We start from the raw sequence: 57,517 nt of genomic DNA, 5'->3' as shown, positions 1-57,517 counted from the left end.
CAAATTTCTAAGTAATTTTTGTCATGCGCGTAAAATCTACATATCTGTATAGAGATTTTATAGGAAAGTTCGATTAATGTTTTTGATACGGAATTAAAATCAACAAGTGTAACGTAGAAAAGTGTTTGTAATATTTTAACCGGGTATCAACTTGAGCTCGAAAATACATGTATGAATCGCCTTACAATGATTGAATCGAACAACCAAAAAATAAACAAGTATGGTTCTGTCAAACAGAATAAAGAATTACGTCAAGGCTCCTCGCCGCCACAGCCTCTTTGACTAGGCCGCTGCTTGTGTTGGCACCACCATGGTAGTGGTGGCCGTGGTTGTCGGAGAGGGATGGAGGGTGGTAGTACTTACGGCCTGTTTGGGGGCAATTAGAGTGAAACCTTGCAGCAATCCTGACCCCTTGGTCAAGAATCTCAACCAGCTTCCCCATGCAGCTATTCTATCAAAACTCAAAAAACCACTCACCCTCTTTTCTATTCTATTCTCTCAGAATTTCTTGGAGGGGAGTTAGAGAGAAAAGAGAAAAGGGTGTGTTACAAGAAGACAAGAGGCATGAGAATGGAAAAAAGAGAGATTGTTGTTGAAACTGAAGTTGTATTGTGGGAAAAACCAGAGTGGCATTGACGTATATATATAGCTGGTGCCTTGCCATTTCCACTTTCTGGGGCAGTGCCGTTTCTTAGTATTTTCTTTTTTTAATATTATTGTTGACTTGTTCGGTCAGAACCGCGTTTCGCATAATGCATATGTTTGTGCGTCCTATATTTGACTAATTGTTTGTCTTTTGATTTTTCTTTTCTTTTAATGCATTTTATACTTTTTTATTGCTTTGTTTTATTGTAATTAAGGGTGAGAATTTGAAAGAAAAAATAGATTGGAGCTGACTTAATTTTGAAAATAAAAAGGGTTTAATATAATCTGTTCACTGTCAAGTGTATATATAGGTCATTTTGAAGATTTCTAACGTTTAGCACGACTATTTTGAAAATTTGGTCAATCTGAATTTTAATTTAAATGCTTATTTAATAGTTTTATAATTTTTTCTAAATTTAAAATATTATTTGAACTTTTATTTTCTAAACGCATGTGTTTTTCAAACCACTAAATCTGTCGTTTGTTCAATAACATAAATGCAGTAAAATCTTATCCACTAGTGTTAAATTATTTGAGCTGAAGTAGATTAATTTAGATTATGTATTATTTTTAGTTTTAGAGCAATCATTCCTAATTATTTATTAAAACTATAATATTTGAGTTTATAATGGTCAAAATCAGAATTAGTTTCAAAATTTTTTTAAAAAAAGAGATACAGTAATAATGTGCATTGGTTTCAAAAGATATATCTAATCTAATATACAACCTTATATAGTATTGCTTCTAATACTTAATTAAGAATTGAATACGAAATTATGAACGAACTAATCATAAAATAAAATAAAAATATGAACGAACTCGGTTAATTAGCTTGACTTTTAAGGAAAGAGTACTATAGATTTATCTGTTTATTTGGTAGTATATAATGTAATATGTGCGGAAAAATATAAAAAGGAAAAGGTTTTCTTCGGTGTTTTTTTATTCAAACGCAATATTATGATTATATATATTGTTGTGAAGTAAATATATTAGCATAAGCCACAAAATATATTATAAAAAGAAGCAACTAAAAACCTAAAAAGGAAAAAGGAAAAGAAGAAATACAAGTAGGTTCTGCCTTATTAAGGCGTTAACAGGAAAGTTATGAACATCACCATACTTAGCAAAAATATCAGCAATCTGATTTGCTTTTCTATAAACATGATTTCACAACTTGACATATTGATGAATATTATGAATATACATCACCAAATTATACCAAGAATGGAAATCACCGCAACCTTTCGCAAGAAATTAATGACATTGGAATCAAAGTAAGCAACTAGCTTTTGAAATTTTATACCCTAAGCCAGCTTTAACCCATGTCAAATATTCCATAGCTGTGACTCTAAAATAGAACAAGAACCTAAATTAATTGCGTAACAAAACTGGAAGACACGGTCTATGTTAATATACTCTTCCGTTCCAAAATAAATTTTTTTATAGCTTTTTGTTCTTATTCCAAAATAATAGTTTTTTAAAATTATTTTTCTAACAATATGCCTAGATAGTGTAATTAAGAAGATCAATTAATATTTGCATTAAAAAGCGATATATGTCATAAAAATAAGTAATAAACAGTAGGATATATTTTTGTGTGGATAATGACGACATAATTTATTATAAAATAGTTGAAAAATTAAGAATATTTTATCTAAATTTGTATCAATTGAATATTTTTTAATTAGTATGTGGTAACCTTAAAAGACTATGATTTTGGAATGGAGAAGGTACCTGCTGTTATTTTTTGTTATAAGTAGGTTAAAGAATATAATAAAATGAAAATTAATAAAATATTCTTACGCGGCTTCTAGAAAGTTACAAGCACCCGTATTAAAAAAAATTACATGCACTAACCTATTTAAAAGTAAATAAATGAAAGGAGGATACTTTACGTGGCTTCCCGTAAGCCACACACCAAAACACTAAAAAAAGGAGAGAGAGAGAAGAAAGACGAACCATATATAAGACGAACAAAGCACGTCAATAATCGGCCAATTGAAAGAAGGAAAGGGAGAGACCAATTAGAGAAAGTCGAGTGAAGGTCGTGAAAATAAAAATGAAAAATCGCAGGACACAAAAGTGATAAGGAGGAAAGAAAATTAGAAAGAAGAGAGTAGTAGTTTAATAAATTTGCAATAACAATCACACCTAAACCCCCTGGGGGTGGAAATTGGAAAAAAAGGACCAACTAATGGCTGATATTCTAATTTCATAGGTAAAATATATGTGGATAAAAATTCAATTTAGATTAGATTGAATTATTTTTTAAAGTTAAATTTAAAATTTAGACCAATAAAAATATTCATATTTTTTAACTGTCTCTTTTTCAATTTGTATTAAATTCTCAAAGAAATTATATCATTATATTAGTATTTTAACTCATACTATATGTGTGCATAACTTTCATATACATATATATTTTAAAGAAAACTAATAAAAAATTAAGTATGAAATATTGTGTACTTTAAAAATTAAAAAGAAATGGAAAATTTTCAATTTATTAATGGTTTGTTTATCTATAATATAGAAGTGCTAAAAATACATTTTTTTAACTTATTGAGACTTATAAAAAAGGATTAAATTTTCTAAAATAAGATCCATTAAATTTTATGATTTTCAATAAATTTTAATTAACCAGAGAATGTGTTTTTAAAAAAGTCAAAGTATGTTAGAAGATGTGTTTCTAGCATTTCTTATATGTACTATTACTTTTCTTTCATAATAAGTGTCGTCCTAATTTTTTTATATAGACAAAATTTAATAAATTAGGGATGACAAAATATTTCTAGATCTTATGAGTATTCACAAAAATATCCACAATCAAGACAATTACTTGTAATATTGGATCTAGGTACGAGCATATATATATTTATGCATGTATAAGTGTAAGTACTATTATATCCAACTCACTCCTCATACATATCATATCATATATATATATATATATATATATATATATATATATATATATATATATATATATATATATATATATATATATATAACTTTTCTATGAAAAATGATTATATTTTTTTTATGGCTAATACTCTATGTCTCTAATATATAATAGTATCACTATCTTAAAGTCAAAAACTCTAAACCTTTAATTATAATTCTTGTTAAAGGATCATAATATTAACTTTAACGATTATTATTTTAGATGATTATTTTTATAATTTTATTTATTTATGATTAAAATTTGGACAAACTAATGTTATATTTATTTGTTTTTAATATTATTTGTGTTTGCCTTTAATGTTATATTTGGGTTATTTAATAATGAATTTTTACTATAATTATAATAATTATTTTTTTATTGTTTTATTTTTGTTAACCTTATAATGAGTAAAATGTGAGCACAAATATGATTATATAAGTATTCAACATGTATGAGGATGAAGATTAAAATTAGTATATGAAGAAGTATAAGAATAGATACAAATATTATTTTTTAAATGTGAGTATGGACACTAATACTCTATCTATTGTTATCCAGTAATAAATGGATAAAAGAGTATTAATCTTATTATTAATATAAATTATTTATTGTAAATTCAAAATATTTTGTTCGTAATGTCCATTTTTTTTAAAATGGAAAATTCAAAAATATAGTATAATGTTTAAAATATTTCTTTACCATGATATATAATTTTTTTTATAATAACCTTATAGTCAGTGAGAAGTGAGAACAATTTCTAACTGGTTGCAAGTGAAATTTTTTACCTTGATAATACATGACAATTAAAATTAACATTTTTATCATGAAGTTTATACAAAACTATTTTAATAAATAAAAAAATAGCTCTGTTTAAAAATATTTAAAAGAACTAAATCAATCATATAACTAAAATATAATAATAAAGTAAAATTTATTTTTGTCTAATTTTACACACATTGAATTAATGGATCATAGTATAGTTTACTTTTCCCCCCTCTCAATTTTAAATACTGGAAAAGTCGTTTTTAACTTGATATCTCTACATTGATGTTTTTTTCTTCTTCTTTAATTCAACATATAAATTATAAAGATTATATTTTTTTTTGACGAAATATATAGATTATATTATTTATTATTATTATTATTTAAAACTAAATTCTGGTAGCAAAATGGTGAGTGAAGCTTGCTTTCGATACCAGTTTGCTTCACTCTGCCTTTCCTTTCCCTTCATAGCCCAAACCCTAAACGCCGTTGGTTATTCCCGCCGGCAACCATTTCAGTGGCTTCTTCCGCCGTCGCCGCTCATTGCCAGTGCTCCATTTTCTGATCAGGTCCTTATTCTTTCGATTTTTTCTATTTCGTTATCTGCGATATTCTCTATACACTGTCTCGTTACTTGAGATGCCATTTATAGTCACAAAGTGTTATGAGACAAACTCCTGATGATGTAGTTTTAATTTTTTTTAAGGAAATTCGTAGGAATTGATGAGGTGGGTTTCGCTGTGTTGTGGGAACTATATGCTTTGGTGACCTAATTTTGTCCCTCATTGTGTTTGTGGCTTTGTGTGTATTACTAATATTAATACCATAAAAATCAAGTGCTTGAATGTTGAGATTAAGTCAATTTTCTACGTGTTGTTGTGGGCTTGTGGCCATCACTGTTGTTTTTGCGTTTAGCATGTGCATTCGAGGGTCTGAGATTTGGAGCTTTATTTCTCCAATTTGTTTGCCCTTATGATGGGTTGTTTGGGAGTGTACCTATATGAAATTTGCATAACTCCCCGTTGTATATTGCTTTCATCTTCGATGGTCGGTTTCTGTGGGTCTCAATATGAGATTTTGTATGTATTGGTGGGGGATTTTAGTTGGTAAGTTGCAGAGCTTTTCTCGGGGCTTATATGAGGTTGGTTCTGTCAGTTTTCTTCATTAAGATTGGCTTGGCAAATTGATATGGTTTTAGGGTTGGCTTTCAAACTTCAGTTTGTCAAATTGGGTTAGGCTCTTTCAAGGTATGAAGATTGGAATGTTAGTGCTTTGTTTTCATGTGAATGATGTATTTTTTTCTTTTATGCCATTAAGTTATGTTTCATAGATTAAATTTGTACAATCCCTCTGTAACAACACATGTTTTAATTTTTGTATGATTTACATCACAGTTTACCTCCCTTGGTTACTTTCCATTCCCCACATTTCATATAGTTTTCTTAGTTTAACTTACTTTAAATGGTGCTCTACAACACTACAAGAGTATTGTCAGGTCTCTGGAGCCTTCTTTCAGTATCCCAAAAAGTAAAAGCCAATTTGTTACTCAATTTGTTTTCTGTTGAAATAAACAAGTAACATAATATTGCTTTTATTTTGAAAGAGTAAATAATCAAATTAGTGCTGAAAAGATACATCAGTAGTATAGAATTATGAAATTTACATTCACGGTCCCCAAATATGTATTTATAGCTTATTTTGTTTAACTTTACAACTTACGAATACTCAAATGTAAATTGGCCTCAAAGCAGCTCTGTTATTGCTTTGGAAAGTGCTCCAGCAAGGAACCAAACATGCTACTATTAGTTGTTGAATTAATCTCTCAATATGTGTTCTGTCAAAGTCAAATTAGTCTCTGAGATTTGTGATATGAGGACTGATTTGACCCAAGAAATACACATTCAAGAACCTTTAAGCATAATTTCTATCACTCAGGAGCTGATATGACCTACGCTATATCATTGAAGGACTAATTTGACTATTTACTTAATTCTTATATGGAAAAGAAAAATAGATTTTGGCACAACAAAAAAATAACCCCAAGCCTCTCAGAATGGCCATTATGTTTGAATGGATAAAACAAAATTGAAGCAAAAATTGCATTCTGTTTCCTTTAGTATATCTGTAAATGACCTCACGATGGTTTGATTTTCTGTAGTTTAATATTATGGTTTGCATTTTTTGGTTGACCAGGAAGAATGAGGCCTACAATGATGCTTAGGGCTCTAACCAAGCAGTTTCTTGGAATTGTAGGCGATGCAGCAAACACTGTTGCTAAGAAGCCCCCCCTGCCTCCTCCTCTGGTGTCACGCAAACCTGCTTTCATTGATGCATTCTTGTACAAGATGAAGAAGAACCCAAATCTTTTGTCGAACAAGACCATTTGGTCACGGAGATCCACTATCTTGCCAGAATTTGTTGATACCACTGTCAAGATTTACAATGGGAAAACCACTATTCGTTGTAGGATCACTGAGGGAAAAGTGGGTCATAAGTTTGGAGAGTTTGCTCTCACCAGGAAACGCAAGACCAGAGAACAAGCCAATGCCAAAAATGTTAAACAACTTAAGAAAAAGAAGTGATATTTATCTTCTGTACTTTTGGACAAAAATAATTTTGCAGATATTTTATTTTCTGCAATTATTTACATCAATCTGTATGTTTCTTAGGTTCTCTAGATTGTATTTGAAGACCTAATAGTTTTCCCTGTGAGAATATTGGCAACAAGGATTTTGATGAAATTTGACCGTGATTGCAGTTGAATCGCTTCTTTGACTATCTGAACTATTCATTTCATGTTATAATTTACCTTGTGGATGATAGATCATTGATTGATCAATTTATGCTTATCACTTGTGAGGACCTGAATTTTATCAAGTTATGCTGAATGCCCCTGCAATTGCACAGGGATGTCATCATTACGTGGTGTGCCTATGTGACCAGGAACATGATTCTAGAATGCTCCACTACAACTAATATGAAAGTTATGCCAGTAATTTTTTTCATGTAGAAACCTGGGGTCGGGATTGAATACCCGAAAAACAGCATAATCATTAAATGGCCAAATATAATATGAATCTGAGAAAAACTCCACACTCAAGGTTGCTTCACCAAAGTTTTGCACTTGACTTAGAATGCATTACTTCTTAATTGGTACAGAAACTGATGTCCATACTCTTGGTAAGAAATTTATCGCTCTCCTTACTGAATAGGTTCTACAATGTCGTCATGGTAAATCCAAATGCCATTAAATGTTATCTGTACTATTTGACAACAAAATTTAAAATAGGGAATGAAATTATGAGAAGAGAAAAAAATGAGATGTAACTAATAATGATTTAATAGAAAATGATAGAGAAAAGATAGTTATAAATTATTATGAATAAAACACAACTCTTAAAAGTTGAAAAATTGAATTAATTATAACACATGCAGTAATAGAACAACATTGAATTTCACCCCATCCATATGACAACCAAAAACTAAAAAGAACGTTTTAGAAGAGTGTAATACGCTAATCGAAGGGGGGTTTTGTCAGCTTAAGATCCCCTAAACCACTTAAAATCAAACTTTTGGTTTTTCACCGTTGAATGGTTTAACCCAAAAATGACTTAATTGCACAGCAATCAGTAAGCAATCCTTCATATAAAGGAGATCACATTTTGAGGCCGGCTGTTGACTGTGAAAAAAAAAAAAAGCATTCACTTCACCGAGATATGTCCTGTAACGCTAACTTCATATACAGAATTGCAAATATTGTGATTCGTATCGAACTCCAACATCACAAAATGACTTTAATTACTCTGCAACCTAGGGACAACTAAACCATCTATCTATATAAAACAAGTGTGATCAAACTACCCTCATTTGCTTTGTTGCTATCACAGACGTAGCTCTCAACTTACATTTCATTATCCTTCTTTCCGCAACACCCAAACTCAATATACTTTCGATGCCTTTATTTCTCCATGAACAAAATCCGACCATAACCCTAAAGAATAACATTTCACAACTTTCTTTATTCCTCAATTGACATGGGCTACGACCAGCTCTCCTTTAAGAGCAAATAAAAGAAAATAACTAAATGGAACAGCAAAACGTAGAACTTGTCATTGGTGCATTGTCCAAACCCTTAACTGTCAGCCACTACTATCTGCAGATGCTCAAAGAAAACTTGAAGGCTCACGTCGTCAGTGAAGATTACATCTGAACCAGCAGCCATCTCAAGTGCGTTATTGTATGTTGCTGAGGGATTCAGCTTTGCCAATAAAAATCTACCCTGTTCAACATCAGTGAAGCCCAACTAAGGTTCTCATCAAGAAAAATCTAAACCTACCAAGCAAAATGGATTAATGAAACAATTTTCTGCTCATACATTATGAAAGTGGTATTTCATACATCAGCAACACTCACAATAATAATAAATTTCAGGAAAAGGAAACAATGTAATACATGTACTTACTTGAGAACCATGTTAATCACATACTACCAATCTAGGAACTGGGAAATGGTCTCTAATTATGATTTGGGCATCATCCTGAGGTGCTTGTAATAGTTGTGCAAAAGCCTGTGCCATATATTAAAGCCATTAGCAAAACCAGAACATGGGCCAATGATAAATGTAAAACTTGACCTTACTTATAAAAGAAGGCTCTGCATAAAATAATTTTCATCATAAAGTGGCAGAAAACTATTAATGCTCCCAATTAGAAGACTATACATAAATGTGATACACAGACTAATTAATCATCGATCATTTTGAGAGCAGAATTCACATGTGACAACAACTTGTTTAGTAGGACATCTATGAGCATTGTGTACATGCCTGGTGTTCTGGCTGGTTATGGTATCCCATGTTGCACCATTGAGCTATTGACATTCCATGAAAAATAACCACACTAAAATATGAATCAAGCAACAAAATCCAGCCCGCAGAAATTGAGGCCACATCTAATAGCGCTGGTGAAGGCAGTGCATCTAATGTATATGCTATTAGAGAATGGCTGAATCATGACAGCAGCTTTACTTATATTTTCCCTGTTTAACAACATGCGGAAGTATGCAGTCTCATCTGGACTGTTATTAAAAACCTGCCAATATATTTCACCACCAAAACACCACAAATTTAAATTAGGTTTGAAAAGCAATAGTAATACATAACGAAAATTTCAGGAAATGGTACCTGTACAAACTGTGATCTTCCCATATTGAACATAAATTGGGGGAATAAAGAAAATGATGGGGTTAAAGTAAAAGAAGACTGATCATCCTTGCGGTAGTCACCAAATTTAGAGCAAAGGTGAATGAGTAAACGGTCCAACCATCGTGTGGCATCAAATGCTTCCTGATCAAACAACGGATGTATAAGTCTGAAAGTTCCCTTAGAAACAATTTTGCATAATGACAACTATATTGCAGCATGTTATTTATTAGCAAAAGAATATCAAATTGAAATAAGCTACCCTTGAACAAAGGGAAAAGCTATGGGCATAGCTAAATAAGATGGGAATGAAGTTCACAGTTAAATCATAAAAGTCATTTACTTAAACTATTAAATAAACCCAAATGAAGAAATTAAAACTAAAACCTTAGATGAGATAACAAATAACATGTATTCCCGCTCTAAAATTACTTGGTCTAACAAGATTAAACAAGTGAAAAGTTCACCAGAACCACCAATATCGAAGGCGTCAACCCAACCATGTTTTCACGAAACTCCCAAGAATCGCCCAGTTGAGCAAAGAAAAAAATTTTAGCCACTTGAGCAAATAAATCCAGCAATGGCAAAATGTATTGAACGAAACAATAGAGAATAACAAAAAATAACACATCTTGAGATATACCTCTGTCTCCATTTTAAGAGATGCAAGTCTGGCCATTACTACTGCAGCAGTCTCTTGGTCAAATCCTTGGACCAATTCCTGAAGATAAAATATATTATCTTTTCTAATAACTGCAATCTTCTTAATTGATGAAAATGCATTAATGGACAGAAATAAAGCAGCATGCTAAATGACAATATAGAAAAGGATAACCCTAAAACTATTATTTTTTTCACATATATTCAACAATTTTTGTGGAAGAAGGCTACATACAATTACCCTCCACCATACATCCACCATGTGAGGAGCCTCTGGCATCAGGATACATTTATATATATATTCATCAATTTACGGCTTATCCTTCCTTGTTTATTGTGGGCAATGCAGACATTGTGTGCAATGCAGGCACACTTGCTTGGAGACACCATTTTAGTTATATATTATGTCAGGCATCCTAAGTTTAAGCTGTATTTGAGAAAGAAAAGAGAGGTAACATTAATTTAATCCCACCTAGGTAGTGTGACAGGTATGATCTCATGTAACTACCCACTGAACAGGTAGCAAACATGGAAAGCTATGGTGAGGAGTAAGGACAGTATGGGAGAACCAGGCCTCTCAACTTGCCTAGATATATTGTAATTTCTTTTCTGTTCTCTGAAGAGGAAGTGAGGAAAAGAGTTTCTACAAGTTTCTCTGCAACCGTAGCCCTCTGATATCAGTAGTAGAATTTCAGTGACAATGCAGCACTATTCAGCTATTTCTGCTCCAGTTCTATCACATTACAATATGACCTTGCCAACTGTAGTTATTTCTATGCCAATTTTGTTATACATGAATTTTTATCCAATACATACAAAATGCAGCAACTGAAACAGGTCTGTTTCTATTAAATGGATATAAAAAATTGGTCATTATTTATTAATCAATTTAACAATTACATTGTCACAAAAAAATGGTCCCAAACTCCATATAATATAAGGGATTAGCTAGCATAGCCATAAAAGTTCAGTTTATATTATAGATGCATGTAGAGGTAAATCATTAGATATCTATGCCAAAGTTTAGAATCAGAAGTGACAGCAAGGAAAGAGTCAAGAGAATTATCATATATGCTTCTTAATATTATGATAAATTAGAAGCTACAACTATACCTTTGACATTGAGAAAGAAACAAACATTCAGCCACAAATATAAAAACAAACAACTGAAACTACCTAAAGAGCTAACAGCAACATCTACCCATCTTCTAGTTACTGTGGTGACTCGAACCACTGATTGATTGTTTGGGCTCTGGTAACTGCAATACGAACATGATCAATATACTCAATTATCAGCAAGGAGAGGAGGGATTTGGCATTGAAGAAACAAAATGGCCAGATTTTAATTTCAACTAAGTATGGACCACTCTAAAGGATCAAGTTACCAAATTTTGGCAAGTTAACTCGTTAATCACCTTTAAACGGTTGGGTCGTATTTTTCAACCTGGATTTAGCTTCTCTAAAGTAAGGGAGTGCACTTTACAGGATAACAATACAATAATAACTGTTTATTAAAAAAGTAATGGTGGGATCTGAAATAAAATAAAATATATATGTGACAAAATTCCAAATTAATTATAAACTAAAATATATTATGGATTTATGATAAATTAACAAATATATTATGGATTTATGATAAATTAACAAATTTTGTTTTGAATTCTTATTAAAAAATTATTGTATTAAATCTCTAATAAAAAAAAAAGTTTTTATTTCTTCTAATATATCTATTTTTTATTTTTATTCATAAAATATACGGATCATTAATTTTATTATTAGTTTTTATCAAATATTTTTCAAAGAAACTAATACAAAATATTATATTAAAAGGTTTAAGATAAAATAACAAGAATTAAAAATATATATTTTTTATTAGAGACTCAACACAAATTTTTTTATCAAAAAGATTCAAAACAAAATTTATTGATTTATAAGAAATTCAAAATATATTTAAGTCTTATTATAACATGAACCATTGATTTTCAAATTAACGTTCATTATTGCATTTTTCTCATTTGAGAATTCTTACACCACTGCTAGGAGACGCTAGCATAATTTTTCTCATTTGTGAAGTCAAAATAGACAATTTATAATAAAATCTTATTTCTGTTGGCTTTTTTTTTTTTACCCTAACGTGTGCAATGCAAATACGATTGTTTCACGCAATTGTGTTTTCGAGAGAAGGTAATTTTGGAACAAAATACAAATATGTTCTTTGCTGCAAAACATACATGTAGGCATATAGCAACACATCCATAATTAAAAATTACAAAAGTTTTTGGTCCACGTAAATTTATATTTTTTAATTTTGATCCTTCTAAGTTTTTTATTGTTTATTTTATCCCTATAAGTTTACATCTTTTGAGTTTTGGTCCCTTTTAAGTCTGCACTTATCATAAAAATAAATTACAATCTTAAAATAATTAAAATTAAAAAATCAAAACTTACCCGAACTAAAAAGAACAAAACAAGTTACAAAGATAAAAATTAAAAAAATCTAAACTTATAAACAATACAAATAAACAAAAAAACAGAAATAAAAATTAAAAAATGCAAACTTACTGAAATAAAAAATATGTTTAAGTCAAAACATAAACATGATAAGTGCATGCCTTAAGTGCAGGAAAAATTAGTTATTTTTTAGACTACACAATAGGTATTCTTGCTAAAAAAACAAAACTTATTTGATATTTTACACAACTACAATACACAACACATATTTAACACAACTATATAATAAAGACTTAACTAGAAAATATTAATCAAACTAAAATAATACCATGTGACTTACATCTTCCCAGGTGAAAAAATAGAATTTAAATCTAAATAGATTTTGATATCCAAATCAAATTAATAAAAATAAAATAAAGGAAAAAACTGTTCAACTTTCAGTTAGATTCCCATCCGTAAAATAACGAACAATCGCTTCACTGTCGGATCGTTAGATTTGAAAAAGTTTGTTTCTAAATGTTGGAACTTAGGCTGTATATTCTATAATTTATAATTATTAATAATAAAAATTATTCCATTTAATATACACAATTTTTTAGATAATTTTATTTTTAATAATTATTCTCTTACTTTTTAGTTAATTTCTAAATCTCTCTTTATTTAAAACATATAAAGAGGCACCCCTAGTCATCATAACCACAATCATAGTAAAAAATAAATGGAAGGAACATGATAATTCTGGAACCATCTTGACAACTTTGGATTATAGAACTCTCTAGACACACTCTCCTCGTCCACTCCTACCTATATATACATAATAACCATAAACCGTTTCCTCTGATCGTGTCAGAAATATAAAAGTTTATTTCCTCTGATCGTGTGGTTTCTGAGTTCTAAGCACTCACCTCTTTCATACACGTTTGTTCGCTTGTTGAGAAGCCATGGGCGAGGATTTCGAGTTCCCAAGTGCTGGCAACATGGCAATGCCTGAGGAGGAAGAGTTTGAGAGTCCGATCCTGAAGGTTGGGGAGGAGAAGGAGATTGGGAAAATGGGGCTGAAGAAGAAATTGCTCAAGGAAGGTGAAGGTTGGGACACCCCTGACAGTGGAGACCAAGTTGAAGTGCATTATACTGGAACCTTGCTTGATGGAACCAAATTTGATTCTAGCCGCGATAGGGGCACCCCCTTCAAGTTCAAGCTAGGCCAAGGTACACATTCATTCATTCATGATTCACTTTTTTCTTTCTTTTTTTTTTAGAGGTGGATTATTGATTTTATATAGAGAGGATTTCAATTAATTGACAATATAAAATTCTTTGCTGAAAAGTGAAAAATTGATTAGGATCAATTTAGTTATGGGAGGTTTGAGTAATTCATGAAGTACTAAGTTGAAATTTTGTTACTGGTATTGTCTGTATGTACATCAATTATCTAATTGATGTTATATGTACATACATAATAAATCATAAATGTAATCAGGATGAAAGTCATTTAATTTATCCTTATACTGGACATGAAAATTAAACTTAAGTGATTAATGATGAATGAATGAATAACTATAGTATTCAATGTTTTGTGACTTGATTAATGCAGGGCAAGTGATAAAGGGATGGGATGAAGGTATCAAAACCATGAAGAAAGGTGAGAATGCCCTTTTCACAATACCCCCGGAATTGGCTTATGGAGAGTCTGGGTCTCCTCCCACTATTCCCCCAAATGCAACTCTGCAGTTTGATGTGGAGTTGCTGTCTTGGACAAGTGTGAAGGACATATGCAAGGATGGGGGAATTTTGAAGAACATTATTACTGAAGGGGAGAAATGGGACAATCCTAAGGACCTGGATGAAGTGTTTGGTACGAAACTCTATCCTTTATTGTCTTTGAGAATCATCTGTTTAGCAACACTTTCAGTATTGTTTAAAGTTTCCTTCTTTCTCTCTTTTCTGCAGTTAAGTTTGAAGCTAGGCTTGAAGACGGGACAGTCATTTCAAAATCTGATGGGGTGGAGTTCACTGTGGAAGAGGGTCAGTCTCATGCTTCCAAAATTTGAATTTTGTCCTTACCATGTAACTGTATTCTCATTGCAAGTAACAATAATATGACTTTCTTCTTTTTTTCTTTTCTTCATGCAGGGTATTTCTGTCCTGCTTTGGCCAAGGCTGTGAAAACAATGAAGAAGGGAGAGAAAGTTCTCTTGAATGTGAAGCCACAATGTGAGTAAGACTGTTGTTATCAGCAATATTTATGTCTACACGTTTTGCTTGTGCAAGTTTATTGACGTTCAAAGTTTTGCAGATGCATTTGGTGAGAGTGGAAGACCAGCCTCAGGAGATGAAGGTGCCGTACCTCCAAATGCTTATCTTCAATTGGATCTTGAGTTGGTCTCGTGGAAGACCGTGTCTGACATTACCAAGGATAGAAAGGTTCTCAAGAAGACTTTGAAGGAAGGGGAGGGATATGAACGACCAAATGATGGAGCTGTAGTTCAAGGTACAGTTTTAATACAATCTTTTCGAACCCTTCTCATCCTTTCTTCATTTAAATGTTTTGTATCTATTGGATGGGATGCTGAAGAGTTTCATTATTTCCTTTGTTTCAGTGAAACTGATTGGCAAGTTGCAAGATGGAACTGTTTTCGTTAAGAAGGGCTACGTTGATGAACAGCCATTTGAGTTCAAAATTGATGAAGGTACCTTAAACAATCATCTTAACTTCATCATAAGTCTTCTTTTTTCTATTACTAGTTATTAAGTCGTATGTTTGATCGACCATGTAGAGCAAGTAATTGATGGACTTGACCAAGCTGTGAAGAACATGAAGAAAGGGGAAATTGCATTGCTGATCATACAGCCTGAATATGCTTTTGGTCCATCTGGGTCCTCTCAGGAATTGGCTAATGTTCCTCCTAATTCCACTGTGTACTACGAAGTTGAGCTGCTTTCCTTTGTAAAGGTGAGAGAAGTGAGAGAATTATCATGTTCTCGTCTTCTTATTTTTTTGGTTTAAACTTTGAACTAATTTGAAATGTAAAACTAATTACTGAAAATGGGGATGCAGGAAAAGGAATCGTGGGATCTGAATACACAAGAGAAGATTGAGGCAGCTGGGAAGAAAAAGGAAGAAGGGAATGCCTTTTTTAAGGTTGGCAAATATGAAAGAGCTTCAAAGAGATATGAAAAGGTATTCCTATAAATTCCAAAAGATCTTATTTATGTTACTTGGTTACTGACGGTCATGTTGTGATAAGAATGAACTAACAATAGCTGTTCTTTTTATCTTGGTAACAGGCCATAAAGTTTGTCGAGTATGATTCCTCCTTTAGTGATGAGGAGAAACAGCAAACTAAGGCATTGAAAATCACATGCAATCTCAACAATGCAGCCTGTAAGTTGAAGCTAAAGGACTACAAACAGGCAGAGAAGATGTGCACAAAGGTACTTTGTCCGATTCAGCCTAAATTTGTTTCTTCTTTTTGCCTTAGCTGAAGGCTAAAATATGTTCAGTTTTTATAAATATGAAAAACTTAAGTTTTGTTTCTGCAAATCTTTTGATTTATTTTTCTCCTCATATTTTATAAACATGTCATTTTTTTAGCTTGGAATTAAGTTCCATTAACTCCAAGCCTATGTGTGTGCTGATTGTACAGGTAAGCTGACCCATCATTGACACCTGTTAAAGCTCTTGCTCTCCTTTTTCTTTCCACTTCTTCGCTGGAAACCCCTTTCTCTCTCTTAAATCTTCTCATTCTTCTTCTTCTTCTCCCTCCCGCCACCTCACTTACCCTCTTCCTAAACCCTAGCCTCGCCGGACCACCAACACCACCGCGTCAATCTGACCCAAATCTCCGCGTCCTTATCCACCAACAACTCCGGTGCACCACCTAGCCAGCGCCGACAACATCTGCGGCGTACCACCACTACGTCGTCAAGATCAGCACAACCACACCTAGCACCGAATCCAGCCAACAACCTGCGGCCCCGAACTTTCCGCAAACCCAAGGCCCACCACCTCCGACCAAACACCGCGCGCCCTCGTCACCATCAAAACTCCACCACCATAGCCCACCTCAACCCAAACACCTAAGCGCCCACATCAAAACCCTCGTGCTACCCTTCACCCTCACCTCGTTTGGCATCAGAATAGCACCGCACGTGCCGGGGTCGAGCCGGACGAGTGCGGCAAAGCCTCCGGCGTCGCCATGATTGGAGATTTCTGGTTTGGGGGTTAGGGATTTCAAATTTGGGGGTGGGGTTCTGACTTTGAGTAAAAAATGACTCATTTATAGGAATGAAAACATATTTTAACCTTTTTTTGAATTCAAAAAAAGGGAATACAGTGAAAATTGTTGACATCCGACTTTTGTTTTATCACGCAGGTTTTAGAGCTTGATAGTAGAAATGTAAAAGCACTCTATCGGAGGGCACAGGCATATCTTCATCTTGTGGACTTAGATCTAGCTGAGATGGATATTAAGAAAGCCCTTGAGATTGAGCCAAACAACAGGTATGCTTTTGTTCTCAAGTGTGATCAACTTGAATATATATACTTTATTTCCAAAGAGACAACACTGATATATGGAATTTCTTTGTTTGTATTAACCACTGTTGGATGGATATTACCAGGGATGTGAAGATGGAGTACAAAATTTTGAAGCAGAAGGTGAGAGAACACAACAAGAAGGACGCACAGTTTTACGGCAGCATATTTGCAAAAATGAATAAACTAGAACAAGCAAGAACAGCAACAGCAAAGCAGGAGCCGGTGCCAATGACTATTGACAGCAAAGCTTAAATTTAAATTTGAGAGATATCTCTGTCTGTGGTCGTCTCTGCATAGTACGATATTCCAATTGTTGTGTCGTAAGTCTTGGTAACATAAATAGCTTTGCTCTGTATGTGGTCGTCTCTGCATACTAGTACCCTAATAGTACGATATTCCAGTTTTAAGTCTTGGTAACATAAATAGCTTTGCTCGTATCTTGTGTGATTTTCATATGAAGAATGCATATGGTCTTGGTTTTCAGTTGTTCAAGCTATGTATACTGATGGCTAATAAGAACTGAAGTAAAGCAAGTTTTGGCAATTTTAAATGTGTCCTTGTTCCCTGAATCATTGAGATTTCAATTATAGTTTAGTTTATGTTATTTGTTTTCCGAACAAAGGATTTGGTATCAAGAATTTTCAGAAATTGCAGTGCAATCAACTACGCTGGACACGACAAACCCTAACCTCGTAGCTACGTATCATATATTTATCCTATATGTTTTTAAAATAAAAAATTAATTTTTATTGTATCTCTTCCTAACTAATTCTTGAGGAAAGACAGGAAGAAATAGATAAAAAGAAAAAGAAAAAAGGAAGAAGAGGAAGAAATCAACTGCAGTATAAAGTCCAGAACCCAATACATAATAATATAATTTTAAAACAAGATAAATAATAATAAAATAATTACAGCATGATGGTAGACGCGTGGTGGCCAACAACGGTTCCATGGCCAAATCGAAGGCTCGTGCAGCCATGGGCCCATCACGAGAAACCTGGACCGGAAGAGGGCGGAACGGAGTGGAGTGGGTGGGAAAGGAAAAAGAGGGGTAAAAAAAGAAGAAAGAAGAGAAATTATATAGATAAATAAATAATTTAAGTAAGAATAAATTTTGTATTTCCGTTTCAAAATAAAAAATATATATATAATTAATCATTTTAAAATAAATTATAAATAAATATTAGAAGGTAAGTCTTTTGTGAGATTTAAAAAAAGATTTTAGATCTAAAAATGAGATTTGCTATTAGATTAAAAAATTTAAAAAGTATGATACGGATAAATTTATCAAAAAATTTATTAAGATCTCAAAAATAAAATCTGTTATGAGAGGAGTTCTTGGAAGCATACAGTATCCTCCAAAAAAAGAAAAGAAGGGATGAACAGTATATTAGTTTCAAGTTTTCCATTTTGAGTCAAGTGTTAATCTACATAGAATTTGAGTAAACAATTTAATAACACGTAGCCTCCGAAACATAATAAATTTGGCCGTTTAGAAAAGCAATAAACAAGTTCTCGAGGGATTTCTAGCAACGATGCCGTTGTGCTCAAATTCTTGTCGAATTTTTTCTATGATCGATCTTCCACCATGAGATTTGACTTTCCTCACATTTTCAAGTTTCTGCAATGCATTCTTTCTTCAACCTCATAACCCGTTCCTTCAAAACTGCTTTTGGAAGTAGTGGCTACCTTATTCCGATGAGCTTCGAGGACTGCCTTCTCATCATTTATAGCAAAGGCTTGTTTGATGGAATATAGAATGCTTGGGAACTCTTTGCGCTTAGAGTATATCATATCTTTAAGTTCATATGTACATCTGTGAATAATCTGTCTTACCTTTGAATATCGGGCGATAAGGATAAATAGGAGTCAACAACTTGTTTGCAATGAGGCTCTATAATGACGTTTTGCATATTCAATTCATTCTACTTTTGGTCCCAGTAATTTTAAAATCAATCAATTTGATCTTTAATTTAAAAAATAGATAAATTTAATCCTTAGGCTTCGATTGTTGAGAAACTAAAAATAGACTAAATTTATCTTCTTTTTTTTAACATAAAGATCAAACTGATCGGTTTAAAATTACAGCGACTAAAATTAAATTTTGTTCAATCTTTAAAAACCTATTTTAGCCTTAAATCTTGTGATCCATAACTATATATTAATACATTTTATTGCATGATTTTTACTTCTTCTTTTTATCTCCACGAGATATAAACATTTACCAAATGTAGTCATTTATGTTCATACACTTTCACATAAACAGTTGTCTTTGTGATACATTCTACATAAAACTTGTGTACCAAGAAAGAAGAAAATACATCTTTGTAATAAAAGCAACTGAGGTAGTTTTAATTATGGTAGTAATTGCCTTTTGTCATTCTTCCTCAGCAGTCATCCCCATGGCTCAGGAATATGGGGCTCGTGTACCCCCCTTGGAATTGGGCTGAGTATTCGTTGAACATAGCCACGTCTCTATAGCCTTTTTCAGTCAGAATTAACAATCGTCATAATAAATTAATCATGAGTAGTATTAATAATTAGGCTAGAATTACCAGTTACAAGTAGCAAAAACTACAAATATTACTCCTTTTTTCACCTGGTTTATCTCTTTCGTATTAAATTTCACCTAATTTATTTCTTTCGTATTAATATGACCTTTATTATAAAGCAATCATTCATCACAAGAGTGAGGCAGAATACAAATGGCATACAAAATTTTACTTTTATATTTGATAGTTTATAGCTCAACCATTTGATGAAACACAAAAGATACGAGAAGAGACACGAAAAATACCACCACAAAAAGCTTGAGCGGAGTCTATATATACACGAAGAAAGTCATCTACTTATTCTATTATAATAATTATTAATTATTTATTCTATCTCATAATTATTTTTAAAATTTGTACCCTCCTAATCGTCGATCCACACTTAGATGAGTGCCAATTGACCTCATTAGGACAGCAAAAATTAACACTTTAATCTTATCTCAAAGTCATACGAGATATAATGTGGAATTGAACCCAAAGGAATGTAGGTTACAAATATACACTTAGATGCTCTAACTACTGGTTCTTTCAATTCTAGTTCTAGGAACGATTTATATTGGAATAAAATTAAACATGAAATAAGTGTTATGCATTACTAATATTTATCTAGCTCTCAACAACAAATCTAATGCATTAAAGTGTAACTGAACCAAACACCATCTTAAAAACAATAGAATTAAACTGAAAAAAAAATTATAAATTAATCCGTGTATAGTGGCGGGACAGTTATGCAAACTGCATGTAGTATACGTGGAAGCCTCTGAGATTAGTGCTAGCCAATGTGTCAGTTTGTGGTAACCACACCAAGCCAACTCGATCGTGACTAGACCCGTTTACGGCAACAACCTTAAACAAACAAAAATGAAAAAGCAATCTCGTTTGCATCCAAAACTCGCGTCCCAATCGCGACACGCACGCGGTTTTCGTTTCCCCACCATTCACCGTCTCTCGGTTAGTTTTTCATGCGTATCCAAACACCTCTTTTTCCCCCTTTATATAAACGACACCGTATACGCAACTCCATCATCGTTCTAAATTAATTCTAACAGGTTCGGCATAATTGAGCGATCGATGGCGGCGTTGATAAGGTCACCGGCGGTGATACTGGCGATCCTGACGATCTCGGCGTGCATCGCGTGTACGGCGTCGTACGGGGGATTGGTCGGGGGAAGGTCGAAGATCCCTGACGTGAAGGCGAACAAGGAGGTGCAGGATCTAGGGCGGTTCTCGGTGGAGGAGCATAACCGGATGCTGAGGCAGGCGCAGAAGGAGGAGGAGCAAGTCACGTTCGTGGAAGTGGTGGAGGCGCAACAACAAGTGGTGTCTGGGATCAAGTACTACATGAAGATATCGGCCACGCAGGGTGGCGACGGTGGAGATTCCAGAATATTCGAATCCGTTGTGGTGGTGAAGCCGTGGCTTCGTTCCAAGCAGCTTCTCAATTTCGCTCCTTCCACGCAGTGAAATACGATCAATTTCGGTTCCGTTTCAACTACTTTTTTAACTCATAATAACATGCTTAATTGGTTTAGTATGCTTTAATCCTTCTAATAAAAAATATGAAAGAGAGAAATAAATGTTTACAATTTCTGTTTCAGACATGAATCAACTAGTTAACAGGTTAACAATCAAACAATCAGTCATCTATGTACCAAAGAAATCAAATGAATACTGAACTGAATGTCAAATATCTAAAGATATATTTACATTGTTTTGAGCATGGAGTCTCTCTATGTTTTTTTTTAATTTACTATGGGCATATTTTATCTTAGAGGAGTGATACTTTGTACAAATATCATTTCTCTAACTTTTATTATCATTTATAAACGTTAAACGATATTATTATGAAGTTTGTCTCAATGAATTAAAATGTTTAGGTTATTAAGACTGGATAATCTAGGCGTGTATTCAATTACGACGTTTATTTCGTGGACATTTTTTTTTGTCTCGGGAATTTATTTATTTTTTCCTCATAATATAGCATGACAATGTTATTTTTGGGTTCCTTATATATGCTCTAAAAAAATTGTTTGGTTAATTATTAAAATTGACTGTAAATGTTTTTTATATTCTCATAAATAAAACACGTGTGCTTGATTGAGTTATTTTTTTTGTTGAGAGTTTGATTGAGTTATTAATTTCTAACTTTGCATAAGTGATAAGTAAGTTTTCTATCTAATAACATACACATAACACCTTTCAGTATGTAACTGAGTATCTTTCACGAATATATATATATATATATATATATATATATATATATATATAGAGAGAGAGAGAGAGAGAGAGAGAGAGAGAGAGAGAGAGAGAGAGAGAGAGAGAGAGAGAGAGAGAGAGAGAGCAATTCCAATATGCCTATTTTGCGTGAATGAAATTGGCACATAGGGATGAAAATTGTGGCAAAGAAAAAAAACTATATTATGTAACATGAAGGAGGAGCATTGAGAGGGTAGTACGGAGAATATGTTTGGATTTTTATTCATAAAGAGATTTCTGTCACGAGAATAAATTTTCATAGTTTTACGTTCAATAATAAACAGAATAACTTTTATAGTTATAATAATGGTAGTATTAGGAATTATTTTAGCTATTTCTCAACAAAATATTAAGAAAATTTTGGTCTATTACACGATGTCTCGATTGAATTATATGATCTAGGTATGGGATATTATGGAGTCCGAGATTAAATATTAATCCTACGTAAATTATAACTTACATAGAAATAAAATATGTTTAAAATTAATTATTTTATTACTTCATAATAAATATGGGATAAAAATTTCTACCTGTATTCGTGGGATTACAAAAATTAATTGAGTAAGACCGCTTCTCCATCTGTCATTATTGAATTGTTGAGAAGATATATACAAAATATTTTGGTGAAAAATTACAGGGAATAAAAAAATTGTATAAGGTATAATACTTTTAATGAAAGATATAAGAAGATATTTTATTGTTATTATTTAGTCATTGAGTAAATTTTTTTTTAAGAAATATATAAGGACCTCTTACAATAGTGCAAATAGCATTTCACATTTGAGTATAAAAAGTATTTCGTCAACTTTTTCTCTTCTTTAAATCAAATCGTCCTCTAGCCATACTTTTTTTATCTAAAAAAGTTTAAGATAAATATGAAGAGATCTACACCAACTTATTAATTATATTTTTATTTTATTTAAAAAGTTAAAAAAAAAACTACAGAGAGACTTGCCTCTTATTTTCTTCCAATATAGAAATAAGAATAATAAACACTCAAAAGAAAAAAATATTAGAAAAAAAATAAGAATTATTTCAGGTAAATATAATTTTGATGTCTGAAAATGTGAAATGATAACAAATTGGTCGCTAGAAAAACTCAAATTTAGTTTTTCAAATATAAAAAAATATAATTGATTAGTCATATACACAATTTAATGATAAATTAATACATAAATTTTATAGTTTAATGTTAAATTAATTTTTAAAAATATAATTTATTTTTAAATTATTTTTTAAATATTATAACTTAATTACAAAATAATTTCATAAATTTAACAATAATAATATATTACAGTTTTTACACATTCATTGTATTTAAATTTTTTATCTTTAAACAACCAATAATTTATTTATTTTTTTCTAAGAAAAACGACAAGCTCAATATAGAAACTAGAAAGTAAATTTATTTTATCAGGTACACACAAGAACCGTACACGCGCTGACATTCAAATCCCTCCCATTTCCCAACTCCCAACTCCCCTAACGGCTACATTCTTCATTCTCCCTTCCCCTCTCAACCCAAACCCTACTTTCTCTTCTCTTCTCCGTTCTGTTCTCTGCAACTGCAACCATGCTTCCAAAAAATCCAATCTTTCGGTGTCGGGACACTCCTTCCGCACATGCTTTCAGAAAACCCAGACCCACGCGAAAACAAAAATCCAAGGACAAAGAGAACCATCCTCCTCCTTTCAAGTCCTCCTTGCCCCCAAAACCTCCCAACCCTAACCCTCTTAAGCGCAAGCTTTCCGACCATTCCGTTCCCCCCACCCCCGGTTCCGGCGTCAAGGTCAACAACCATTCCAAATTCTACTTCCTTCTTCTTCTTTTTTTAACTTGTTAATTTATAATTTTATATTCTAATTTCTAGGTTATTGTGAGAATGAGGCCTGCATGCGATGACGGGGACGAGGGAGATTCCATAGTTCAGAGGATTTCCAGTGATTCCTTGTCCATCAACGGTCAGAGCTTCACATTTGATTCCGTTGCTCACAGCAATGCTACTCAGGCATGATTACAAGTTTATAATTACTTCATTATTACATTGAACTCGTTCTCTGTGTCTCTCTCGTGATTTTGTGATTGTAACTGGGTTGCTGTTTTATCCTCCAGTTGGGTATTTTTGAGCTTGTTGGGGCGCCTCTTGTAGAGAATTGCTTGGCTGGATTTAATAGTTCTATATTTGCATATGGGCAGGTTTCTACTTTCTTCCCATTTTGCGTTGCCCTTACGTTCTCTTGTTACTCGTGATTGATTATGTTGATTTTTTGAAAATTTTGGATAGACTGGGAGTGGGAAAACTTATACCATGTGGGGTCCTGCCAATGCTTTGTCAGATGGCAATTCAGCAAGTGATCAACAAGGCCTTGCGCCTCGTGTTTTTGAAAGACTCTTTGCCTGCATAAATGAGGTAGTGTTGAGTTCTATTCTATTTGTGATTGAATCCTTTGATGGTTATATGAACTTTGTCGTGATTTTAATTGTTGTGTTTCATGCACAGGAGCAAATTAAGCATTCTGACAAGCAACTCAAGTATCAGTGCCACTGCTCTTTTCTCGAGGTTGAATTGAATGACTGTTGATGATTTCTTTCAATGTCCCTGTCCTGCTTGACCTTGTTATCTAGTCCTTTTTGATGTGTGAACTTGTTTTGCAGATATACAACGAGCAAATAGCAGATCTATTAGATCCAAATCAAAGAAACCTACAGGTAAAATCTATTTCATTTCCCTCGATCATGCTTAACCGGGTTATACTGGAACTGGTCTTTTGATGCTCTTCAGATTAGAGAAGATGTCAAATCTGGTGTCTATGTTGAAAATCTTACAGAGGAGCTAGTGTGTACGAAGAAAGATGTGACTCAGCTTTTGATAAAGGTGTGCTTCATCACACTTGTATAAATAGTTGTGGTTTCCCTCTTCCGTCACTGTTGCAGTGTTGCCTATTGCCTATTTTGCTATTCAACCATTGCATTATGAGTAAACTATAGAATTCAATAAAAATATAAAATAGATTTTCTTAAAGGATTAAAATAAGATCCAAAAACTATTTATCAAGGACTTGTTTGTCTTTATTTCTTCCCTCACGCTAAATGGCAACTAAAGTATTAGAAAAAGATTAGAATTATATATTACTAATGCATTAGAGGATCGGGTTCTTAAATATGTGGAAGTTGTAGAGGTTATGGCAGCATTCTTCAATTGGTTAAGCATCCTTGTTACATCAGCAACAATGCTTCATGAACACCTAGCATGTGTTGTTTTCTTAGCATTTAGAGTTTCACGTGTCACTTGTCAAACATCCATCAATCAACAGGATGAAACATCTATTTTTAATGTTCTTTCACCATAGAATGAAAAGTAAAAACAACATTTAAGGGTCATATGTTGTACATGCCTCACTTGAGTACTCTGTGTTTAAACTAAATTTGCCATCTTTGAAATTACACTGAATGAGTACTTCATTACTTTTTTTAACAAGTATTTTTGTAAGAAATGTGGCAGAGCTTCATTTTGAGCATATATGACTCATTACATAAAAACAAAAATTTCCATTAAGGTAGAACCAGTTGATTTGATCAGTAGTAGGAGAAATGAAATGCTTAATTGCTCTCAGTCTGACTTGAATAGCTCTCTCTCTTTTCCATATTTAGACAATTGACCATTCTTATATGCTTGTAATTATCAAGTTTTTCCTTTCCATTCTGTTAGGGCCCAGTCTTCTGTAAATGAATACAGCCCAATGTAACTAATCTATTCTAGACGAAGAAGAGTAGGTAGTTAGTGGGTATTATTTAGTCTGTTAGTCAGTTAGAAGAAATAGACAGAGAGCTGTAATTGAGAAGTTAGTTATATATTTTTCGAGTTGAACCTAAGGCAGTGTTGCTCAGTGGAGGAAGAGGATTTCCTTTGAGGAGAGTCATCCCCTGATTTCAATTTTTCAATACAGAAGAGTTATATTATGTTTCCTATTCTCTATCTCCATTCTTTATAATTTTGTCTCTAAGGATCTCAAGGGCCCAACACATTCAATTGATAGTTTTTATTTTATTTTATTTATGTATTTTTGGGCTCCAAATTTCATAATTGCCATGGTTTTCCTTTGTCCTTTTCTCTTGTGTTTTTACTATTATATACCTTTCATTATACAGGGTTTGTTAAACAGAAGAATTGGTGCAACCAGTATAAATTCTGAAAGTTCACGTTCTCATACTGTTTTTACTTGTGTGGTTGAATCTCGATGCAAGGTGATGCACTCTTCTCTTGTGGCTTGGAGATAGTTTTTAATAATATTAGATAGGAAGGGCAGACATTTTACAATCTTTAACTGGATAAATTTGAGAAGAAACTACATGTGCAATATTGAAATGTGGAATCTAGCAATGGACTTTTTCTTTTCAGTTCTTCTGTTTTCCAAAAGAACTTCTGTTGGGAAGATATTTTTCAGCTTCACAATAGAATTGTAAATTGAGAAAAGAGGTATTGAAGTGAGTCCATATTTTCACTTTGCAGAGTACTGCAGATGGTGTAAGCAGATTTAGAACAAGTAAAATAAATCTTGTTGATCTAGCTGGGTCAGAACGACAAAAATTAACGGGTGCAGCAGGAGACCGTTTAAAGGAAGCTGGCAATATTAATAGATCCCTTTCACAGCTTGGGTATGGTTTAAAATGTGTGTATACATTGATGTTTGATATTGGAATTGAAATACAAATTACAAGCAATCACAAACGAAAAATAGCTTTAAATACAAATACAAGTTGATTTAAGCTCAATGCATTTTACCTTCTTATTTTTTCATATAAATACTTATGGAGAATTTTATCCAAACATGGCCCATTTTGTGGTGATCAAAGAAACAAAATTTGGTGGCAAGTTCCAAAGCTGACTATAGAAGCTTGGCCCAAACTTCAGCTGAGATTCTATGGATTCAGTCGTTGCTCACCAGATTACACTGCTTTTTTCAGACTCCTAAAACTCCTTTGTGACACTTTGAGTTCAGTGGTTCTCTCACAATCTGGTGCTTCACTCTTGCATTAAAAAAATGGAGTTAGATACTTTTTTGTTTGGGAAAAGGTTCTAAGCAAGAGCCTACTACTCCATCATGTCCCAACTCATGATCAGTGGGGGTGGATGCTCTCAACATGCCTCTCTCTTCACTGCATTTTCATGTTTTCAGAGATAAGATCAGAGTGTTTGACAAGTTTATGCAATTTAACCTTGAGCTTGGGGGGGGATGTTAGTTGGGGGTACAGTGTGTGTTAGGTCAATCTAGCTCATTGGGAATGGACAGGGACCAGTTTTCCTATAGGTAGTTAGTCCAGCTGGAAGCTACGCGCAGCGGTTTGGATTCAGTAAATGAATGTTAGCTATCACATTAATTGCAATTGTATTGTAGTTGTGTAAGTACCTGAAATCTAGCCATTTTAAATGAATAAAATATTACTGAAGTTTAATCGTTCTAAAAAATTCTCTCTCTTTGCATCTTGAATCGCAACAATCTCCCATAGATTTTGTGATTCCCATTCAACATCCCCCCTCAAGCTGGTGAATAGATACTAGTCATTCCCCCATGATAGATGAAATATGAAATGGGCATAAAACCTAGATGTGAAGGAAAGGGAAAAAGGGAAGTTGTTAGGTGGCGTTTATTCCATGGTCTGAAAATTCCTGACTGCCAAATTCTAATCATCCATCATCCAATTACTTACTGAGGTTGAATTGTACTGCAGGAATTTGATAAAAATTCTAGCTGAAGTTTCTCAGACAGGAAAGCCGCGACATATACCATATAGAGACTCCAGGTTAACATTTTTATTGCAGGAGTCTCTTGGTGGAAATGCAAAATTAGCTTTGGTTTGTGCTATTTCCCCAGCACAAAGGTAGATATCAACCATTAGTGATTTGAACTTCTGGCTCTTAATGTATGTTGAATTATTTCTCATGACTTAACATTGCAGTTGTAAGAGTGAAACTTTTAGTACATTGAGATTTGCACAATGTGTAAAGGATATCAAGAATAAAGCAGTTGTCAATGAAGTAATGCACGATGATGTGAATCAATTACGAGATGTGATATGCCAACTCAGGGTAATATCTCTTCTACCATGATCAATCATTTCCTTATACCTGGCCAGTACATATTTATTTTCAAATAACTTATAACTGTAAGAAATCAAACAGGATGAACTGCATCGAATTAAAGCAAATGGTTACAGTCCAAGTGATGGAAGTCGAGGTCATTCAGCAGCTTTGATCAGAAGAAGTTTGAATTTGTTGAAGCCTACCCTCAATCGCCCATTATCACTACCTCATGTTGATGAGGATGGTGATGAGGAGATGGAGATTGATGAGGAAGGTGTCGAGGATCATGCTGTAGTTCTCCACAACTCAAATGGAGGTTTTGCTGGTTTTTCAGCCCCTAATGGATCTATTGGTTCTCCTAGTGCTGCAATGAATGGTGACAGCCTTGCTGGCGGCATGGTTAAATGCAAAACATCCCCCATCCTCAAATCCCCTCCTTCCAGCCTTTCACCAACAATCAGCAGCGGCAGGAAAAGTTTGAGGACCTCATTAAAGCAGTCTCCTTCTGAGAATAATATTCATGGTGAAAGTGATTTAGGCACAAACACCGTTAACCAGAAATGCTTGTCTACTGCTCTCTCTAGCCAGACAGCTCCAAATTTCGTAACTAAAACTGAAAATTTAGCAGTAAGCATCCGCCATGGTCTTGAAATTATTGATAGCCACCATCATGGTTCATCGTTATCGAGTCTCTCATTGAGACCCAAAGATTCCAGGCTAATTATTCCTGTGGAAAAAGTTGATGTCGGAGTCCAGACTTTTCTTGATGATAATGCCAAAAAGGAAGATTATGCTATGCTTACCTGTAATAACTGTAAAAGCAGAATGCAGCTTGATGTCAATGAGATTGACAATAGCTCAAATGTGCAGCAGTTACCGATTGATTGCCCGCAGTCAACTGGTAAACCAAAGAAGCAAATTCTGAAAGTAAGTGCAAGGATCTCAGTTGCATTTTCTGGTATAGCTTAAATTCAATCTATTACTTTTCATTTCTTTCTATTATGATGTAGGCAGTAGAGAAGGTTTTGGCAGGATCGATAAGGAGAGAAATGGCACTAGAAGAGTTCTGTGCAAAGCAGACTTCTGATATAATGCAGCTCAATTGCTTGGTAAGTTTCTATTTACCGACAATCATCTGTGGTCATTGTTTTGTCTTGTATTGTGACTATTTTAAATCATATTTGTAGTTGCAAAAGTACAGGCAAGAGAGGGAATGCAATGCCACAATAACACAGATAAGAGAAGATAAAATTCTACGGCTTCAGAGCCTTATTGATGGTGTTTTATCCACCAAGGAGTTCATGGATGAAGAGCTGGTGTCCCTCACACATGAAAACAAGGTAGAAATAAGTTATTTTAAGGTTTTCTCTTTATGATTACTATCTTTGATGCTTATATTTAGGACTTGCCTGCTATCAAAATTCAACAGCTTTTAAAGGAGAACCATGAGCATCATTTAGAAGTTCTGAAGATGAAGATAGAGTTAAAAAGAGTACAAGATGAGTTACAAGAGTATCAGAATTTTTACCAATTTGGGGAGAGGGAAGTGTTGATGGAAGAGATATGTAGTTTAAGAAACCAGCTTCACTTTTATGTTGACTCTTCATCCACAGCCGCAACAAAGCAATATCCTCCATTGCAATTGACTTATTCATCTGAACCTAGTTTGGAAGCAAACCTCACTGCCATTCCAGATTTAACAGAGGCTAGCACTAAGGCAAACGCAAATCCAGAATCAACTGAAGACAGTGCCAAAGTAAAACTTGAGCAGGAAAAAAGTCAATGGACCGAGGCAGAAAGCAGGTGGATTTCTCTAACTGAAAAACTGAGAGCTGAACTTGAAACTAGCAGGTTACTAGCTGAAAAGAGGAAGCAGGAACTAGATACTGAGAGGAAGTGTGCGGAGGAACTGAATGAAACAATGCAAATGGCTATAGAAGGCCATGCACGAATTTTAGAACAGTATGCTGATTTAGAAGAGAAACACATCCAATTGCTTGACAGGCATAGAAAGATCCAGGATGGAATTGATGATGTCAAGGAAGCAGCTTCCAGAGCAGCAGGAGTAAGAGGTGCAGACTCTAAATTCATAAATGCCCTTGCAGCAGAAATTTCAGCATTAAAAGCAGAAAAAGAAAAAGAAATGGAAATCCTAAGAGATGAAAATAGAGGACTTCGAGCTCAACTGAAGGATACTGCTGAAGCAGTGCAAGCTGCAGGTGAACTTCTTGTGCAACTTAATGAAGCAGAAGAAGCTGTCATTACCGCACAGGTATGTAAAGAATCAATGTGTATATTCAAATTTCAACTGAGCAAGAATCAATGTGTATTTACACATACCATTTTAATCCCTATACATAACATTTTTAATCTCTTTTAGTCTCTATCATCTAAACTCATAGGGACTAAAAGAGATTAAAAAAAGTATGTATATTCAAATGTGTATTTACACATACCATTTTAATCCTTTTTAGTCCCTATGCATAACATTTTTACTCTTTTTTAGTCTCTATCATCTAAACTCATAGGAACTAGAAGAGATTAAAAAAAGTATGTATAAGGACTAAAAGAGATGATTTTTAAGTAGAGATTAAAAGGTAAAGTTTGTACAACTATAGGGACCAAATGAATAATTAAACCTTTATTCTTTTATGCTGAAGTCTTTTACTCTCACAAATGAATTTCTGGCAATTTTTTTGTAAGAAAAGCAAGTCAATTTTATTTTCTACAGCTGATGCATGCATATAGTTTAACTGGTAGTGGAGATGTTTTCCAAAGAGCTGGGTCAGCTCAGTTCACTACTTGAGCTAATTCTATAAGATGTATTAACTTGCAGAAGCGGGCGATGGATGCAGAGCAGGAAGCTGCAAAGGCCTACAAACAAATTGATAAATTGAAGAAGAAACATGACAAGGAGATTAGCACACTTAATAAGCTACTTGCCAAAACACATTTGCCTAATGAAGAAATACGACCTACTTTAGATGACCTTGTAATGCCTACTTGTGATGACACCAAGGTGCCGAACAATGTTAATGGTCAATTTGAGTTATTTTGTAGCGAAGAGGATATTGAACTAGCAAATTTGGCAGACCAATCATGGTTGTCTTCTTATGACACATGCAACATATAGATTAATCTTCCAGTTTGTGTTCATTGTTCATGTGATTTGTTCAACTACAAGAAAAGCCTCTCTCTTATTCCACTAGGTGTTCATATGATGATTTGCGTCACAATTGTCTCTTCTTTACACCAAAGCCTATTTTGAATTTAGCCTACCGGGAACTTTTGCATTAATCTGTTGCGGGGAATCAATATCCTTAAGACTTTGGGTTGTTGACATTAACAAATCCTTTTAAGAGCTTGGGTTCTAAAATGAACTATGTGAGGTATCAATACCATTTAGGACTTTGAAATTAAAGAGGTACACAAATGAACTATGATGTAGCAATTGAAGTAGAAATATCAAATATTTTCAGAAATTTCAATAATTTGAGCTAACGCCCACGATATATCTTGGTTATGTTTACCAACATTTGTTTTGACTCATTGTAGCTCAATTTTAGTATGATTTTATTGTTGATTCATTTTCTCTTAACCTTTCATTTGTCAAAAAACCACATTTCCCCCACATTTAAAACGCAACAGGTTTTCGAAACATCGCCACCGTACAAGGCTACTGAGATTTACTAACCTATGAAAGTAAAATGCCAATCCTCAAATTTTGATTTACATAAAGTTATACAATTGCGTGTTCCTGAGAACTTTGAAGTATAAAGTGAATCAATCATATATATGGTAAAATTGAAATACAACTCCAACCTCAACAACTTCCAAAATTTCCAGATCTTCATGAAATCTCTCCAACATCCATCTCAGAATCATCCCCAACTAAAGGACCCTCGTAATGCAAAGTACCCCGAGGCTCAATCTGCACATGTAAGTCCCCCACTTCAAAATCCCTCTCTGTCCAAAACCAAACCATCATGATCTTCCACATCAGACTCATCATCACTGCATACCTCAAGCTTCTTCTTCCTCCCTGTATAACCCACAAGCCCCAAGACCTTCTCCTTCCACAGCACCAAGGGGCATTTCTCAATGAGCTCAGAACCCTCATAAGCCTCAGTCAAAAACACACTAAACCTCTTCCCCCTCTCGGATACATAGAAGATCCCACAGTCCTTGAGCAGAAGCCTCATCAGCTTCTGAGGCATCACAAGCTCCCAACGAAAGTGTGTGAGGTGATCGGTGATCAACCTCTTCTCAATAGTGAAACTAAGCAGTTCATGCATAACAGTAACAGTCCCTTTATATCAAACTCCAATGATCCAGCCTTAAGTCCACGAGCATCAGCATAGGGAGACAAATAAGACATCTCCTGAAAATTCTTAATCTTTTCACCATAGTAACGATATAGTTCGCGGGGAACATCAAAGGAAATGGAACTGAAAGCATTCCTGGGGTATTGGTAGTTTCACTTTTGGTAGTTTCGGTTGTTTCTGTCACCACCTTTTTTCTCTAACTCAGTGATTGCCCAATCAGGGTTCCAAGATACAAGCTCCAAAAACTCAACCCCATCAAGTGACTTCACCACCTTAAAAAGCTGGGGATACTTATGCACCCAATGGACTCTAAAATCCAACGGCAACCCAAAATCTCTTCTGAAATGCGCAATCTTGTCCAAGGGAAGCCTTTTGTCCAGCGACATCATGAGAAACCTCGTGACGTGTTCGGTGGCTTTGTCGGCGTGTTCTTCGATGACCCTTTGTTGTTGTTCCATCAAGTTCTCGGCTTTTGGGGTCATGCCGCACCAGAGCACCCCCTTCTGGTCCTTGTAGAGTTCGAAGAGGTTGGGCGTTTTGCGGAGGAAATCGGAGACACGGTGGGGCTTGGGGAGGTTGATCTGGCGGCGGCGGTGGTGGTCGAGGGAGGGAGCGAACGGGAATCACCATTTCGGGATCTTGCTTGAGAAGCTCAACTAGGTAGACGATGATTTTGGAGGCTATTTTCTATTTCTCGGTTGTGAACCCTCTTCTTCTTGCTCCTGTCCTGGACCCTCTTGCTGCTCGTCATCCATCGCATCAGAAACTCATGTGGTAACAATAACGAACCCTTGATCAGAATAAGAGCAGTAAATCTAGATATATTTGTTGTTGTACTTTTATGAGGTGAGTAAATTTTATATTTTTATGTTTTAGGATATATTTATAGTCGAGTGGGACCATAAAAAGTAAAAAAAATAATATTATAATAAATATATTCCTATACAACAGTCGATAATTATTTTAGTTATAAATTTATTCTTTTATTAAACTATTTTTTATTAGTGATGATAAATGAAAATTAACTTTTCAAATCTATTAAGAGGATAAAATTCACTGTTTATTCTTATATTAGACTTAAATACGGCATGAACTCTCCAAGTTTTTATCCATTATTTTGATTTTGAGGTTTCTTTTTCCCCTCCTCTTTTATTATACAATTCTTTTTAATCATATATTTATGAATTTTTTCTAATAAATATTAAAAGAAAAAATATTTATTATGAAAAATATACGAGAACATAAAAAATTATCAAAAACATAATTTCACACGTTCCAATGAAAAAAATTAATTTCTTAACTTGTTAACATTTACCTATACTTATTTAATTACGCGTCACATTTTCTTAGGAGACAAAAAATTTATCCACTACCATTATCATTATTCCATGATGCTGAATACTTTTCTCACTTGTAATAATTATCTTCACAATATCATCATTTTCTTTCACACTTGAGTCAACAAAACTTCCTCGTTACTTTTTGAAATTGAGAAATCTCCTCAATTTTATTCACTTCAAAATTGTCGAATAAATCTTGTAAAAAGGAGAGAGAAAAAAAGAGAATAATCGAATAAAGCGATATGACAAAAAGGAACAAAAATGTGCCACTGCCCCTACTTAATTATTTATTCAGATACTGTGGACAGTCTGTGAATCACGTTGGAGTATTTCTAGATATTTTATTTTTCACGGCCATAATGATTAAGAAGATACATAACATTATGCAGTAAATTGAATATTATATCCTGGTGCTTTCATGGCCTGCAACACAGTAGGATGTTTCTCTTTGTTTTTTCAATTCATTCTTTTAATCCCTCTAGTCATTTTCTCTTCCTTATTTCTACCAACTACCACGGCCAAGGGATTCTCAATTGAAGAGGCAACTGTCTATGATCTCCAACTTGCTTTCCGTAGAAACCAATTAACCTCTAGGCAACTAGTTGAGTTCTACCACAAACAAATACAAACCCAAAACCCAGTTCTGAGAGGGGTGTTGGAGTTAAACCCAGATGCACTAGCACAAGCTGACAAAGCTGACCATGAGAGAAAGGCTAATGCACCAGGGACTCTTCCAGCATTGCATGGAATACCCATTTTGGTTAAGGACAACATTGCTACCAAGGATAAGATGAACACCACTGCAGGCTCTTTTGCACTTCTTGGCTCTGTGGTGCCTAGAGATGCAGGTGTAGTTACCAGGTTAAGAGAAGCTGGTGCTATCATTTTAGGCAAGGCCACCCTGAGTGAATGGTCACATTATAGGTCGAATGATGCACCCAGTGGTTGGAATGGCAGAGGTGGAGAAGGAAAGGTGATTGATTTACTTGCTTTTTCTCACTTTAATCTGACCTTGTTCTTGCTTTTCAACTCAAATCTATGTGTCTATTCTTGATGATTTGCAAAGTCCATAGTAAAGTAATCTATTATATTATTATTAATGTTTCAATTGTTGAGTCAACATAGTGTAATATGGTTGGTAGATAGTTATGTCCTGTTCATTAATTATATATATATATATATATATATATATATATATAATTAATTAATTAATTAACGAGCAGGACATATGTGATTTGTATGGTTGAAAAAGGATTCTTCAAAATTAAACTTATGTGATTTGTGTTGTGCAGAATCCATACACAATGGATGGTCCCTGTGGATCTAGTAGCGGATCAGCAATATCAGTGGCCGCAAATTTGGTGGCAGTGTCACTTGGTAGTGAGACTGATGGGTCCATTTTATGCCCTTCAGGTTCTAATTCAGTAGTGGGCATTAAACCAACAGTTGGCCTCACTAGTAGAGCAGGGGTAGTTCCCATCACCCCATTACAGGACACAGTTGGGTAAGTCTATGGACTATGGTAATTTCACCGTTTTCTTTTGAACAAATTACACTCAAATCTTTTGAGCTTTTTCCGAATTACATACAATATCATTTTTTTTCTATTCTTAAACTAACTTCTTTATTGTTTAAAAGCATTATACTGATATTCTCCTTATATATTACACCAACTCCCTTAAGGATTGAAATTTGAAAACAACACTCCTATAATGAAAGTTGTTACAAACATTAAACAAAGAATAGTATTTTATGTAATTCGAAAAATTCTTAAGAAGTATTAATGTAATTTGCTATTTTCTTTATATCAAAACTATTTGCACTTTGCAAGCATTATTACTTTTCCCGTCAAAATAATTTTGTTGCATTAAATGTGTAACTTCTTGTGGGCTGGTACAGACCAATTTGCAGGACTGTATCAGATGCTGCTCTTGTTCTTGAAACCATTGCAGGCATCGACGTCAATGATAAGGCAACAATCAAAGCATCAAAGTATCTCCCAAGAGGTGGCTATGCTCAATTTCTAAAGAAAGATGGACTGAGAGGAAAGAGATTAGGTGTTGTAAGAACATTCTACGGTTTTGGAAATGACACTTTTATGCATGATACTTTCGAACTGCACCTGAAAACAATAAGGTAATGAAAATTACGATTTGTGTCAAGTATTAATTATTGATTGCATTATTCAGTATCATACGTATATTTTTCAAACTCAGGCAAAAAGGAGCAGTTTTGGTTGACAATTTGGAGATAAACAACATTCAGGAAATCTTTAATGACCAAAGTGAAGACATTGCTATGGCATATGAATTCAAATTATCCTTGAACGCATACCTCGGAGACTTAGTTGCTTCCCCAGTGAGAAGCTTGGCCGATGTGATAGCCTTCAACAAGAAACACCCAAAATTGGTTAGTATGTAGCAAAGCCCCTCCTATTTACTTGTTGATGATTAAAATGTTAGAATTTATGTCTCATGTGAGAGGCATCTCTGACTTATGTAGGGACTAATAAGTAAATAATTAATGATTAAAGACTAAATTGTAATTAGGCTTAATAGGAGAAGTTTCTAGGGTTAACTGCTAGTTGATGGGAGTAGTGGTTATAAAAGGGGCTAAATACCCACTAACGTGAAATAAGGTTCCCTTCGTGACTAAAAAGTGTTCTCTCTCACCCATAGTCATCAAGAACGGAGAGAGGCAGAAAAGAAAGGTCTAAGGAAGTGAAATCTTATTTCTCTCCTCTTTCAAGGAAATCAAAGTACACGAGACAGATAGAAGTTCCTATGAAGAAAGGTACAAGTCTTCCTATGGAGAAAGGTACACAACATTATCTATTGTTTATTGATTGTTTGTGAGAATCATAGGTTTAAAGATCCTGTTGTTTCCTATAATTGATACTCTAGGAAACCCCTTAAGAATTTTTACATGTGTGAGAATCATACGTTTCAAGATCCTGTTGTTTCCTATAATTGATAGTCTAGAAAACCCCTTAAGATTTTTTTACATAAAATAGATATGGTAAAAAAATTTGCTCAAAATTCATCTTATTGATGAATTTCGGCCATCATTCTAATATATTAAATTCTATAAAGGAAGGCGAAATTCATCAACTATCAAATAGAAATACTAACATTACGTTCACTATTATACGAATTTTATTAGACTAAGACCAATTTTAACTGAAAATTGAGCACATAAATCTCATTTTACTCGAATAGATATAATAACATTGGTATGGAAATTGCAGGAGAAACTTAAGGAGTATGGGCAAGATCTCATGTTGATAGCTCAAAAGACAAATGGAGTTAGGGAACTGAAGGAAGCAGTGTTAAACATGGCAAGATTGTCACATAATGGATTTGAGAAATTAATGATAACAAAAAAACTTGACGCGGTGGTAGTACCCATTTCATTCTTTGTTAGTATACTAGCAAGGGGAGGTTATCCTGGAGTAACTGTTCCAGCGGGATATGAAAAGGGTGCACCATTTGGAATTATCTTTGGAGGTTTGAAAGGCTCAGAACCAAAGCTCATCGAAATTGCATATTCCTTTGAGCAAGCTACTTTGATCAGGAAGCCCCCACCACTCCGAAAGTTAAAGGTTTAACCGTTTCAAAAAAAAAATGTCAGAATTATGATGGAATTGAATAGCCAATAAAGTGTTTGTTTAATGATGGCCGAGACTAGTTATGAGTTATATCCATCTAAGAGTAAATTAAGTATTGTCATGTCCTTCTATCAGAAACTCTGACAAAAACAATAATATATGGCAATAAGGTTCGAAGTGTGTCTATTTAGCATCTGAGTTCATTGCAGTGAGGTTTTTTGGAAGTGTGTCGTCTATTTAGCCACCTGAGTTTATATATGGCAATAAGATTCGAAGTGTGTCGTCTATTTAGCTACATGAGTTTATTGCAGTGGGGTTTTTTGGACTTAGAGAAAAAGAAAATAATAAATGTGACAAAAAAGAAGGGAAAAATTTCTTTAAAAAAAAGAGAAAAAGAGAAGTATAAAGATGAAAGTAAAAATTAAAGTATGAAAAAATATCAGTTTTAAACATTCAAATTTAATTGTTTAAATATATGAGCATATAATTTTTTTAATATTTTACTCGCGAAAGTTTATATTCAATTAACCTTCTTCAAATATATTTATGATTAAATTATACTAACTATTTTTGAGTTTTTGTAAAATTATACAAATTATTTTTTTAACACTTAATTCAATCTTCCCTGTAAGAAAAACATTGTGTAATATTTTTTAAACAATTAGAAGAGGTTAGTTAATATATAAGGAATATTGGTATAATTTTTGTTAAACAATTAAGAGAATTATTGTAATGATTGAAAAAAGAGAGAATTTGTATAATTTCACAAAATTTTGTCATTTTTATTCATATAAATTTATATTGAAGGTTTGATAAAACCTTCATGAAAACTTATTTAAATTTCTATTTTATAATAAGGTATCAAAATAAGATACAAATTTATCTTTCAATAAATCTATAGGAATGACTTTTTATGTATATTAACATTTTTAATATTTAAAATATTAATAAATATATTATTTTTATTTTAATATATTATGAAAAAATGATATTACCATAAAATAAGCTTGAGTAAAACTCAACTTTATAAAATTAACTTATTAAATGAAGATTATTTCTTAGTTATATATTCTATCACAAATAATATCTAACTGACCTGAAACTTTAACATATTCTAGCAGTCAGTTACAACTAAGTTAAGCTAGAAATTACTGCAATTAAAATAACTTTTCAATAAGTATATTAATACTAACAAAAAAATTAATATTTATATTTACTAATTGGCCACATGTTTGTTAGGCCTAAAATATAGTGTTCAATTAACCTTTTAATGTATTTATGACTAGTGGGTTGACTAAATTTTCTAATAAGAAACTCAAGTCGTTAAAATTGCGATCTAACTCCTGAAATCGCACAATTCTACGGCGCTTGGTGCTGGATCAGAGATAAGGTTGGAGTAGGAAATTGTCATGCAGAGAAGGCTGGCCTAGATTATATGTGCTCTCACTCACATATGAACTCCTGAAAGAAACCAAATCTTCTAGACAATTTTCAACATCAACATTCTCACTAGTAATAGGCTTTACTGATCCATCACTTGTTCCCTTTTTTCATTTTTGGGGATTAATGAAGAATTACTTATACAGAATTCATTTCTGATTTTTCCTTCTCAAACTGCAACTCTGCATATTCTCCGGCAAGGCACTCTTTATCAAACTCACCACCATCAATGTTTCTATCAACCTGCTCCAATATTGCAGATCCCAAAGCTTGAGTTGTCCCCTTTTTCAAATTCAGAAATGTAGCCATACTCATCAGCATTATCATCTTCATTTCACTCTGCTTCTCTCTGTTATCTTACTCCTGCAGATCACCAGATGCTTTAATTCTTTTTTCTGATATTCAAGTGCATCACCTATACTTCAATAAGGATTAGCAAAATGAATGGCAGAAAAAGAAATGACTCCATCCTGGATGACCATAACCAAGATGGAATCTCTAACCACACTTTCCTCCACAAGTAAAACAGGCATTAAACACTGATCAATAGGATAATCAGATAAAAACTAACTGAAATTGTGATTACTCCCTCTTTGCCAACTTTCTCCATAGCTTTTGCAATCAACTGACCAATTTCTCTCTCTCCATTAGCAGATATGTCCCAACCTATCAATCTAAATTCAAAAATAGAAATTGAAGATAAAACTCAGTCCTTTGCAATATACAAGAAGAGGCTCGTCGACAAACCTGTGTTATTTCTTCTGATGTGCTAATCATCCTTGCTCTGCTTTTCAAGTTTGTCACCGCAGCACCTACAGCCATAATTGATTTGCAGCCTTCAGTAAATATTGCTCGCGTAAGGACTATAGCGCATGTGGTTCCTGCAAAACAATTGAAGTGCTCCCTCAATATTCTGTCACGGTTACAACACCTAAATTATTAGATAATACCAGCAACCTGAAAGCAAGTTTATAGTCTTCTAGCATCTATATCATGTCCTAAGATGAAAGACAAACTAATTTTTTAACAACCACAGAACCATGCAATCTGGTATTGTGAAACATCATTAGTAGCATTAGCAACATGCACTACAAGTCTGAAACTAACATTCTTAACTTTACCCTTGAATTCAATGCTCTTTGCAGTATTTACTCCGTCTTTGGTTACTTTAGTGGCACCAAAACTTTGCTCCATCACAACATTACGCCCCATAAAGAGAATAAACTCAACATCAACCAACACAGACAACACCTATTGCACAAAGGCAATCCACAAACTTAAAACAGTCCAGCAGCATTAGCATCTTTCATTGTTTTGTTAAATAGTAGTTTTTGACTTTTTATCCCTCATAAAGGCAAGAATTGACTTCATAGACATCTGAGATCAGCCATCACAATCATTCGCAGTGTCATTCCTTCCAAGTTCCAACACTTTCCCCTTACCATTACTAATAATAATCTTCCCCATCTAACACTATCAACATCAACAATTAATGTAAAAGCTCTACTAAAAAATTAATGTAAAAACAATAACACAAAAAGCAAATAAACAATCCATTCAGTTACCTTGGAACCCATGTTACTTTGGCAGCATCAGCAAGCTCTTCAACACCCTAAAGCATCAGAGCCCGAGCCTCCATACCAAATTTAATGTCTTTAGCTGCAATCTTTCTGCTCCAACTCAACCTACTTCCATCCTACAGCATGCAACAAAGAAAATCTACAATAAGGATTCACCCTTACCAATCTCCAAATCATTTTCAAATGCAAACGTTACAATACTAAAACAGAAAGAGTATCATTTAAGCATTAATGTTCCAACTGTTGGTTGCTACTCCAAGAAATCCTGCAACCAAAGAAACATCAATTCAAAGTCAAAACAAATTTTTTTATCCCATGTTACAATATTTTCTGGGTGACCCAGATGGCCAATTTCACTCCCACACAACACAGTAACAAAGGTAACAAAATAAGAATAAGAGTGGAATTGGAGGGTGGCCTTGCTTTGGAAGCAATGTTAGAAGCAAAGTGATACAAGATGTGAATATCCAAAATTATGTAGTTTCATCTTTTAGAGACATATTGATCACACTAAAGTGGAAGATGAAAAGTAAAAAAAGAAAGATATTATATAATAAATATGGTAATTAAAAATGGTCAAAACAAATTTGTCTCTTTAACAGACAGATGGACAGACGGAAATGAAAATTAATGCAAGCATATATATTTGTGGCACTCTTTACACATTTAGGATCTGACTATTTTCTTTTAAAATATCTTCGCTAAAAAAACATTTATATTCTGTTTTGTTTCAAAGTTATTTCCGCCGTCACTTAATAGATATATTGGTCCCCCATTTGCCGTTGTTCACTCCTCTCTTCCAAGTTCTCTCTCTCTGTGTATATTCAAATCCATACTATCACTTTCGCATCGGTACTTCTCTTTTCATTGTCGCACAGACACAAATCAGCACCATACGAAGCTCGACACTACGTGAATTAAGCATGGTAAGATTCAGCAAACCCCAATCACATCTTCAATTTCAAAACTATTTCATCTCTCTGTCTTCTTTTAGGGTTTTCCCCCCTTTTTCATTTACTTTTGTTCTGAATGCTCTTATGATATGTAAATCTTTTTTTTTGTGCATTTTATAATCGACACAGTCGGGCAGAAAGGAAACGGTTTTGGACCTTGCAAAGTTTGTAGACAAAGGCGTTCAAGTTAAGCTTACTGGTGGCAGACAAGGTTAGGTTACCCAATTCCCTTCTCTTGTGATTTTTTATTTTTTTAAATGGTTAATGATTTATGTATTGATTGTTTAAAATGACGGCGGAAGTATGAAATTCGTTTCGTTTTGAATTGCAAGTACTCAATTGAGAGTTAGCTTTCATAATTAAAATGCAAATAAACTCTTCTACATGTATATTTTTTGTTATATTTTGTTTTGTTTGATTGCAGTGACAGGGACTCTGAAAGGGTATGATCAGTTGCTTAACCTTGTCCTAGATGAAGCTGTAGAGTTTTTAAGAGGTAACTAAACAATGCAGATATCTTGTTTTTCTGTTTATCATTTTAATTTTGTATGTACTGCAGTAGCTCTATTTGTTACTTTGTTATTATGTTTGTGAATTCATAATGCTGCTTTTCCAGCCTTTTCAGTGAATTTTGCTACAATCTGCTAAAATGCAAAAATGTTCTTTCAGGGCTAGGGGGCAAAATATTTGAGCTTTCATCTATACTTTTGGTTGATTCATTGGATTATTTGCTCATTATGGGTGAAATTTTTTTGGTGTAATGATTTACGCCATGAAGCTGCTTAATTATACTTTAACTTTACAGAATTAAATCACTATTTGGGTATTTAGCAAACTATTGAAAACTACATAAAGGGACTTATACTAACTGAGAGTGAAATATTGAATGAATAACGACTAAGGAGCTAAATAATGCCATTTTTATCATCATTTTCACTGCTTCTATGATTAAGGGAGCATTCTGAAGGGCTTGTTTAAGCTTATGAAAGTAGCTTATTTATCTATCTATATGCCTTTTGTATTTGTAGTTTATTCAATAAGCTTAACTATGAACCTTATCAAAATAAGCTCTTTTTAGCTTATTTCATTAAGCTCTGTAACCAAGCCTATATGGGAATTCTCATTTGATAAGAGTTTAGTGAATAAATGCTTACTCAAGTTGTTTACCCTAATACGCCCCAAGTGCAGATTTAGCACTGAACTTTTAGTTCCAAATAACATAAGCATTGGAGTGGAAGATCCTATGATATTTAAATTTTTTTCTCACTTTGATTAATCCCTTGATTTACTCAATTTCTTAATTTGCTGATTGAATTCAGCATCATTTTTCTTATTTTTGTTTTAGCACTGAATTCAAAATGGAATTTCCATTCAGAATTTGTTCAGTATAGTGCAGAACCGAATTATTAAACACTCTTAGATGAACTTGGCACATCAATACAACTATGCTTATTATTGTACCTTCTATGTGTCAAAAGAGCAGATATAGTTTCTAGTTCAAATGCTTGTGTGACTCTACTTACTATCAGCATTATGCTTGTTTATATACTCCACCACAAAAAATTAACATATTAGCTTATTCTTAAAAATTATCTAACATTTCATTTCTGTTGTTTGAAAGAAGATTTTATTTGTCCCTTGTGCTGCAGATCCTGATGATCCCCTCAAAACTACCGATCAGACCAGAAATCTTGGCTTAATTGTAAGTTCTCATCTTCAACATCATGAGTGTCAGAATTACACCTTCTGGCTCATAAAAAGCTTGCTTTGCTGATGTCGTGCTTCATTAAAATTTTGCATCTTTGCTTCTTTGAGGTTCTAGGGAAGTTTAATAAATCAAGTTCATAAAATATTTATTTTGTATTTGTAAGAAAAATATCAAGTTAATTGATTAGAATTACAGTCCAAGTACATAGGAGAGATCAATTATATACTCTTGCAAAACATAAGCAACATCTAATATGTATATATTTTCCATTGTCTTCTCCCTTGAATCCTTTGTAGGTTCTCATTGTGACCTAAACTATAGGGTGAAGTCTATTAAGAACATGTCATCTAAGTGCATTAGGAGAGCTACAAGAAAAGCAATTTAAAATATGTTTCTGTAATTTTCTATTAAGAATTCTTATATAATAAAGCAATTGACTGATTCTGGCCATGTTAAATTGTTCATTGAGGGTGAAAAGTTGTACTTTAACTCTATTATCAGTTTTTTTGTTTTGGTTTATAGATGTGTATGCTGATTGTTTAAATTTTATAGAATTTAAAATGTGCAGTGCCTCCAGTAAATGTACTTATGATAGGCCCTTAACACATGTACAAGAGCATAGGAAAATATGATTTGCCCAATGGTAGCAAAGACCTGCTGGTTTATGAGAGGAACAAAAATAATAACCGAAAGGGGAAAATTCAATTAGGAGAGAGAAAGAGAGGGAGAGGGAGAGGGGAAATTATAACTGAATGGTGACTGGCAGCATGAGTGTGTGGGAGTGAGGAGATTCGAGAATCAGTATTAAATAAGGGGAAACAGAGGTGGGAGGATAAATATTGGTGAAGGTCTTTGAGGGTTGGCTGCACTACAACAGTGTCAGTCATATTTCTTTCCTTTTCTTGAGTAGTCTATTACCAGAGGATTTTTCCTCAGCTGTAGCCTGTAAGGAGCTTTGCTCCCTGATTTCTCAGTTGATAGTATTCAGTATATTTTAATTTCTACAACCTATCACAGCATAAAAGCATTTCCTGCAAGAAAAGAAAAAGTTGAAAATTCACATGACTATAAGCACTTCTTCCACTAGCTTTTTTGAATTATTCTATCATTATCTTTCAACAGGAACTATTTTGGCTTAGCAATGAATATTCCATTATCCTGGGGACTTATTTTATTGCAATGCAGGTTTGTAGAGGAACTGCTGTCATGCTTGTGTCCCCAACTGATGGTACAGATGAGATCGCCAACCCCTTTATACAGCCAGATGGGTCTTAAGTGTGAAGTATTTCTATCTTAAAATCTGTATGCTAGCTGATCAATAGTCATCGCTTAGCTACTGAGACATTAATGTGGAGATTCTGATTAACGTTTTGTCTATTTTGTAAGCTTGGAGATTCTGACCCATTTCATGTTCTTGTTCTGATGAAGTTTATTTCTCTGTGATGTGTCGTCAGCTACACTTTGAGGACTTAATATTTATCATGGATTACAATTGCACATAAATTAGAAGCTAATTCTAACTTGATCAGAGTGGAAGTTCTTCTTCATGGCATTTTATATGACACTTCCCTTCCTCACCATTCTTGTTAATCAATCTTACCACACATCCACGCAATCTAGTCTAGCTGTTACAGGTTAGAGGAGACCTAGTAATGGAGAATTTGGATAGCTTCCACTAAGTCATAGATTCTAACCTTATACTGTGTTTAAAAAAAAAAAAAAGTTGAGCGAACACTAATTCCAAAGGACGAGCTACTCTATTGCAACTTGTACATTTTCAGTTCTCTATCATCAAGTGCTGCTTGAAGTGTGGAACTGTCTATTACTATTAGGTTTGGCCAGAGGAGAAAATGAATAATTGCGCAAGGATGGGTTTGAAAGAAATTTTCTAACTTTTACCCACAAAGATTTTTTTAATTAATTATAAAGATAGTGTATAAAATACGCATTTAAAAAAATCAAAATGTCTAGTTGAAAGAACAAGAGAATGAAAATTTTAATCTCTAAATTATATATTTTAATTTGTAATATTTAGTTATAGGTAATATACTAATTACAAAGATGAGGGTTGAGATTTCTTTACCTATATACTGTTTTTGGTAGGGTTGAAATACCATGAAAATATGGAAGTGAGGAAATAGAGTGGATAGTTAAAACTTAAAACTCATCCTGGTTTGGTACCAATGAAATAATAAGGAAAGAATTGTAGGTCTCATGTACAAAAATTTCATCCATGAAGTAAGGAAAAATAGCTTTGAAACTGGGAGAAGTGAGGAGAAATGGTATAAATTAGTAATCATGAAATATATCAAGCAAATTTTTTATCTTTTCCTTTTCTCTTTTTTATTTTTTCTTTATTTTTATTAAACTAAACAATTTTAAAATTTACTTTATTTCTGTTTTTTCTATTAATTCTATCCGTTGTATTTCTTTTCTTCCTGCCAGTTAAATCCTAGATGTATTTATAAAAAAATTCTTAATTTAATTACAATTCTTAGATCTTAGTTAGGAAAGTCCACTTTGCTCCCTACTTCTAAACACTAGTAGTGTTAAGCAAGGAGTTTGGAAGCCTTGTGACTGGTGCGAATTGGAAGCGGTGAAACCACACGGTACAGAGAACAGATCAACAACAGCTGCAGCAGCAAGACATCATGTGTTGGGGTTGTTGAATTTGTTAGTCATATGCGGTTGGTTAGATTCCATTAAGTTGCAATCTGTAATTATTTTTTCCGTTCGTTTTATTTATGTGCATGCATGCGTGCGTTTGTTGGCGTTGGAACTTGGAACTAATGGTATTCATGAGATAAAACTTATCAAAAGAGTATAAAACTAAGCTACAATGATCCTCTTGACTATTCAATATCTTGACAATATATAATGTTCAGGTTCAGGATTGAAGTCTCGTATTGTTTGATGGAGCAACAAAAGAAAGGAAGTGATGGAGTTGGAGAAGGGCATCTCTGATCTTATATATTAAGATGAAATTTTTATGCAAAAGAGTTAGTACTTAACTTCATAATAAGGGATTAAATGGAAAAATGTTTAAACCCGAAATCATATTTGTATGATAAGTATTCAGTAGACAAAAACTTGCCTTGTCAGCAGTAACATATACCTCTGCGTTCCCTTTTCCCCTTGGTCAATTCTTTCTTCAGAAAGAAACACGTCTTTCTTCGTTTGGGCATTCTTATTTACAAGTGACAATGACGTATATGGACAGTCTCACAAACATCTATGACAGCCATACTTGCGTGAAACTTGAAATCGATCAGAAGCTAAGCTGTTTATGACAATTATAAAAATTCTAATCTTACCACTCACTCACTAGTCTTATTTTATTTTGGAGTTTTTAGTATTAAAATTTGAGCAATACTATTCAGTAATCAGTACGATAAATACTTACACTTTTAGAAATAAAGTGACTATTTACTCATACAAATATAAATATTAATTAAAAATTAAAAAAATATATTAAATAGGATTTAATAGAAATCACCTTTGGTACATATTTGACAAAAACTATTCATACTAAATATCATTTTTCTTAAAATTTTTGCACTCTCAATCAACAGTTCAACATCCTCTAAAATATATAGTAAAATTTAAATAATTTATTAAACATACGCGCGCGCACATATATATATATATATATATATATATATATATATATATATATATATATATATATATATATATATATATAATAAAGTACACTTTAAAAATTTATTACTTTAATGTTTACTTTATTGTTTATGTATGATATAAGAATTAAATTTTGTAACAATTACACTATATTTAATAATGTTATTTATATATAGTTTCATTTAAAAATTTATACTTGATATATATTAGCATTATATTTATTAAATTCAATTTAATACCATATATTATATTTAGTAAATATAAAAATTAATAGTCCATTTGTCTCATTAAAATTATCCTACTAAATTTTTTTAGACAAAAAAAAACTAATCATATTGATTGGAGAGTTACAATTTTAGTAAATTAACCTTATTATTATTAATCTTCTTTGTTGGAAATGATGCAACTCAATACTAGTTATCAGATGTATAAATGAAAAGAGTAATTAATACTAAAATTATCCTACGATAATTATTTTGAGATTACTATTTAAGAAAAGTATCATTTTATTTATAAATTTATATAATACCATCAAATGCTTAAATTAATTAATGCAAGATTGTTTCAATTTACATGGTACTTTTAGTATTATCTCTGATTATATATAAAAATAAATAAAAGATATTTTTTTGGTTCTAATTATAAAAAACATATATATTTTATTGTTAATTTTTCTTTTTACTCCTAATTTTTTAGGTCTATTAATGATATGAATTCATCTCCTTATAAAAGTTTTATTGAGCTATCAACAAAATAAGACATATTTATTTGTTGAATTTGAAAAATAACCATCTCTTAATTCATTTAATTTCATGGTTAGTCTTGTCATAAAATTAAAACTTATTGTAAAGTTAATTAATTTAATTACTTTTATTTATCCTGATAAACTATGTAATTATTTCGTACAGTATTCAGCATCAGAGATAGTACTAATTATTATTTTTTATCAATTTTGTTAGTAGGAAAAATTGGATTTGTGATTTTTTTTTCTTTTCTTCTCTTAATTTTGTTAATTTTATGATGTTATTTATATTTGATGGGAGGAAGATATTAGTAGTACTTATAAACATATAAGTAATGTAAATCATAGTTAAGAAAACGTGACTGTTGCGTTGGGAACATCATATAGATTTGTATAAAACTCATTTTTCGGATTGGCACAGAAAAAAAGGGTCCCGTGTCCTTGACCAGACAGCCGAAGAAACCAGAAAAATGTGAGACGGGTCCCTTTTCCCTTACGTTGCATCTTGTTATTGGAGAGCAACTGATGAAATCATTAAATGAAATAGTTGTAGTAGGTAAAGCTATTGAGAGGGAAGAGAGTAAAGTAACGGCCAAAATAAAAAATAAAAAAGCACAGCATAATCTTCAGGTCTTTTTTTTTGGTGTAAACCCATAATTATATACTTAAATACTAGATTATCTTAGTTGACAGTGTCAAATTCCAACAATAACATTATTCTTTTCAAACATTGATCCACACACGCAGATAGATAAAAAATATTATTCTTTCCCCATCCAATCACCTTTTTCACAATAATGCCACTGGCACAGTCAAATTCCAACAATTACATTCAACCCGTTACACTTGCATTACATAGCAGCTATAGCTATTTTAGCTATTTCCTCTCTTCTCTTCCAAACGAACCAAACCAAAGTACTCTTTTTTATCTTCCCTCATTAAAAGCTGCGTAACGTTCACTGATCCCATCTTCTTCCCCGAACCTTCAATTCACCAAAGCCAACTTCTTTTCTGTTTTGGCCCTCACCCCACATGGCATAGCTAACCCATTTCAATTGGGGTTGGTTGGCACCGTCCTAACCTTAACCAAAGCCAAAACCTTCTCTCTCTCTCTCTCTCTCTCTCTCTGGGGTTTCTTTTTTGGAATCCCTGAACTGAATTTGCGTTGTGAAGATGGCGGCGGAAAAGGTTGTTGAGATGGTGGCATTGGAGTCTTTGGGAAAAGGGTTCGATTTGGCCAGCGATTTTCGGTTGCGGTTCGCAAAGGGAATTCATGGAGAGAGGTTGGTGGTGCTTGATGAACAGAACAAGAGGGATATTTTGATTCCTGGAACTGGAGGAGTTACCATTAAAGGGGTTTCTGAGGATATTCGTTGTGATAAAGGGGATAGAATACGCTTCAAGTCTGATGTACTTGAATTCAACCAGGTCCCTTTTCTCCTCCTCCTCCTTCTTTATCTGTTACTGTAGATGAGTTAGGAGGATTTCGTTTTTGAATTAAGATCTGTGTTGTTTGTGTTGCATTTTTGGTAAAGTCTGCGTTTTTCTCCTTGTTGCAGATGTCTGAGTTGCTTAATCAGAAATCAGCAGTGCAAGGGAAAGTTCCTTCTGGCTATTTTAATGCGCTCTTTGATTTGAGTGGGGATTGGTTTCGTGATGCTGCTGACACCAAGTACCTTGCTTTTGATGGGTATTTCATTTCACTCTACTATTTGCACCTCACTGCTACTCCACTCATACTGCAAGAGGAGGTTAAGAAGTCTGTTCCGGCTCAGTGGGATCCGGCTTCGTTGTCTAGGTAAACACTAAGCTGATACAACAATCTGGTAGATAGACAGATTATGGTATCTTGTTTTCCTGATGTTAAAATAGCTTCTTTTCGCTTTATAACTTCAATTTGTTGGTGTAAAAATAGTTTCGTTTCCTGGTGGATAGACAGATTATAATGGGATTGAATTTGATAGATTCAATTTGTTGCTAGCTTTTTGTGCTCTTATCGTTATGGCCATCCCTGCAAAATCTAGTATGTTTGGTAGCCTTGAACTGGTTGATTAAAGGATTTAATATCTTCTTACCTTCGCATGAAGCTTGAATTACCTTTTAGCGTCCGTTTTAGTTGATGTTAGTTGGTGTGTTCATGTTTGAATGTTTTATGGGTGAAACTGTTTGATGCAGTAACTTATTTTGACAGTTTGAATGGTGCATAATTTTGGGTTGATAAGTATATGATGCTAATCAATTTTGTTAGGCAGGTTCATCCAGACATATGGTACACACATAATAGTGGGTATGGCTGTAGGAGGTCAAGATGTAATATGTGTCAAACAAAAACATTCTTCAAAGATTCCTCCTGGTGATCTCAGAAGACATTTAGAGGATCTTGGAGATTTTTTATTCTCAGATGTCAGAAGCCCTTCTTTACTACAGAGGAAGACAGCAGATGGAAAACAGAAGGTACAGTGCTATCTTTTGTAACTTTAAGGTATTTATTACTTTTCTGCTGACGCAATCCCTCTATTCATGTAGATCCCCGAGGTCTTTAACCGTGTGATGCAATCAAACACAATGCAGTTCACTAGTATTTCAGAAACATCAAGCAAGGATGTAAGCCTTGAAAGGGAAATAATTTTCATTTGAAATAAATAATTTTTCTAGGTTGTGAATATATTGCTTTATCTTGGAACAGGGCCTCACTATTATTTGCTCAAAAAGAGGAGGAGATATGTTCAAGCACAGTCACTCAATTTGGCTTCAGACAGTGCCGTCTAACCCTGAAGCAATCCTCTTCAAGTTTGTTCCAATTTCCTCTCTTCTGACAGGAATTCCTGGAAGTGGATATCTTAGTCATGCAATCAATCTGTATCTACGCTGTATGTTCTAATCTGATTAAACAATGATACTATAATCTACTACATTTATCCTAATGCATTTTATGTCTATTACTATTTATATATTTTCACCATGGTGGAGATAAGCTCCGAAATAAAAACTAGGGAAGAGGAAGAGTTCAAGTTACACCCTTCAACTTTATGCCTGCAGTTTACTCCTTAAACATAAACAAGCAAGATGGTCAATTGGCTTCCAAATGTGTGCATAATGCTCCTCTTTGATGGATGCATCCATCCAAAATTTAACAAAGATGTCATATGCCTGTCATGCAACCATAAAATCCTGACCAAAGATGTTTCACATGTGTCAGGAAATCTGAGGAATCTTGTATGTCTTTTGAACTTTAAGGCATAAGCTGTATATAGTGTGAAGTTGAAGGGTGTCAACTGAATTCCATCCCCCCCCCCCAAAAAAAAACATGTTTTAGGCTTTTGGCTCTTAGATTGTTCTTGTATGTTTTGCTTTTCTTTACATGAAGTTTCCAAGCATTCACTTCTTGCACAGACCACTGTTTAATTTCTTTACTGTTGAGGTGCACAACACTCCATTGATTCACTTACTCTCTGCAGATAAGCCTTCTCCTGGAGATTTACAGTACTTTCTCGAGTTTCAAATTCCAAGGCAATGGGCACCCATGTTTTGCGAGCTGCCTCTCAGGCATCAGAATAGAAAGACTGCTTCTCCTTCCCTGCAATTTAGTTTCATGGGTCCAAAGCTTCATATAATCTCTACACAGGTACTGTTAACCAATCTCTTTGTGTTTGAGCAAGTATTGTATGTGTTAGACTTTACTCTTACATTTGAGTTTAATATTTGCCTTGAGAAAGTTTTTGCTTAATTAGTGTCAGGATTTTCCCGTTGCTCACTTCTGTTATGTTACAAATTTAGCTAGGGTAAACAATTTGGGTATTCTTTAACCTGCTTTTGTTTCCATCCTGCCTAATTCTTTAATCAGTTACTTTACCTGTTAGTCTGCTACCCTTGAGTTTTCTTATACACCTTATTTCATATGAATTGTCAGAGAAGAGGACCTGTAGGAGTCTGAAATAAATGGCGTCAAGGTAGGATTAGGATGTAAATACTGGCATTCCTGGTACGTATGGTAGCCGATGAAAGTCACTTCCATAATCCATAATGAATCGGGTTCAAATGCTGGTATGGAAAAGACAAGGATTAGGATGTAAATCCTGTGAGAAATATCTTGATAAATCCCAAGATTCAGGGGTTGACCAAGGTGTGGGATGTTTTCTGACAGAAAGATAACTGGTTGTGAGAAACACTGTTTTATTGTTTTCCCCCCGAGAAATTTCATTATAGATTATGAAAGAAATACTAGAGAAGAGGATAAGATATACTCCTAAAACAAATCACAAAATAATAACAAATGAAAGGAATGAACAAGAAAACCCAAATAAATTGAGCAAAGAAAAGATTTAATCTCTCTTTATATGCAATAAAGAAACCCTTCTAAAGTTGCACCACAAAACAAAAATGGAAGAGATGACATCTAAATGTATCCTTGAAAATACTGGCATTCCTTCAATCATAGACACCAAACTAAAACAAAATCTAGTATTACTTTAACTTAATAAATAATCCTATCTGAATAGCTAATTAGGTCAAGTACTAGTCCAACTAGTATTAGCCCAAGCCTACAAATAATAACATTAGAAACTATAGAACCTATAGGAATATATCAAGAAAGATATTCTAAGATAATCTAAATATATATCTTACATATTTTCTAACAAATTGTCGTGAGAAATATGTAAGAAAATTCTTGAAAACACTACAAAGTTTTAAGCCCCTAGGTGATTTTGGCATGCCCATCGTGTTGGATTTAACTATCTATATAGCATTTTGTCTGCAGTTATGCTATGCCTACAATTTTATTGTTTTTTTTTTGGTTGTAAGTTGTAGTTTAGGGTAAAAGACATTAAAGAGGATGGACAATGGTAAAGTAGTTGGACCAAAAAAATTCCCTGTTATGAACTGAGTCAACTGACTATTCTCAAAGCTCAAGCTATTTGGGAAGGCCCATGAATGGTTTGGTTGCATCTATATCTATAACTATAGAAGTTTCCAAGTGTTTTGGGGAGAAAAGTATTATAACCTGGTTCACAAAGTTGTTTAACAAGATAATGAGGTCTAAGAAGATGCTACATTTAAGGAGGAAAAGAATTACTTTACTATTTATAAGAACAAGGGAGATATTACTAAATTTTTCTAACTAAAGAGGGATTAAGCTTGTGAGTCATAGTATGAAACCATACTTAAGGGTAATTGAACAAGGGGGGATAGAAAGAATTCTCCCAGCTATAGAGGTATTAAGCTTACGAGCAATATTATGAAACTATAGCCAAGGGTAATTGGACAAAGATTAAGACGAGATAATTTTTTAGTGTATGTTAGGTTAAGAGAAAACATAGTTAACTATGCATTTTCTTTGTTTGGTTAAATGAGGAAATGAAGAGAAAAATTGACTTTAATAAACAATTTCAAAATTTTCTCGCATTTTGTTTGGTTAAGGAGAAAACACATGTAACAATGCTTATAGTGGATCACCAGCTTCTGGACCTTGTGTAAGCTTCTGCTCACCTCTAATAATTTTGGGATGTGATTCTTTTGGAGAGAACTCAGAAATACACTCAATTCAAACATGTCATAAAATGTGAGCAGTGAGCTCATGTGACCTTATGCCAGCTCCTGGCCACCTATTAGTTATTCTCTGTTTTCTTCATTCTATGTGCTGCATAGCTTTTTAGGGATTTTCACTTATTTTATTTTCTCCTCTCAACTATCTTGAATTATTGATCCCTTATTCTTATAGTTCACACAATATTCTCTTGTTAATTATGGTATTTTGTACAAAATGTCAGGTGGTAAGTGAACAAAAACCTGTGGTTGGCATGCGCATGTACTTGGAGGGCAGGAAATGTGACAGACTTGCTTTACATATAAACCATCTTTCAAGCCTCCCAAATAAAATGATCCTCTCTTCAGGAACCTCAACCTTGAGTACACCATCGATGTGGCGAGGATCTGATGATAATGAATCCAGTGATCAATTTCTGGAACGAATCAGATGGAAGAGATTCTCAAATGTGTGCACAGCAGTGGTTAAGCATGATCCTAACTGGTTGAATAATTCTGGAGGTGTTTATATTGTAACAGGTGCACAACTCCTTAGCAAAGGGAGCTGGCCAAGGAATGTGCTTCATCTGCGGCTTCTCTTTGCTCATACACCTAATTGCAGTATCCGGAAGTCAGAGTGGACTGCTGCACCAGAGGCTTCAAGAAAATCATCTTTTCTCACAAATTTGAGCACAACATTTTCGTTCACACAGCACGGTAACACTGGTCCTCCAAAACAGGCTCCAACTGTACTTAACTCTGGAGTTTATCCAGATGGTCCACCTGTGCCAGTTCGTGCCGGTAAACTACTTAAATATGTGGAGACAGCTGAGGTTGTGCGAGGCCCACATGATGCTCCTGGCCATTGGTTGGTAACAGCTGCTAAGCTTGTGACTGATGGTGGTAAGATTGGATTACAAGTGAAGTTTGCATTGTTAGATTATTGGTGATTCCAGGTTACTGTTCAGGGTATATTGGTTTGTCATGTGTTGCTTAAAATGGTTTTGAAACCATAGATCACTTGTATATATTCTTTCTACAGGCTGTGTACAGTACAGTACAGTATACAAAATGAGTGGCTGTTGACATCGGGCAATAGAAAATTAAAATTTGACTATTCTGTTAATTCTGGATGCATTTAGATGTTGAGTATTTAAATCATCATCGTGAACAAGTTATGGGGAAAATGGGAAAAACACAAATTAAACCATATATTTGCAAATATACAAATGGCAGCAGCAAATCTTTTGTAGTAAGACACTAGGGTGTGTGTAGGGAACATATCTAGTGGCTTAGAAAATTTAACGTTTATGTACATATGCAAGCATTAAAGTTGCATACAATGATCCTTTCTCATTCCTGTGCATCCCCCATACTTCTGCAAAGTGAGGAGTGTAATATTCCTGAGAAATCACACAAGAATGAGAGAGATTCAAATGTTCTGTAGATATGAAATTGTACAGTTTAGAATAATTTAAAGGAATTAATTGATAATACCTATAAAAATAAGATGTATCTATTTTTTTTAGTCTATCACTTAAATTTTATAGTTAAGTATATTTAACTTGAAGTAGTTATGAAATTGATGATCTTTTGAAAATTTTCTCAAAAAGCATATGAATAAGAATAAATCACGTTAAAAAGTCTTATGTTGATTTGTGGGAACAATTAATAATCTTGAGAGCAATTAAGTGATGTCAGAACTAGTTATTGAGGTCTCGAAAACAATTACTTACAAAAAATTCTAATCAACAAGAATGTTGAATTAAGTGTCATCATGTGAAATGTTATAATATAAGAACAAAAATCGATAATGAGAGATGCAACAATGAGTCTTTTGACGCTAAGATATTTTAAGTAACACTTGATTTGAGTGTTTATTTTCTATTTATATTTTCTGAAAATAATTTTCAAACTTTAGAAAACACATATTGAAAAAAAAAATACTTTAAGGTATTATAGTGTTTTCACTTCTTCATAAAAGATCGAAAATATTGATTTTTTATTTTCAGTCTTGAAAAATATTTTTAAAATTTTAAATATTGTCACTTTTATTTTCTTTTTTTTTTAAATAAAAAACACTCAAATCAAACATTATATTAATTATTTAGTTAATTAAATTGACCTTTCATTTTAATTATATGGTCAATGTTAGTTCTTCTCACGCACTGATGCTTCATGTACTATGCTAACATAAGAGATGAGAGGAGTTAATATTAGTTTATCCAAACATATATGAATAGTGAAGATTATTTTCCTAAATTTAATCCTAGTCATTCATTTTGATTGTATGATATTGGTTGTATGATTAAAATTAGTTTCTCTCGTGCTCTCATCTCTTAATACAACGCCTATGTGTATAGTCTGTGTCAGTCTTGATCACTTACGATGAAAGGGAACTAAACAGTATATTACGTGACTTGAGCAGTAATTTAATACGGGTGCTTTTACGTTTAGTCAATTGGGACAGGTTTGGCTGCGTGTTGCACTAGATCAAAAGACACAGATAACTGACTTGTGTTTAAACCATAAAATATTATCAAACCCACTTTCTTTGTGCATAGGAATAGTGTATCTGTGGGGTTAGGAGTTTAGGACAGCTTCTGTATATCTTTAACTTGACATTTGCCACCTGAAAATCAATGCATTAGCAATCATTTTAAGGAAAAGAAAGAAGAGGTAAATGATAGAGTGGAAAGATGGAAAAGGTGACTATATCAATTACATGCTTGCTTGAAATATAACATAAATTGGAGGCTCTTCCTAATGTATATAGCTTTCTTCATATTGTTATTTTTTTCAAGTAAAAAAAAAAGTGGAAAATAGTACTAGGTAGTAATATAAGTGATGCTACCTACACAATTATATATAATTGTACTTGACTTTACATGCCCCTAATTGACTATTATAGTTAAATTTGGGTAGATAATTGTGCAGTATTACACAAGATTGTGATATTAATAAATGCCTAAAATCAATTAAAAAAGGTTATAAATTAAAAGTATAAAACTTTTTACACGATTATTCAATAATAATTTATCATGAAAGATAAATTTATTAACTTTTATGATAATTATTTTAAAAAATATATTAATGTTGATTTATGATTAAACATGAATATAAAAATGTTTTATCCAATCTAAACGATCACTAAACTCAAAATGTATTCCAATCTCCTATAAACTCAATGTATTATAATCTCCTATATTTCGTGTATTGATAAGTAGCAACTGTAATTCCTGCAAGGGTTGTTTCCTATTGTGATAATTATAATAGTAAATTATGCAACTTTACTCGGAAAGAAAGGAATCTTTGATGTGATGTCCACTAATTGCGTTGGGCTAAACTTTAATGACCAACAAGACTAGTGCACAGCAAATGAGCCGAAAAAGTTAACAACGGAAACACCGGTCCTCTTTGTTTGAAGAACTTTCCAAATTGCAGGACTCAATTGACAACAAATGGTCAAAACCATTCGTTTTTTTATTATTTTAAATAATTTTTCGCTAAAAATGGCTACCTGTAATGACCATTGACCAAATGGCACAGGTAGAAGGCAGAACACAGGGTGTTTGTTAGGACGAGTTTTTAAACTTGATTTTGAATGGTTTTGATTATTTTAAAATTAGTTTTAGTTAAAATTATGATTTAAAGTAAGGTAATACATGTTTGAAAATTTCATCTCAATAAGAAGTCTACATTAATATAAAATTCTCACCGAAAAGTTGTACTTTCTTTACTCCTAATCAAACATGTTTTAAAGAACATAATTTAACTACAACTAAACATAATTTTCAAGTCAAGTTTGGAGAGCATCCAAACACGCCTATATAGGCATGATGCATGCACGGCTTCACACTAAACATTTCTGTAATAGGAGTGCTATGTGTAGAGGGTATCAACGCATCGTGTAACACTTCAAGTGCTAACTAACCTTAACGAATGTCTTGTTTGGTCAGCGAGAATACACTCCAGTTACTTGCACCTGAATTAAAGTATTTTCACTATTTTTTTTTTCTTTTGACCAAACTCTGGTGCGACCACAGGTAAATAATATTACCATCTTGCATATTAATATTATAAGTGTAAATTTTGATTTCCATCTATCACGTGACATTAAAATTTTGAAAATAAATTATATTTTAATTCTTAAATTTTTTTTTATATTTATGATTTTGATTCATCAAAGTTATCAAAGTTCTCAAATTTTCTTCTGTTCAATGATTTTGATGTGGCGTTTAATTTTATTATTATTTTATTATATTCTTATTTTTTAAAGATTTCCGCTACAAATTAATTGATTTTGGTATAAACTAAAAATGTAAATATTGATTGAACAACTTGGGCGTGAATAATCATGCCTCTTTTACATTCCAATTTGTGATCCACATTCAAACAAATCAATTGCAACCACCCAGTTCGCAATATGTCAAACCCATTCCGATTTGTACACACAGGGTGTGCCAAACGGCAAGGAGCTTATTAAAATTGGATTCAACGTGTTGTTCGGTGAAATGAAAGAGAAAAGGTTGAAAAAAAGAAAAAGAAAAATTAAGTTAGGTTCGCCG

The 57,517-nt window shown here is 33.3% G+C and overlaps 7 protein-coding genes, 1 long non-coding RNA gene and 2 pseudogenes across 11 annotated transcripts; 7 read left to right on the top strand and 3 right to left on the bottom strand.

Moving 5' to 3' along the window:
* The first annotated feature begins 4,751 nt into the window (after positions 1–4,751).
* Positions 4,752–7,126, top strand: LOC114412856 (ribosomal protein S19, mitochondrial-like). The gene is made up of 2 exons (XM_028376940.1): positions 4,752–4,917; positions 6,542–7,126. Exon 2 carries the CDS (start codon positions 6,547–6,549, stop codon positions 6,928–6,930), a length of 384 nt encoding a protein of 127 aa, XP_028232741.1. The 5' UTR covers positions 4,752–4,917; positions 6,542–6,546; the 3' UTR covers positions 6,931–7,126.
* Positions 7,127–8,065: 939 nt separating this feature from the next.
* LOC114411357 lies at positions 8,066–10,488 on the bottom strand (annotated as a pseudogene).
* Positions 10,489–13,445: 2,957 nt separating this feature from the next.
* Positions 13,446–17,768, top strand: LOC114412855 (peptidyl-prolyl cis-trans isomerase FKBP62-like). 2 transcript variants are annotated; one of them, XR_003666837.1, is made up of 12 exons: positions 13,446–13,868; positions 14,254–14,514; positions 14,610–14,684; positions 14,793–14,873; positions 14,956–15,150; positions 15,260–15,349; positions 15,437–15,612; positions 15,718–15,840; positions 15,948–16,094; positions 16,307–16,905; positions 17,036–17,163; positions 17,283–17,305. XR_003666837.1 is itself a non-coding variant. In XM_028376939.1 (11 exons), exons 1-11 carry the CDS (start codon positions 13,601–13,603, stop codon positions 17,449–17,451), a joined length of 1,713 nt encoding a protein of 570 aa, XP_028232740.1. In that variant the 5' UTR covers positions 13,456–13,600; the 3' UTR covers positions 17,452–17,768. The 2 variants fall into 2 exon arrangements, 1 of the variants encoding a protein (XP_028232740.1); XM_028376939.1 differs by lacking the exon at positions 16,307–16,905 and having other exon boundaries at positions 13,456–13,868; positions 17,283–17,768.
* Positions 17,769–20,681: 2,913 nt separating this feature from the next.
* LOC114412854 (cysteine proteinase inhibitor 4-like) lies at positions 20,682–21,501 on the top strand. The gene has a single exon (XM_028376937.1). The coding sequence runs from the start codon at positions 20,823–20,825 to the stop codon at positions 21,213–21,215; it is 393 nt and encodes a 130-aa protein (XP_028232738.1). The 5' UTR covers positions 20,682–20,822; the 3' UTR covers positions 21,216–21,501.
* Positions 21,502–23,311: 1,810 nt separating this feature from the next.
* On the top strand, positions 23,312–31,310 carry LOC114412852 (kinesin-like protein KIN-12A). Its single transcript, XM_028376936.1, has 16 exons — positions 23,312–23,796; positions 23,878–24,015; positions 24,120–24,203; positions 24,292–24,417; positions 24,508–24,567; positions 24,663–24,716; positions 24,790–24,882; positions 26,157–26,252; positions 26,518–26,663; positions 27,738–27,887; positions 27,966–28,095; positions 28,189–29,016; positions 29,100–29,198; positions 29,277–29,429; positions 29,519–30,361; positions 30,926–31,310. The coding sequence occupies exons 1-16, from the start codon at positions 23,581–23,583 to the stop codon at positions 31,220–31,222; spliced, it is 3,513 nt and encodes a 1,170-aa protein (XP_028232737.1). The 5' UTR covers positions 23,312–23,580; the 3' UTR covers positions 31,223–31,310.
* Positions 31,311–31,784: 474 nt separating this feature from the next.
* LOC114412853 lies at positions 31,785–33,250 on the bottom strand (annotated as a pseudogene).
* Positions 33,251–34,047: 797 nt separating this feature from the next.
* On the top strand, positions 34,048–37,569 carry LOC114412849 (probable amidase At4g34880). 2 transcript variants are annotated; one of them, XM_028376935.1, is made up of 6 exons: positions 34,048–34,727; positions 35,047–35,258; positions 35,654–35,890; positions 35,971–36,163; positions 36,433–36,571; positions 37,002–37,145. In XM_028376935.1, exons 1-6 carry the CDS (start codon positions 34,173–34,175, stop codon positions 37,010–37,012), a joined length of 1,347 nt encoding a protein of 448 aa, XP_028232736.1. In that variant the 5' UTR covers positions 34,048–34,172; the 3' UTR covers positions 37,013–37,145. The 2 variants fall into 2 exon arrangements, with proteins under 2 accessions (XP_028232736.1, XP_028232735.1); XM_028376934.1 differs by lacking the exon at positions 36,433–36,571 and having other exon boundaries at positions 34,065–34,727; positions 37,002–37,569.
* Positions 35,482–36,186, bottom strand: LOC114412850. The gene is made up of 2 exons (XR_003666836.1): positions 36,089–36,186; positions 35,482–35,876 (listed from the first exon to the last, which is right to left on the bottom strand). It is a non-coding gene; the product is annotated as an uncharacterized LOC114412850 (long non-coding RNA).
* A 3,552-nt stretch (positions 37,570–41,121) lies between the features above and the next one.
* On the top strand, positions 41,122–44,570 carry LOC114412848 (sm-like protein LSM7). Its single transcript, XM_028376933.1, has 5 exons — positions 41,122–41,307; positions 41,464–41,545; positions 41,759–41,830; positions 42,984–43,036; positions 44,228–44,570. The coding sequence occupies exons 1-5, from the start codon at positions 41,305–41,307 to the stop codon at positions 44,315–44,317; spliced, it is 300 nt and encodes a 99-aa protein (XP_028232734.1). The 5' UTR covers positions 41,122–41,304; the 3' UTR covers positions 44,318–44,570.
* A 3,703-nt stretch (positions 44,571–48,273) lies between these two features.
* Positions 48,274–54,075, top strand: LOC114412847 (MACPF domain-containing protein At1g14780-like). Of its 2 annotated transcripts, none has more exons than XM_028376931.1 (7): positions 48,274–48,854; positions 48,986–49,224; positions 49,679–49,880; positions 49,953–50,030; positions 50,113–50,296; positions 50,885–51,051; positions 53,195–54,075. In XM_028376931.1, exons 1-7 carry the CDS (start codon positions 48,600–48,602, stop codon positions 53,897–53,899), a joined length of 1,830 nt encoding a protein of 609 aa, XP_028232732.1. In that variant the 5' UTR covers positions 48,274–48,599; the 3' UTR covers positions 53,900–54,075. The 2 variants fall into 2 exon arrangements, with proteins under 2 accessions (XP_028232732.1, XP_028232733.1); XM_028376932.1 differs by having other exon boundaries at positions 48,714–48,854; positions 49,675–49,880.
* Positions 54,076–57,517: the final 3,442 nt, after the last annotated feature.

The sequence above is a fragment of the Glycine soja genome, chromosome 5 (assembly GCF_004193775.1).
Source record: "Glycine soja cultivar W05 chromosome 5, ASM419377v2, whole genome shotgun sequence".
Classification (NCBI taxonomy): Eukaryota; Viridiplantae; Streptophyta; class Magnoliopsida; order Fabales; family Fabaceae; genus Glycine; species Glycine soja.
Note: the sequence above shows the minus strand (reverse complement) of the source record. Positions and strands in the feature narration are given on the sequence as shown.

Excerpts from the sequence above, each read along its gene's own strand:
- LOC114412856 (XM_028376940.1), top strand. The coding sequence starts at position 6,547 with ATGAGGCCTACAATGATGCTTAGGGCTCTAACCAAGCAGTTTCTTGGA.
- LOC114412855 (XM_028376939.1), top strand. The coding sequence starts at position 13,601 with ATGGGCGAGGATTTCGAGTTCCCAAGTGCTGGCAACATGGCAATGCCT. Across the intron at positions 15,841-15,947 it reads CTTCAAAGAGATATGAAAAG|GCCATAAAGTTTGTCGAGTA; the intron begins GTATTCCTATAA and ends TCTTGGTAACAG. Across the intron at positions 17,164-17,282 it reads GAGATTGAGCCAAACAACAG|GGATGTGAAGATGGAGTACA; the intron begins GTATGCTTTTGT and ends GGATATTACCAG.
- LOC114412854 (XM_028376937.1), top strand. The coding sequence starts at position 20,823 with ATGGCGGCGTTGATAAGGTCACCGGCGGTGATACTGGCGATCCTGACG.
- LOC114412852 (XM_028376936.1), top strand. The coding sequence starts at position 23,581 with ATGCTTCCAAAAAATCCAATCTTTCGGTGTCGGGACACTCCTTCCGCA. Across the intron at positions 24,717-24,789 it reads CAAATCAAAGAAACCTACAG|ATTAGAGAAGATGTCAAATC; the intron begins GTAAAATCTATT and ends GATGCTCTTCAG. Across the intron at positions 29,199-29,276 it reads TAATGCAGCTCAATTGCTTG|TTGCAAAAGTACAGGCAAGA; the intron begins GTAAGTTTCTAT and ends TCATATTTGTAG.
- LOC114412849 (XM_028376934.1), top strand. The coding sequence starts at position 34,173 with ATGGCCTGCAACACAGTAGGATGTTTCTCTTTGTTTTTTCAATTCATT. Across the intron at positions 34,728-35,046 it reads GCAGAGGTGGAGAAGGAAAG|AATCCATACACAATGGATGG; the intron begins GTGATTGATTTA and ends TGTGTTGTGCAG. Across the intron at positions 35,891-35,970 it reads CTGCACCTGAAAACAATAAG|GCAAAAAGGAGCAGTTTTGG; the intron begins GTAATGAAAATT and ends TTTCAAACTCAG.
- LOC114412848 (XM_028376933.1), top strand. Across the intron at positions 41,546-41,758 it reads GCTTACTGGTGGCAGACAAG|TGACAGGGACTCTGAAAGGG; the intron begins GTTAGGTTACCC and ends GTTTGATTGCAG. Across the intron at positions 41,831-42,983 it reads AGCTGTAGAGTTTTTAAGAG|ATCCTGATGATCCCCTCAAA; the intron begins GTAACTAAACAA and ends CTTGTGCTGCAG.
- LOC114412847 (XM_028376931.1), top strand. The coding sequence starts at position 48,600 with ATGGCGGCGGAAAAGGTTGTTGAGATGGTGGCATTGGAGTCTTTGGGA. Across the intron at positions 49,225-49,678 it reads GATCCGGCTTCGTTGTCTAG|GTTCATCCAGACATATGGTA; the intron begins GTAAACACTAAG and ends TTTGTTAGGCAG. Across the intron at positions 50,031-50,112 it reads CAGAAACATCAAGCAAGGAT|GGCCTCACTATTATTTGCTC; the intron begins GTAAGCCTTGAA and ends ATCTTGGAACAG.